At 34.7% G+C, this 72089-nt stretch overlaps 4 protein-coding genes and 2 long non-coding RNA genes across 24 annotated transcripts; 3 read left to right on the top strand and 3 right to left on the bottom strand.

Annotated features, from left to right (window-relative positions):
* Positions 1–699: 699 nt before the first annotated feature.
* Positions 700–16662, bottom strand: LOC104906396 (phosphoglucomutase, chloroplastic). Of its 4 annotated transcripts, XR_008968698.1 has the most exons (24): positions 16342–16662; positions 15302–15367; positions 15152–15196; positions 14953–15045; positions 14817–14869; positions 13918–13969; positions 13758–13826; positions 13128–13196; positions 11153–11275; positions 10988–11040; positions 10234–10312; positions 10084–10148; positions 9948–10015; positions 7534–7652; positions 7366–7440; positions 7059–7174; positions 6036–6177; positions 5576–5657; positions 5453–5499; positions 5270–5347; positions 4857–4962; positions 4643–4773; positions 4107–4192; positions 700–937 (listed from the first exon to the last, which is right to left on the bottom strand). XR_008968698.1 is itself a non-coding variant. In XM_010695137.4 (22 exons), exons 1-22 carry the CDS (start codon positions 16561–16563, stop codon positions 4706–4708), a joined length of 1890 nt encoding a protein of 629 aa, XP_010693439.2. In that variant the 5' UTR covers positions 16564–16662; the 3' UTR covers positions 4485–4705. The 4 variants fall into 4 exon arrangements, 1 of the variants encoding a protein (XP_010693439.2); XR_008968700.1 differs by lacking the exon at positions 700–937 and having other exon boundaries at positions 3851–4195; XR_008968699.1 differs by lacking the exon at positions 700–937 and having other exon boundaries at positions 3851–4192.
* Positions 2255–3772, top strand: LOC104906397 (vicilin Car i 2.0101). Its single transcript, XM_048640209.1, has one exon. It carries the CDS (start codon positions 2255–2257, stop codon positions 3770–3772), a length of 1518 nt encoding a protein of 505 aa, XP_048496166.1.
* Positions 16663–24368: 7706 nt separating the features above from the next.
* LOC104906398 (uncharacterized) lies at positions 24369–31199 on the bottom strand. Of its 14 annotated transcripts, none has more exons than XR_007272451.2 (5): positions 30916–31198; positions 30478–30615; positions 26696–29389; positions 26234–26310; positions 24369–26065 (listed from the first exon to the last, which is right to left on the bottom strand). It is a non-coding gene; the product is annotated as an uncharacterized LOC104906398 (long non-coding RNA). The 14 variants fall into 14 exon arrangements; XR_008968695.1 differs by having other exon boundaries at positions 24369–26856; positions 27359–27438; positions 29236–29389; positions 30916–31179; XR_008968696.1 differs by having other exon boundaries at positions 24369–26856; positions 27359–27406; positions 29236–29389; positions 30916–31175.
* Positions 31200–37546: 6347 nt separating this feature from the next.
* LOC130590694 (uncharacterized) lies at positions 37547–38584 on the bottom strand. The gene is made up of 2 exons (XR_008968541.1): positions 38466–38584; positions 37547–37759 (listed from the first exon to the last, which is right to left on the bottom strand). It is a non-coding gene; the product is annotated as an uncharacterized LOC130590694 (long non-coding RNA).
* Positions 38585–49413: 10829 nt separating this feature from the next.
* Positions 49414–53237, top strand: LOC104906399 (probable fructokinase-7). Of its 2 annotated transcripts, XR_007272443.2 has the most exons (8): positions 49414–49693; positions 50310–50503; positions 51198–51410; positions 51491–51688; positions 51803–51943; positions 52098–52214; positions 52478–52714; positions 52833–52973. XR_007272443.2 is itself a non-coding variant. In XM_010695140.4 (7 exons), exons 1-7 carry the CDS (start codon positions 49672–49674, stop codon positions 52959–52961), a joined length of 1014 nt encoding a protein of 337 aa, XP_010693442.2. In that variant the 5' UTR covers positions 49421–49671; the 3' UTR covers positions 52962–53237. The 2 variants fall into 2 exon arrangements, 1 of the variants encoding a protein (XP_010693442.2); XM_010695140.4 differs by lacking the exon at positions 52478–52714 and having other exon boundaries at positions 49421–49693; positions 52833–53237.
* A 6950-nt stretch (positions 53238–60187) lies between these two features.
* LOC104906400 (hypothetical protein) lies at positions 60188–71102 on the top strand. 2 transcript variants are annotated; one of them, XR_007272444.2, is made up of 8 exons: positions 60188–60664; positions 60747–60778; positions 62205–62302; positions 62693–62775; positions 67886–67963; positions 68035–68133; positions 68898–69224; positions 69813–71102. XR_007272444.2 is itself a non-coding variant. In XM_010695141.4 (7 exons), the coding sequence occupies exons 1-7, from the start codon at positions 60575–60577 to the stop codon at positions 69162–69164; spliced, it is 747 nt and encodes a 248-aa protein (XP_010693443.1). In that variant the 5' UTR covers positions 60188–60574; the 3' UTR covers positions 69165–69404. The 2 variants fall into 2 exon arrangements, 1 of the variants encoding a protein (XP_010693443.1); XM_010695141.4 differs by lacking the exon at positions 69813–71102 and having other exon boundaries at positions 68898–69404.
* The last annotated feature ends 987 nt before the right edge of the window (positions 71103–72089 follow it).

Here is a 72089-nt window from a genome sequence, read left to right as displayed (position 1 = left end):
ATTTATAATTTATGCATGTTCAGTTCACCTTATTTTTGCTTATTTCAGATCTAATCAGATTAGATCAGATCAGAAAAAATAAGTTTAGATCAGATAAGTTCAGATCAGAAAATTTCAGGTGAACTAAAATAGCCTTACTCAGTTCTTCTCACTCTCACTCTCGCATTTTTCTTTGTTAAAAATCTTCTTATCTTTATTATTTTGTATGTCACCTAGAACAATAGTTTATATTATGACGATTCATATAATTAACACTAAATCATTTTAGAACTAAGGCTTTGTTTCATTAAACTAACTTTCCCTATTTTCCGACTTAGATTGTATAGCTAACTTTGTGAATATATAAATAATAATATGGATTTCTTCTTTCTCACTTATAAATAGTATCAATTTACTCAAAACAACACTGTATACACAAATTTCAAGTCAGAATAAATAAGACAAGAAATAAAGTAGCAAAGAAATTATCATCGTGTTTAATAAAAAAGATTGAATCATGTAAATATTCTAGCTATAACAAATGGTCGTCAAGAGTAGGATGTCCAATCAATATTTGTTGAATAAGTTATTTAGGGTTAATGTATAATGATAATCAGGACAATGCCATATTTATCGAGTGGGTAGTTTTTTTTTTTTAAAGAGAAATTTCATTAATTGAAGGCCAAACGGCATCTACAATAGGTATTAAAGTAAAACAAGATACAATTAAACAAAACTAAATCAAATTCGTCTTCGAAGAAACTACAATGAATCAGATTGAACAATACAGCACAACCTTCTTGTATTTGTTGAATTAAGCAACTATTGATGAGGAAGTCTATCATTCTGATAACGTTTGGGAAGAACATTCTTGATCGAGTCAGGTTGACCGCATCCGAGATTCCAATACCTTCATGTTGAGTCTCGAACTTCAATCAATGAGAATAATTTCTCATACCTAAAAACAAAAGAACCATACTCACAACTCCCATAGGGGAGAAGGAGATTTCCAAAACAGAAACTAAAAACTCCATAACAAGATTTGAGAAAATCTCATAAAGAGAGACTAATTTATTGAACAAAACAAGAAAATGAATTAAAACTGGAAATAAAAGGGGGAAAGGGGCTTACCATGGATGAAAACATCCATGGCAACCCCTAATTGATGAAGAAGGGGTAGGAGATGCTAGGGTTTGAGAGAGAGAAAAAGAGAGGGTAGTTAACTATTAAAAATAGAAAATTAAAAAACGAAAATTGATAAATTAAATTTTAGTATTTATTTATTTTTATTTATAATAAATTGTTAATTTATTCAATCTGACTTGTGTGGACCCGGTTCACGTTAACATTAGTGTGCACCAGGCAAAACAATATATCATTACTGAACAATCCACTATATTATGCGAAAACCCACTATATTATGCAGAAATCGACTATATCATTCAGACTCACACTATATTATTCAGACACATTCATTATATCATTCAAACACACACACTATGTCATGCAGAAACTCACTATATCATTCAGACACACACACTATATCATACAGAAACTCACTATATCATTCAGACACACACACTATATCATACAGAAACTCACTATATCATTCAAACACACACTATATCAAGCAGAAACTCACTATATCATTCAGACGCTCATTATATCATGAAGAAACTAAACCATTCCATATGTTAAAACACGTGTCATATATACTACGCAACTTAGATCTTATGGTATGTTAAAATATTTTAATTAATTACTCTATTATATTGCGGATAATTTCACATTATGTTTTCGATTAATGAAATATACTAAATTGTATATAAATTCACTATATCTCTGTAGAATTCACTATCTGAAGTTAATATTTTACTAACCCGATGCACACTAAGTTAGTGTGCACCGGGTCCATTTGAGTTTTTTTATAATCTATTAGGTAGATAAAAATTCCCCTAATCAATATGTGAAGTGTCTCTGTAACCTAAGTCAATGTGTCAAAAATAATTACCAAGTTGCCTCAGCATTGACGTGTCAAGTGAGTGAAGTAGCAGCAAGTTAGTGAAGCAGAAGTAGCAGCTTGTATTCGCCGCGTGAAGCAGCGATGTAGACACGTGATGTATAACCCAGAAACACTCGTCACACTGCATGGCAACTCTTGCACCAAATGGTAACATCGTCCTACAATCATCCATTCATCCCCTCTATAAATTCATCCCTCACAATCTCCATCATTCATTCAGTATCTCAATAACCAAAAAAAATAAAAGAAACCATGAATTTCAAATCTAAGCTTCCTTTGTTTTTGGTGTTCTTTTCAATTTTCGTAGCTTCCACTTTAGCCATTCGCTTTCCCAACCAGCATGACCCACAGCGTGAGCTGAGGCAATGCATGCAACGTTGCCAACAGCGACCAGGTGGTCAGTACGAACAGAAGGAGTGTGTCCAAGAGTGTCGAGAGGAATACGGTGGGAGAGGAAGATGGGTCGACGAAGGTAATTATGATGAGTTGATCGATGTAATGATCAACCCATACCATGACCCTGAACGCCAGTACGAGGAGTGCAGACGCCGCTGCCAAAGGCAAGGCAGTCGTGGTCAAGGCCGAGAGTACCAGTGCCAGAAAGAGTGCCAGGAGGAGTACCAGGAGGAGAGACAGAGGGGTAGAGGTGGCCGCTACCGAGAGTGGGATGATGAAGTTGAAGAGGACAACCAGCGTCGTTATGACCCATACAGTCAGTGCCAACAGCGCTGCCAAAGGAGAGGAAGTGGTCAACGTTATGAGTGCCAGAGGAGGTGCCAAGAGGAGATAGAAGGAGGTGGTCGCTATGTCGAGGAGGAATCCGACAACCCCGACCGTCGCGACCCACAAGATAGGTACCGTCAATGCCAGCAGAGGTGCCAAAGGCAAGGAGAAGGGTATGAATGCCAGCAAAGGTGCCAGCAAGAGTACCAAAGGCAGAGAGGAAGAGGTGGGCGCTTCGATGATGAAGTAGAGGAATCTGAGAACCCCCAGCGTGACCCACAAGATAGGTACCGTCAATGCCAGCAAAGGTGTCAAAGGCAAGGAGAAGGGTATGAATGCCAGCAGAGATGCCAGCAAGAGTACCAAAGACAGAGGGGACGAGGTGGCCACTTTGATGATGAAGTGGAGGAATCTGAGAACCCTCAGCGTGACCCACAAGATAGGTACCGTCAATGCCAGCAGAGGTGTCAAAGGCAAGGAGAAGGGTATGAATGCCAGCAGAGGTGCCAACGAGAGTACCAAAGGCAGAGGGGACGAGGTGGCCGTTTTGATGATGAAGTAGAGGAATCTGAGAACCCCCAGCGTGACCCACAAGATAGGTATCGTCAATGCCAGCAGAGGTGTCAAAGGCAAGGAGAAGGGTATGAATGCCAGCAGAGGTGTCAGCGAGAGTACCAAAGGCAGAGGGGACGAGGTGGGCGCTTCGATGATGAAGTAGAGGAATCTAAGAACCCCCAGCGTGACCCACAACGCCGCTACCAGGAGTGCCAGCAGAGGTGCCAAAGCCAAGGAAAAGGATATGAATGCCTGCAGAGGTGCCAGCAAGAGTACCAAAGGCAGAGAGGACGAGGTGGGCGCTACGATGACGAAGTGAACCAGCGTCGTGGCCCACAACAACGCTTAAGGGAATGTCAGCAGAGGTGCCAGAGGCAAGGACAAAGAATGGAATGCCAGCGGAGATGCCAGGATCAATACCAAAGAGAGAGAGGAATGTCTGAACGCCCCACTCTACTGGAGTCCTTCTTAGAGCTCACCAAATTGTTCTAAGTTCCAAGTGATACTGACTAGAGTATGGAGTAGCTTGACGGCTTTATGTTCATGAATAAATTGTAGCTACCTGTAAAAGAAGTGATGTTGCCTTTCACTTTTCTCCTATGCTGGTTTAATCAGCTTCTTTGTTTTCTGGTTTTTTTTTGTTCTTTCCCTTTTGTAATAGTAGGGGAGTGTGGTTAACACTCTTTATCTGTATCTTTCTATGTTTTGAGATATAAATAAAGTAGTTTTTACTAATAATTACCGAAAGTGCTTATAACATGCTTCTAAAAAATTCGATTGCAGTGAACATATTAACAACTAATAATCCAAAATAGTCCACTTTTACCTTTTCGAAGTCCTCATCGTATATACCTTCAGCATTTGAAGTTTTTGGCGTCTGGGTTGAAGAATGTCGTCTTTGTGCTTCTAAATCTACTATTATAAAATACACCTCATCAAGTTACAGTATCAAGGCATGGTACTATAGAAGAGATGCATTACTTTTGGGTAAAAGAAAGGGAAAAAGATACAGATAGTACTACACCTGAAGACTAAATGTATTGAAATGTTTTGTGCTTATGTGCATGATGATAGGGGGAAAAAAGAAACTTTTCAATTGTATGTAAGAGTTTAACGAAACTCAACATCTTCTCAATTATGCGTCAGTGATGTTATCATCATCATGCAACAAAACTAAACTTCAAAAATGAGACACATGTTAACGTGATTAAGAAAGTCGTGAAAAATATATCCATTTATTCTAATCGTGCATTTTTTACAAGGGCAACCCTACATGATTATACATGGAATAGCTTATTATCAAGATACATTCAGCCACCAACTTCTATTACAATTGTCATTATAGAAAACGAGAAGCCTAACCTAGCTAGGGCAAGAAGATGAAGTCTATATTTGCCAAAACTGTTGTCTTTATCACTTTTTTACTTATGTGATGACAGTAGGCTTCTCCCTTCCAGTGAAGTCCTTTAGCTTCGATACAGATAATGCAAGATCTGAACATTTAGACATAACAAATAAGAGAATAACAAAAACCAAGTCCATCAAACACACAGCATAAAAGGAGAAATAGACCAACCTATCAATGGTTTTAATGCTATTTGGGCATCCAAATCGTGTTTTGAGACATCAAGCTCAAATTGCTCAATGTATATCCTAATTGTTGCACCTGCAGAACCAGTACCCTGCAAAACAAGAGACAGTATTTATTCCACCCTGCGAAACGGACTAAGGTTCTCGTATCGAAGATGGGTATGTGTACTCGGACTCAGGTTCTCGTATCAAAGATGCCTATGTGAAAGTTTCACTCGGCTATTTGATGAATAAATTTCCATGTTTTTGATTAAAACAGAAAGGGTCAAGCGTCTATACTCTACAATCATATCGAGTTGTCAAAGATTTGACTCGGATACTTGGAATGAAATCAAGAGTCTGGGTAACATAGTTAAACTAGAAAAGATAGCAAGTTTTAGTCTACAGTTATGCACATACCGATAATCGATATATTATTCTTGACCCATCAGCAAACACGAATCGAACACCTTGCTTTGATGCCACACTTCCATCAACCTGAGAACATCAACCAAATAAAGGCAAATATGATAGTTGGCACTTGGCAGTCTTTTCTCATTCAGAAATCAGAAATAGCAGTTAAAGCATAGAACTAGAACTTACAGGATCTTCGTAACTGAAGTCATCTGCAAATTGGAGGACATATTCCCCTATTCCAAGAGAGAGTTTAGTACCTGTATTTTCACAGGAGCTAATCTAATTTTCATGAACCAAAGCAGAACTTACCATATTTATCCCCTTGCTTGCTCTTCGATACCAAATCTCTGAGATAATCAACCATCTTATTGGCACCTTCAGATTCACATTCCTGTCAGCAAAAGAACTAATGTCAAAGTTCCATAACAACTGTCAACTGCTACCAGTGTGTTTATCACCTCAGGAGAGGTTAAGATGTTAAGTCATCAAGACATATGAAGTCTTGCATCTAATTGACTCACTACTACGATGGTTGGCTTCTAAGTACCAATTTAGCGTTCCAATTAACTGCTTTGAAGCTTTAGCTATCGACATAATATACTTATTAACTACGCGTAATGGTGGATATTTTACAGACCTTAGGGTACAATTCTTTAAAAGACAGAAATTCCTTATATGACAGGATGCAATACAGCCATACAGGTAATCTATTCAAGCTTTAGATACAAACAGGCTAGAAAATATAAACAGCAATAGTTTAGATGCTCACTTCATAATCATATCTAGAGAAGAAATTCCTTCCATAAGTTGCCCAATATTCTTTTACTACATCTGAGACAGAAACTAGTTTTTCTGCTGGTTTCTTCTCCTTATTTCTGTAAGCAATGATTGACATCCAAGCTAAAACAGCCCTGCGATAACGAATATTCCAAGTCATAATAGGAAGATTACCCAAATATGTTGAAGCAACGTGAAATTTCAGGACCACATGTTCTCTGGTATTGGATATACATGAAAACATGGAAAAATCAATCACACTTCCATTCTCATGTTCACATACATCAGTCTCATAGATCTTAGCAAATGCCTCTGTCAAGTATTGGTCAAAGAGCCAGATCATGATCCCCTTTTTAGCTACTTTATCCCACACGAAACTCATATATGACAGAGGGCCTGCAAAACCTTTTCAGTTCTATTTGAAAAAGAAGAGAATGCAATGCTATTACCCAATTTGCTACACCCCTCCTTTTCCAATTAAATTCTTGAATGTGCAAAATGGAACATGATAATCTGATGCTCTCTGCACTGATTTAACAGACACGAGTAGCAGACTATGCTCCCATACCCGATCCATGTACCAGAAAATATGTAGGCTCCCTAAATAGAATGAAGCATCAACAACTCCTATAGAGGACTCATCCTATTATACAATTTGTAGACTTCCGGGATAATTAAAAAAGTGAAACTGAATGAGCAATTCACCTCTACTCATCAACAAAGTAGCAACTGCAGCATGTTTCTAAAAAGGATTCAGGAGCCTTCTGCTCAAAGCAACTAGAACAAGATGGGACAAACCAAAATGAGCTAAAATTCTTAAAAGGATTGATACTGGTGCATTAATCAAGGTGGGAAAACCAGATCCAGCAACTCATCCTAGAATGATAGATGGCTTCAGATGTACTACAGAGTACAGACAATCACTGTACTTGGATAAGAGACACTGCAGTGACCAACTCAGGCAGCTCATGTTTACGGGATTTAACCAACAAACTCTAGTAGACATTAAGTTTACCATATGCCATCCTTTTCACGGATGTGATCAGAACCAGTACCAAAGCTCTCTTCGCCACAAATTGACAATTTGCCAGAATCCATGAGATTACCAAAGAATTTCCAACCAGTGGGAACCTTGAAATAAGAAAACCACGCAATGTCAGAAAATTATGTTATCAAACCAAATTTTGACCAAGTATAACTGAAGTTCTATAAATGATTCAGTATATTGCCTTTTTGGTGATCCATATCTGTGCAACCACCATTATTGCAATCTGAAGTGCAACCACAATCTAAGATCCTGATCACAAGAGAAGTATGCTAACCTCAAAAAAGGGAAGATTCAATTTTTCAGCAACACGATCAAGTGCACCACTTGTAGGCATGGATCGAGCCAAACCCTGCAAATCAGACAGACAGCGATAACTGAATGAGCTTACCAGAAACAAGTGAAGGAGATTTAAATTTCAGATAAAGCAGTGCAAAAGTTTTACCTTAATTCCATCACGGAAGTATGGTATTGCTTCTTGAGCATTTGCTGCAATTATAGCTACTGAATCTGAAGGCGTAACAAAGAATTTTCTACCCAGAATCATATTTCTATCGCCATCACCTGGACGATGAAGAAAAATCCTCCATTAGCATTCAGGCATGAGGAAATATGCTATAAATTCAATATTCTGATAACAAAATTAATTTAACAGTCGAATCTGCATAGCAAATTAGCAATTTGACAAACAAGTAGCGCAAACCTATAGAATGATGACTCGAGTAATCAAAAAAGTTGGAAGAGTAAACTAATTCTTTTTTCTTTCCCGGTGGAGGGCTTTCTGGCTTCAATTTTGTTCTTTTTGGAGCAAATGGCAGCATAATGGCCAATAGAAACACAAAGTTCCAAACCCTTGGTCGGGACAGCACACTAGATACTTTACATTTTATACTACCAGCCAACCTAAACGGTGTCCTCTTTGATAGAGTTTATGAGAAAGCTTGATTATATTTCATTCTATCAATTACATTATATAGCTATAATAAGGCTGGCCATGCCATGGTAACCTCAGAAGGAACTTCTTCACTCTTACGCTCGACACATGAACGTTTACTGGCTTCTGGTACCGGAAACTCCTTTCCTTGTCTTTCGCGGATTCACCAGACTGCTGCGACAGTGGTGCTACGAGTCGGCCTCAGGAGACAAACCTCTCTTAGAATTGTGCTCGCTAGCCTACTCGCGCTCCTTGGTCGGGTGAGAAGCGAAAGTTGGGTTCATCAAAAAGAGAGATTCTCTAAATATATACTTTATATACCCCTCCTTTCTTCCTTCGTGCCCGACTGGTAGGCATCAGTGTCTAATCCTTTCGCCTTGTTTCGCCAGAAATAGAGTCGTCCCCTATCTTTTAAGTTCTATCTTGCTTATCGACATCTCTCCTTTGACCTTCTACAACTACACTCTTTCCTTCGTGCCTGACCGGTAGGCATTGGTGTCTAATCCTTTCGCCTTGTTTCGTAGGAATAGAGTCGTTCCCTATCTCAAACCCATAACTTTTAAGCTCTATCTTACTTATCGGCATCTCTCCTTTGACCTTCCACGACTAGGCTCTTTCGTTTTGTAAACTTAAGCTAGCTTGCTTACCCACTCCCTCGAACAAAAACTCCAACTTGGCCCTAGCTCGAAAGAGCCAACTCACTTCGCCGTAACAACCTAAAACTAAGGAGTAATATAAGGGATTATTATTGCTTTGTTGATAACAATCTTGACTTGAATATATCTTCTACACTCTTCATCAAAGATCTCTTAAGGCTCAAAGGGCTTGGCTAATTACGCAGTTTTCATTTGCGAACCACAAAAATGATATATAGGAGGACATGTAATTTTCTTTCATATAGAAGATAAAGGAAGGATTTCCCAAAAGAAGATTTTTCCTAATCCCATAACCCTTTAGGGGTAGATTACTGCCCTTCTCCAATTGAACTGTACGAAAACATGCTAGTTATCCTTTAAAGAAGTCCTCTTTATTCACCCGAGATATCATTCACAAAAGACAATTATCAAAAAAAATATGAAATGGATCTTCAAGATAGAATTTTAGAGCAGTTTCAGCCCCGTTCGTCGTATATATGGTAGTCGGTAGATGTTTGGCGAAAATGGTAATGAGTTGCGTGTAATTTTGCATGGGAAGTTCCATGTCAATGTCCCTAGTAAAGCAACCCTACTTCCAAGTATATGTTTTTTTAATGAATTTTCATTCCACCAAATACCAACGCAATGGTGGTATAAAAATAAACGAAGAGAACGCATATTTGGAGATAAAGTTCTTGTACCATGTACATTGCATGGGTCTTACCTCACAAAATTATATGAGCCTAATAGGAACTGACTTAAATGAAAGTTTTAGAAGCAGAGAAGAAGAGACTAAGATCAGAAGGAAGTGATGTGAGATACGATTATATTAGTCTATTAGATGCATGATCAAGGAAATCAATACAATCAAAAAATTAATAGGAACTGACTTAAATTAAAGTATTAGGACCAGAGAAGACGAGACTAAGAACAGAAGAAAGCGGGGTAAGAGACAATTGTGTTAGATGCATGATCAAGAAACTCAATACAATCAGCCACATTCGACAGGTGGGTTCTCTCCCACTATTACTCGGATGCTTTATCTTCTATCCACTAACTAACTATTTGTTGTTTTCTCCTTCTAGCCTGCTCTCACTTTCTGTAACTAACTCGAGGATACTCCCCCATGTCACCCTTGCCTACTATGTTTACTCGTTTAGCATATGTGATCAATGTTGGTTACTTTAATATGATTCTTATCAAAGACGCATAAGTATGCTTGCGCCATTCAGAGAAACTATGACTGAGCTTAAATGATAACTGGAAGAACAGAAGAGAAAGAAGTCATACCATCACTAGCAGCCCCAAAGTCAGGTCCATTCTCACCGTACAGTATGTCAACTAAATCCTTAGCATAACTATGTCAATCAACAGTTAGAACAGACCATGCACAAAAGCTCTCCAGAATGAGCAAATAAATTCTTACGTGAGATTAGGGTCTGGATGACCGTGACCGAAGTCTTCCAAAGGAACCCCATTGGTTATTGATTCCTAATGACAGTGTTAAAAATGTAAGCAAGAGCAGCACAAGAGCTATGATCTTATCATTATTCTGATCACTAGAACAACAACATACCGGACTGGCTCCTAACTTGTCCACAAAGATTGGTTTTGCATAGGCACCAGTAACTGCATGCATGGCGTCAAATGTGAACCTGAGAAATTAATTTACAGATATTACAATGACAGACTATTGCTTTAAAATAATAATAATAACTAAATACAAAGTAATAGGCGCTATCACTGGGATGCAAAAGCATAGTGAACGGATGAGCAAGATCCAACTTCACAGAATTCATGAGAAAAGGATGTAAAGACACTGTAAACAAATTATTTCAAGATCTAATGTCCAATCTGCAACAACTTAGTAAGCTGTTAATTTATTCCCCTATCCACGAACAATAATGAAGGCAAATTCCCTGACACATCAAGATCTGATGAGATGTAATCATGCATTAGGTACTATTTTACACAAAACTCTTCAGAAGTCTTCACTCGTTAACAATCTCTACGACAGATACATAAAGTTTTTCCTATCTTTCCTATGCTATTTCAAGGCTCATACTTCAGCAAACTTATTAGATTAAGGTGTCAGAAGAGTGTCAGACACGGCTACAGCAATATAATTCGAAAAGAGTATAGGAGCACAGGCCTAAGTTGGATAGTAGATGAATGCTAAATTGCTAAAGACCCACCGACCTACTCCTGCCAAAAGGGTCACAGAACAAAGAACTGAGGCATTATAAAGCACATATACTCAGTACTACCAGAAATTGAAGAAATTTTTTAATCATAATCATGAGAATTTATAGAAGGTCATGAATTCCCACCTGAAATCTGCTCGTGATAGAAGACTTCTGATAAGCTGAAAATCAAAAACACTCTGCATAGCAGAACATGTTAGAAACTAAAATAGGGAGTAGAATATGTTGTTTTTCTTTTTCAAAATGACATGAAAGAATCAAAGTACATAGATTTTCATATAGTGCATCTACCTCCATCAGCTCCACATAGTCAGCAACTGGGTCAACTACTTCAACAACGAAGTTGCCAAATTTTGTAACTCCGACACGAGAAAGATCTACATCAGGAATGGTTGCCATCTTAATTTCAGATATCTGCAAACGACTAGCAAATTAACGGAGCGGAAAAGAAAAACATGTAGTAATCATTCAAGTCTAGTAGAGACAAGCAGTGTCCCTACTAATTCTAGTAGAAAGCAGGTAGAGAGACATATATACGACTTAGGAGTGAAGAATAAGCAATTCATAAGCAGGAAGAATCTGTTTAAATAATAATAGATCTTAATAGCTGCACGAACAGCTGTAAGTTCTATGAGATAAAATGACCCAAGCTGTTCGGGTGTCACGTGATCTACGAGCAAAAACAATGGGCCACATATACATTTCAAGATAGAATGAATGAAGCACATTCAAAGATTATGAAATTGAAGGACACATAAAAGAAGGTTGAATGTTATTAAAATTACAAAGAAGACAGCTTAAGGAAAGCAAAATGCAAGAAAACGATATTTAAGACGTTGAAGTTGATCCTTTGGGTAGTGAAGGGTAATATCGTGGGAAATGAATGTGTGGATTCTTAAGAGAAGCTTTATCAATCATGTCTTGACTTAAAGATCTCTCACTCACTTGGCATCCTTCAATATAACCAAAGCAGCAAGAGAAGATAGAGAATACTTCCTCTTTTAAAAGTTGCAGCACTTCCCTTTTAAGTTTGAAATTAGTTGCAACATTACTTTATTTGGTAACACTCTTCTCATCACATGGATCCCTCTTTTTGTTTCTTTCCATCTCTCTCCTCATCACATGTACTCCTTAAAACTTGTGCTCACCTCCATGTTACAACTAATTTGAAACGACGGAAGTAAAATGCAAGCTACAAAAGATAGTTTTTTCTTTCTGTTCTTTTTATGATACAAATTTCCGTCTTTCTGTGCAAGAGGGTGTATATGAAGCAAAACAAGAACAATTTCCTGCAGACAAATGGCTAAGTAAACTCAAAATAGTGAAGCCCATGCACTCTGCATCCTTATAGTCATCAGTGAACAAGGGTTTTAACAGTGGCTGCAATCCACACTCCCTCCTCTCCAAATATGTCGGCGGGTTATGGACTATTACAGTCTATCAACAAACTAAACATTTTCTTTTTAGTATAGAAAATAATTAAAAATAATGATGTACTTGAATAAGATTTTTTTTCCCAAAGATGAAGCAAGTGATATTATTTTCACAAGCCAAATCCATGTACTTTTAGTAGAATATACTTCCTCTGCTTCTTAATAGATGTATCAAATTGACTTTATCAACTTTGACCATCTTTAATTACTAGTTTATAAAGATAAATGTCAAATTTTTAATTGTTGATGGATTAATCTCAATGTATATTTTCAAAGTACTATTTTTTCTAATTTTTAATAATAAATAATTGAACATGTTGATGGTCAAAGATGTGGATCAGCATGCCTAGCCAATATGATGCATCTATTAAGAAACAAAGGAAGTAGTTAAAACTAGTTGATCTTGAACCTCACAAGTTCCAAATATGCCAACACTTTGGAACGAGAAGATTCAATTCCCGTACAAGGTTCTCAGCTAAATAAAATGTTGAGATATTAATCTTTCCTTCAAGCAAAGAGCAAAGGATTTATGAAGGGTAAACAGAACTGTTTCATAAGGCAAAGAGGCTTCAATAAAGAGTATTTTCCGGCACAAGCTACATCTGTGACACTAACCTCCTTACACGCTTCAACAACATAGATTTCCACTCAGGCAAAACCTGCGATTGGCCTCACTTCGTGGGAGGAATGCTGTGAACTAAATGGCCAATAATACAAGGAAAGAGGTTCTTCTAAGCTCTAACACAGAATTATCATACATTTCAAGCACAGGCATAGTGTTACAACAAAATGCACACAGGAAAACTAGCTTCTACGAAAGATCAGGAACATACAGAAAGCGTGTTGCCGTATATCTTGTCCGTGATGGATTCAGGTGCAGGCTGCCCGCTGCTGTAGTTGAACTGAAACATTAACAGATGAAAACTGTTACAATTGAGTCAGAAAATTAAAGAGCATGACAGCAACAAAAAGACTACCACGTTGTAACTTGTAACTTAAGTGCATAAAATTCTTGGGACTTGGGAATGTCCTGTTTAATAGCACAAACCTCACATCAGATGGCAAGCTTGATGGGAGTAAACAAAGTGTCCCAAATCAACATCACAATAAGAAGCAGAACTGAACTTGAAAAAACTTGGTGGGATTGGAGATTAAGGTACTTCAAAGTTCATTCAAACTTTCACACATCTCCACCCAAATAAAATTCAAAAATATTTAGCTACTCCATGGCTGCAGTAAGTACAACTGTACAAGGAGGGTATACTGCAACATTCTATAGGTTTGTTCTCATATGAGAAAGCATGCTAACAATCAGTAGATAATTCATGACAAAACATATATTAAAAAGAACATGTTACTAGTAGTATAAGCTGTCACAAGCACAAAATGGTTGTAAGTCCAACATACGGTATCATCAACTATAAGAAGGCATACTTTGTAAAAAGACTGAACTCTTAGATTACCTTAATTCCCCAATCATATTCAGGCCCACCAGGATTATGGCTCGCACTCATTATAAAACCACCATTGGCCTGCAGAAGTGTAAAACCATCATTTGAAACAATAAGTATGACTGTGACTGTGTGACATAAATACGTATGCAAATCAGGAAAAGAAAATTGCCTTCCTCTTTCGAATCACCGCAGAAACTGCTGGTGTTGACAAAATACCATCCCTGCAATCATAATTCTTTATCAAATTCTCTAAACATAAAGAACATCTGGTTATTCTAAGATAGTAATCTACCTCAACAAGCACCCTACACTACTGCCTACCAGAAGGAATGGAGTTGCTAAGACTGAAGTTCGGAGCTATACCACACAAAAAGAAGCATGTTCTGGGTCCCGATGTCTAGTAGAGTAGAACCGAAGTGTGAGCACTAGATCAAAGGCAGCTGCAGAGAGAGAATTTCTCAACTTAGCCATATTTGGAAAAGTCGGCCTAACAGAATACCCATTCTCTAGTTCAGGAAGCTCTGCCAGAAGCAAGCAAGTTGAGGCGGCGCTGCTTACTAGACAAGGCCCATTTCATACTTGATTTACAAGCTCGTAGACCGTGGTATTCGCATCTATCGCTATGTGGAAATATGATATTTTGACTTGGACAAATAGCACAGTAAGAGTATCATACGACAAAGATGTGAAAGCCTGATTCTTGGAAGATAAGGCCGGTTGAATGAACCAAGAAATTATTTTCTAGATCGTCCAAATATCCTCTTCCTCCATTTCATCATTTCACTGTTTATTTGTATGCAAAGCAACAATTTTGCTAGAACCAACACTCTAGAACAGAAATAGTTCACATCCAATATAGATATTCAGATCCACATCCACGATATATTTGATAGAGCCAAAAGAAATGACCAGCAGCAGACCTCAGCACAAGCTTTAAAGAGGCAGCATATGCACATATGTTATAATGGTGAGAAAGTTCCCATTCTTTTCAGAAAAGATTCTCATTTATGGCATTGGCATCTCACTCGAAAAAGAACATAAAGAAGAAAAAGGTTTTTGTATACTCACTTCCCAACTAAAATTTGTGCAACACCATTGGCTGCCGCGATTTTGATTATTATCTGAATATCAAACCAAACAATAAAGCAACACATATTAATGTCCATACCTAGGTTATGCTGATCTCAAATTGAAGATGATATACCTGTGCAGCCTCTTTGTTAAAGTAACGACCGTCACCACCTAGAACCAACACCCCATTCACATAGTCCTCCGAAGGCAGTGAATTAAACAAGGCCTGCTCATTCATGAAACCAAACTCAATTCAATTTTTTAATCACATTGCCACCGACTATTAAGGATAACAATGAACAAACTACAGTTGTGAACAATGTGTTCCAAACCTGTATCCAATTGGCAAGGTAGTTTTCTTGCATAAACACTTTAACCTTTAAAACAGAGGGAGATTAAAACAAACAAAAGGAGTCAGGAATGCAGTTCAAACAGGCAATACTACAACTCCTGCTGAAAAAACACACATAATGAACTAGAACCTTCTTCCGGAGACCACTTGTACCAGTTTTCTGGCCATCATAAGGTTTCGTAGGCACCAATTTAATCTGCGTAACTCAAAATAATGCAAATTACACAAACTTGGGTCAATAATTCAGGAAAAATGCTACAGCAATTAAACTAGAAAAACAATTTCCACAAAATCAAAAAAATTAAACATGTGATCAAATACATTATGATCACTCAGCCAAAACAAAGTTTTTGAACTTCGTAATGTCACTACAATCCGATTCTTATAACAGTTGGTCTTGTAAGAGACCGTCTACTTTTAATTTAAAAGTAGGCGCGGCCCAAGCCCAATATTAAGAAGAGAATAGATCATATTTCTTAATATAGTGACTACTTTAATCTATTTAGTGACCATTTTAATCTCTTTAGTGACCAGTTTAATCTATTCATTAATAACATTCTTTAATTCATTTAGTGACTGATTTAATCCATTTAGTGACTAGCTTAATCCATTTTGTAAGACTGACGGACTATTTTTAAAAATTGTTTGTTCTAATTCAAAATTTAGAAGGGAAATAAAAGAAGGAGAAGAGAATGGACGACTAGGATGGTGCAAGATACCTAAAAATAGTGTTAGGTTAGAGAGAAATTGAATGGGCTTCTTAGGAGAACTTAGGTTTGTATTGTTTAATTTTATATTAAAATTAGACCGTCTATTATAATAATTTGTGTTCTTATAAATGCATATCGAAAATATTACTGAATTCCGTATTCAATAAAAAGAAAAAGAAGACAAAACACAATTAGATAAATATGCAATTTACATCAAATCAAAGATTTTGTATATTTATCACGGCAGCGTTGATGACACGATGAATTACTTGGCCAAAACAGGAAAATTCAGTGAACTTCCTAAATAAAACATATCAAATTGAAGAGAGATTGTAAACGCAACACATTAAATTTCTCAGGCAAAAGTAAAAAAATACAACGGATTAAATGTAATGAATCGAAATTAGTTCCAGTACAATACTAAAACAATTGATTACAAAACGAAAAACAAAATTCATACCGTTACATTACGAGATTCGAGGACAGTAGAGGTGGAAGGAGAAGAAGAAGGAGATTGCGAAGAAGAAGAAGCTTTAATGGCGAAAAGAGAATGTGAAGAATTTCTAGTAGAAGAATTGAGGTTGAGGAAAGAGAGAGAGCGAGAAGGATGAGAGAGAATGTTCGTGGTGGTTCTTCGAGAGGAGAGAGAGAGTGGAGGTTGTAGTTTCACAGAGAACGCCATTGTTAAGAGCTTAGAGGAGAGAGAGAGAGAGTGGAAGTTTGAGAAATTTGGAGGTTGTGTATAGACGTTGTAGTATGGGGGGGTGGGCGGGAGGAGAGAGAAAAGATCTTGGGTGAAGATCCAAGGACCATTTGCTTGACGGGAATTTAACGGAATGTGTAAGCGCCACGTGTTATAAGATAGGTCCTTGGCTTATCACGTGAATGGTTCCCAGCTAATCACCGCCTCCATTTTTTATTTTTTGGATATTCCATTTGGTACCATTGAATTTTTGGCATTTCCATTGGGGGTTGCTAAATGCAACTTTCATTTATCATGTACAACCCATCTAAATTCCAAAATTACCCTTATTCACTCACAACTCATTTCTCCCTCTTCCTCTCCTCTCTCATCACCCTCTTCCTCTTCGAAGATTTCTGGTTCACGAAATTTCACAAATTCGTCCACCATTATATCCCAAATTCGTTTCCAAGCTCTTCAATCTTTTCGAAAATGTTGGAAAATTGATAAATGACTAGATCTTATACACATTTCGGGTTCAATATCAAGCGAATAAGTTTTTTGAATTTCGTCCAACTTTCTTTCAGAATTTCGAAGGGAATACTGGTATTTCGTGCAAGGTGCACGAAACGGATCCAATTGTTTCGTGCAGATTGCACGAAACAGAATCATCTGTTTCGTGTAGTCCACACGAAACAGAATCAATTGTTTCGTGTAATCTACACGAAACGGAATCATCTGTTTCGTGTAGTCTACACGAAACAGACATTACGAAAAAAAAATTACAACTTGAATCTGCGAAAAAAAATTCACAACCGGCATCATAATTACGAAAAAAAATTCACAACTTACATCAGATTGAAATTCGATTGGGTCAAAATTATAGTCCATTGAATATCAAATTAAAATTTGTAGATCTTCGATGAAGTTTTTTATATCTAACAGTTAGAGAGCAGGAGAGAATATTTTTAGAGAGAAAAAGGATTTTTTTAGAAAGAATATGATAATAAGGGTTTTTTGGGGTTTTTTTAAGGCTGCATTAGTAAAGTGAGGCTGCGTTTAGCAACTGGTACCACGGTTATTTTAAAATTCCACACGATACCACTCTAATTTAATATTAATCTTTATCATACCATTTTTTAAGTAAAATGTTAGTTAATGGTTGAACAAGAATACCATTTTGTTTGGGTTTGCATGTTTCTATTTGCAGTTGAAAAAATTTAATAAATTAAGATTTTAGGATGTCGTTTTAACCCTTAAAGCTCTATTTTTTCAGTCAAAATTTTCATAAAAATGATCATAATATTCTGTCTTTTTATTGTCAAATATGACCTCAACTTTGACCTTAACGACTAAAACGATTACTAAAACCTTATGCAAATTAAAACATATAAATCGAAATAAAACTCTAGCATATTCTAACTTAAATTAACACTTTACTTAGTTGAATGCTACAATAGAGAATAAAATCAAATTATAGTGGTGCCATGTAGAATATCTGAAAAATAGTGGTACCAAATGAAAAAGCCAAAAGTACAATGGTACCAAGTGGAATATCCCTTTATTTTTTTTCATGGCATCAGTTTTTTAGGCCATGCTACCTCTACCCAGTGGATAGTTAACTCATTAAAAACTAGAATGGTACAATAGTAAATTCTAAACACTATAAAAAAGTAAATAATTTTTTTCCTTGACTAACTTCTAAATTCTAATTTCACTACAAATACACCTCTATTTTTATCATGACCCACCATTAATTGTGAATGGTTCTTGAGAATAGTGATTTGTAAGTAAATTTTTGTAAATGTTTTTGTATGTATTGACGTTCTAGGTTATTAGTTTTAGTTTGTATGTTAATTTTAAGTTTTAATAAAGTTTTCCGATTATTTGAGCGATTTGCGTGATTTTTATAACGTGATTTTCTCAATTGTATGAGTGATTTGTACTGTTTCTTCTTTTAAGTGATTTGTGAGTGAGTGTTGTAAATTAATTTTCGATAGTTTTCTTTGAGTGTCGATTTTGATTTTGACATTCCTTTTGTAATTTAGAAAGGGAAGGGGGCAAAGTAGGCATTTCAAAAGAGGACACCATTGCTTCCCCCTTTCCTTATATAATAGAGATAAAGCATTAAAAAACTATTAAAATTGATAGGTTGGATCCTACTACTTCCTCCGTGTTTTTATTCTTGCTACATAGAGAAAGTGGGGGGTTTTTAAGAAAGGTAGAGAGAGAAAGTAGGGGACCACCACTTTTTGCATAAAAAACCATTTGTTAAGGAAAAAGTATGAGTATTTTAAAAGAGAAGGTGGGGGACCACCAACTTTTTAATAGTATTTTAAGATTTTTATGGTGAAAAGGAATCCATTTATGGTATGTAGCATCTATTATGACATTTCCATTTAAGGGAAATGTAGCATCTATAAAAAAAACGGAGGAAGTATTTATTTATTTCTATTAATAGTGAGTTGTTGACCAATGGATTGATAAAGTTTTTTTCCCAGTTTTTGCGGTGTGGGATGTGACTGTGAGAGAAGTGCTTGCTTACTTGAAGGTTTACACGCCAGAAATTGGGAATTTTACTGCACCCATGGGCCATGACCCACCCCTCATTCTCTCAACTCTCAAGTACATTAATCCAAGTACCCAACTCATGTTAGAAATAGGGGCTACTGGGTTAGGAACTTTGGGAGAAGAGAGTGGGATCATAGAATATGGACTCCTTTTTCTTAAGGGTTTTTAGTGGGAATTAAAATCTCAATTTTGAGGTAAGAAAGTTTTATCTTTTTCACTAGAATAAATTTAGTTTTTTATACGGAAAATAGGTTAATTGTCCAAATTCGTAGAAAAAATTGAATGTTGACTACAACTTGATAAATCGAAGAGCTCAGACGATAAATCTATACTATTATCTAAAGCAGAAGACAAAAGCTGACGTGTCAAGCTCACATTAACCGAGCAATTCTAGAGCTCCTCACAATTAAACGCTCAATGAGAGTGTCCACGTGGCAATGCATGTTTTTTTGGCCGAAAAATTAATGAAAAATGCAAATGATTTCGGAAATTAAATGATTCATTTTTTAATTTAGGCAATTAATATCATGATCTCATAAGAGATTTCCGGAAATCAAGGATATTCCATTCATATAGTATTGTGATTGAGAGTTATATATGGGTACAATTTCGTAATTCAAAATTCAAATTACTATTACTGTTGGCCGATTTAATGAAAAATGCAAAAAAATTTTGATTTGTGTTTGATTGATTTTTTAAATTAGGCAATTAATATCATAATATCATATGAGATTTCCGGAAATCAAGCACATTCCATTTATAAATTAATGTGATTGATGTTAATTATGGGTACAATTACGTAATTCCAAATTCAAATTAATATTGGTGTTGTTCGAAAATTCTAATTGTCATATTGCGTAATTACGAAAATTTTACTAACCAACTAAATACGGGAAGTAATTTAAATTATCAATCAATCTTAATTATTGCCTCCCTTAATGGTAATTGTCAATCAATCAGATAATTTAAATTGATACTATCCGAAATTATGTTACCAATCAATCAATCAATAATTATTCCGATTGTCAATCAACCATAATTTTGGATACTAATTACCTAAATAACGTAAATTTTCGAAATAAACATAACATTTTTAGTATAAATAGTTTAAATTTGCCCGAAATTTTTTTGGAAATTCACTCCACATGGAAAAAAACAATTACAATCTTCAATCATGTGCAAGTTGATCACCCAAATCAAAATAATTCCTAATTTGAATGACGTGATTTTAGGGATTGATTCAATCAAGCTTTAATATGGCAATTCGTGATTTAATGATATTTTATTAATTTTTAAAAAAAAAATTGAGCAAAAAAATAACCTTTATTTTGCACTATAAATACCCTAATCATATTTGCATTGCACTACAACATCAAAACTCATAAACCCTAAACACGTTTTCATACATCATTTGAGAAAAAAAAAATTATGTCAAGCATCATTCACGGTTTGCAACAACATCCAATTTTCTGTAGAAGGTGAATTTGTCGCAACATCAAATGGGAATATCGCTAAAACAAGATCCACATTTTATTAGCAATTCAGTGACTCATTTGTATGGTGGACCAGTATAGGCTTTAAACAAGTTTCCTTTGGCGACTATATCAAAATCTTACTAGCTACTTGCTTGCAAACTGACAACCAATACAAATGTATGAGCGAGAGAATAATTAATCATCAAATACTAATCGCACCATTCTTTCTTCTTTCTTCCCAACTAAAGTATATAAAACTGCCTTTGCAAGCATATATAGTATTCCTTTCCAACTACCTATTGAAAAAGTGGGGAGAAGAGAAAGAAATTCAATTCGTTATTCATGGCTTGCGTAAATAAAATAGTGTATCATATCTCACGTGGTTGCTTGATATTTTTGTATGGGATTGCATTAGGGTTTTTGTAACAATGTTTAACATTATTTGTTATCTTATTTTTGTTATCTTATTTTTGTCGTGATTGTAACACAATTTGTCATTAGTTTCATTAGTTTTCTCTATGTCATTATATATATATATAATATTATGGCCATAGTTTTATTTTCTTGGAAAGATATTACGGTCATAGTTAATTTGTATGAAATAGTGTAAATGGCATACTATAAAGCTAAGGAATCTACAGTTTTTTATTATTATTACATGCCCATAATTATTATAAAAAAAAGAGGTGATTCGAATTTTGATTGATTTCTTTCCCAATCTTATTCCAATAGTTAACTAATTACGAAATTTGTGCTAATTTATTTCTTTCCAACTACCTTTTTCTAAATAATCTCAGACTTTAATTATTTTGAAATGAGATCAAAATTTGTTGGCATCTCCAAAATAATTGAAACGATCGATTTCCATGTAAATCATAAATACAATGAACCAACAAAGGCAAGAAAGCCAAGAAGAACTACAATTTATATTATATACTAGTAGTTTGGCCCGCGCGCTACGCGCGCGCATGGCTAGGAGTAGCTAGATTGGCATCAATGTCAGTTAACTGACTTACTATAATTTCTTGTTAGTATAAAAATTGTCAAATATGTCACGAGAAGAATTTTTTTTTTCTTCAAATAACTTCCTTTTCTTTATCTAGTAATATATACTGCTACTTTTCGTTTTATCCAAGAAAATTTCTTATCCCACTCACATATTTCACCCCATATAGCCATATCTCCCATGTTATTCCTCTATTTTGCTAGCAAATCTTCTTTAGACTATCCAGGTGAAAAAATATTATATTTAGAATCCCTTTATATATAATACCAAACTTTAACAAATTTGCTTTTTTTAAATGGGTCATGCCAAACAACCCTCACATAAGTACACATATCATTACATATGGTTTCAAAATCCAGAGTTCCCTGCAATGTAATTATATACCTTTATGAGATTCATAGACAACAATCTTGTTCACATAACCTTCCAAAATTTCTAAACCTCAAGAGTTTAAAATATTCAAATCCCAAAATAGAGGAAATTAGAAATTCCAAAATCCCACTTAATATAAAATATCTTGGAGAAACTTAATTCTCTTAAATCTCTATTATATAAGGGAAGGGGGGAGCAATGATGTCCTCTCTTGAAATGCCAATTTTGCCCCCCTTATCTTTCTAAATTACAAAATAGTGTTTGTATTTTTGACTTTGCTAAATTTAAGAGCTGTCTATATTTGGCAAAATGTATTCCTCCTATTTTTTTCCCTCAAAAAGATGTTACCATATCCAGTTCCCACGGCCACAGTCAAGGAAAAAAAATATTTTGTGCCATATATCATACAGGTTGCGCGAATTCGATTATGGGCTTATAACTACACAATACTACGATCTAATAAATTTTTTATAACTCAGAAGAGAAGCTCCAAACAAAAGAGGGAAAAAACTAAAATAAATTTAAAGCGCTAATAACTTAATAGGTCATGATTAGATTAACAATATTCGCGTATTTTCAGAATAATATTATGTTCGCAGTGACATTTTCAATGATATATAATTTTTTTTTTCTAAAATGTTCAAATTTTGACTCTCATGCCAAAAAAAATCGAGTTTCTGTTTTGAAAAAATATTCAAGCACGCATCGCGTGCAAAAAATTCTAGTTAAAAACTAAGCTAGCGGGTTAACTATAATGCAAGTTCAATAGCCATATTTTGAGATCAACAACTTTGACCCCACATCATATCAAAGCTACAATTGAACTCCAGTCTTTCATGATACATTAAAAATTCTAAACTTTCTGATCATTTTATAGACATGATACTCCAGTTCTTTGTCAAATTCTTGGACAATAACAATGGCAAACTATTTGTGCATTCTTAAAGTTATGTTCTTATCTAATTGCCAGTGAGACCTCATAATTTATATTTCTTCATATCATGCTACATGATTGACCTCAAATTACGAAGGTCCTTACATGATTGGATAAGATCGATTGAATACCTATTTGTACTGATTGAGTCGTACTAATAGAGTCGAGAAAAAGTAGATTCGAAGTGGATACTCAAGCCAGACATAAATTGCAGTTAGCTCTCTTTATATTAATAATGCTAGATCTAAGTCACTGATGTCATGGTCTCATTGACATGAACAAATCTATCCCAATTGCTCTTTAATTTTAGCATTTAAAAGTTAGCTTCCTTTTAACATATATGACAATAAGAAAATAGTATATTTAATGAATTATACAATTATTAAGGATAGGAGTTAGCTTAAGTGGGTAGAGCACTCCCCCTTGGCCCCTGAGGTCAGGAGTTCGATCCTTACCCCCAGCATTATGTTGGGGTATTTCCTTAGCATGTTATGCATGCCTTACCAGCCAATGTGTCGGTGTTTCCTACAAGCTAGTAGCCTTGTAGGGGTTAGCCCTTAGGCTGAATTAATTTCCCAATAAAAAAAACAAAAGAATTATACAATTACTCATATTATACAAAAGGTGTAAAACTTAGCATTGCTAGTATAATGCTTCACCCACTTAGTAAGAGAGATAGAAGTAGGTATAGTGAGCGCACTCATTAATTGTTTTTTGTTTTTGTTCTTGGTCACAAGAGGCATTTTCCTTGTTTTCTTAACTTAAGTTGTAAATTATTCATGGTTTGCAATACATATCTTACACTTGCATACCAAAAAAAGTAAACTAGGAGATTGATGTAAAGGATACCTCATCCCTAAAATAAACCAGACACATTAATTTCTTCTTATCTCTTTGATGTGGAACTTGTAATGTATATCTAACAATTACAATGTACATAATCCATTCTAAAATAAGTGAAATTCTTATATCAAAAAACTCTCATATAAAATAGAGAATAGATCGATAATTGGAAGATGGGTCGGATTCACCTCCACCGATTTTTGGACCGATCCATCCAACATCCGCTTATAATCCATGTTTCTTCGGGTTTTCATCCATTAGTTCAAATTGGGTGGTTAGGTGATCCACGGTTTCGAGTGAACTTTCTAGCTCTTCACCATTTAGTTATGGTCCTTTTAATTAAAATTTGCTTTCATAGTTAAAAATAAATAAAATTACAAAGTTTTGATGTAACGGTTAATGTCGAACAAATTGCTAAACAGAAAGAAGCACCAAAAGCTGCTATTCGTTTGTAAAATTAAATTTGTGTGAAGCAAAACTTGTATTAGTACACAAAAAAGAAAGAACGCATTCTTTTTCCCTTATTAAAATACATTGAACCCTAGAGTAATAAGGACCTCTAGATCCAAATGCATAAAGGCACTATCTAATTTTAAGAACTGAATGAGACAAACTCAAATCGTTTGCTTTTATACAAAATTCATCATATCACACAAAATTCAGAAATTACATCCAATGTACATGTTTGTTGATCACAGTTCTAAGACTTGGCTAAAGAGTGCCGAAGTAGTACACAATAAACTTAAGAAGCCCTTTTTATCACAAGATACAACACACATTATTTCAACTGTTGTTCATGGATGCCCATTTCCTGGAAGTGCAATTTTTGTCTCGTGGTACATACGAAATTGAGATAAGTTCTGACCTAAGCTTGTCAATTTTTCAGCACTGGTAACTGAAGCACTGTGATGATCATTTGTATGTTCCTTGGCTCCTTGCCAGTTTCAGAACTAATAATATTTCCCGGTAGAAATTCGAAAATAGCAATGAGCAATTACCTAGCCAGATCCAAAGAAAGTTTCTTGCCAAGTGATGAGTTTTCAGCCATACACTGTTATTCTTCCTGAATATAACAGGCAAGGTGTGATTTGATAGGTATAACTCAGATTTCATAGAGATTGGAGATGTTCTTTAGATTAACATAGATCAAGCACAAAAAATTCCAGGAAACAATAAAAACTATAGTGACAACCAAGTATTGGTCACATGGGGGTCAAGAAACAATAGTAGTAAAGGGGATAACGCAAATCATACGGAAACAATCTATAATATAATTGTATACTCGGCTCTGAAAAAAATAACATAACACATAACTTCTTGAACACTTCATTTAGACACTAAGTCAACACTAAAAGACTTAAACAACTCAATTGAGATCATCAACACCCCCAGATGAAAAAAGTAAAAATTCAATCAATACCTCAACAATCCAGATGTAGAAGAGAAGAAGCAGCCTAATACATAAATACCAAAAAAAAAAATATCAGAAACTGAAATTTATCAAAACCGTGGTCCATTCTTTCAATTCGAATTACAACAAAGTCTTTGAAAAGGTAAAAGAACAAAAATTTGAACGAAAGAATCAAGAACTCATATGATATCAGGGTTTCATACGGGAAACAAGCAACAAAAAATGCAAAACAACAAACGTCAAAAACAGCAGGTTCATCCGCAGGGAAAAAAGAAGCAAGATCCGGTTCTAAACTCGCCAATTTCACTGGAAAAAAAAACTCAACAGTCAATGGATGCGCATATACAACTCATCTTCTTCTTCTTTAATATTTATTTCATCGGACAAATAAATTACTTCATTATGTGGGAGAGACTTATGAGAAACTGATTTAATAAAGGTTCTTTAAAAATGCATTGTTTTAGTACAACAGTGACTTACCCAATCCCTTGGGCAACTCCTCTTTTCTTTCAATATTTGTATGTGTTCAAAAGAGCCTCTATGTAGGACTTTACTGCCCTTTTCTCTAATTAGTTTTTCTAGTTCTTAGAAACTATGGTTCTGGGTCCATGGCTTGGCAGATGCACATGTAAATAATATAAACACTAATGCACATAACTCCCAGTATACCAACAAAATGTCTTAAGCGAATGTAAAGTACCAACATCAGAGTGCTTAATGACGATTAAATAGCCAAGCACTTTGATTAGTTGATACCTTCAAATTTTTTGTTTTTGCTTCTATAATTTAGTCACAAAGAAAGAGTACTAAGTAGGAGTACGAGAAAAAAAAACCTATAATACGAGCGAAGGTTGAAAGTAGTGATTTTCTTTCCATATAATAAACAATCCCTGAAACACAGAAGAACTAAAGGTTATACAAGCAAACAAATTTCCCTAGTATAATAAGGATAAGCAAAAAAGCACATCTTCTAAGTCGACACACGTGAAAGTCCAACTAACTACAATCAAACGGATGAATAACTTAACTTTTTTTAAAAATGAGATACAAAACCGTACCCAAAAGTCCAAGTCGACACACAGAAGGCCCTCAAATCCAACATACCATCATAGAACGCATTTCAGCGCCGCGATATCTAAACAAATAGAATATGAGCATGTCATACATACACATGTTGGTAGTTGTATAGAAAAGGAGGAATGAGACATGCAAGAGGTGAAATGAAAAACAGGGGTGTTTGTCTGTGTGGAGTAGAACCAATGTTGTTATTGAGGATGGGAGCACAATATCTTGCCAGGGCAGCACCAACATATATGTAATTGCAGTAAGACTATGTACATTAATGTAATTGCAACACATTTTCAGCAACAACATGAGGATACTAATAGGCAATCGCTACACCCATCATAGAGGAACAGAACAATCCAAAATATTAGAAAATAAATATAGCAATGAGGGCATTACACATAAATGGTTGAAAAACACAGATAATGAGGGAATTGAGAAATTTCGAGGCAAACCTATACATTAGTGGACTGAAAGAAGGTGAAGTAGCACGCAAAGACAAGCCCACGAGAAGGATCTACATCCATATCCAAAAATACTCATAATAAAACCCATTATTGAATCTTCTTCCGAATATAGCTCACGGAGAAAAACTTCATTTCTCCCTATTTTTTCCCTGAATTTAGTAAACCCAAATATTTCAGAGAATAAGAAGAAAATGATTAGGATTTCTGACATAATATCTCATCAAAATTAAATAAATACACTTCTATATTTTAAAGAAAAGAAACACATATATTATATATGTTCACTAAGCAAGGCAATCAAACTGATATAATTGGCAAAAATCAAAAAGAGAATTACAATGAAAAAAATTAAACATTGAAAACTCCAACAACTTATAAGATTATATTGCTCAGCAACTTTTACCAAGAACAATGGGTCGCCGACAACCATCGTCTCTGTCCCGAAACCCTAAATGCTTATTTTGCCTTAGGTTAATTATCATGAAAATAGGAAAAAAAAATTGAGATACATAAATCAGAAAATCGACCCAAAAAAAGAAGACCATATATTAGTGAGAAATTTGAGCTTTACCCAATTCACTCTACTAACAAATGAATATCAACAAGCAAGGATATAGTCTAAAATAAGGGAAAACGCAGGAACAAACATACCCAAAATTGGGAATTGAAACACCATTGCATCCTTCACCTTTGCGTGCTCTGCCATAGATAAACCCTAACTTGTTCAGGAACTGAAAATCAATGAAATGGAGAAAGATTTGGAAAAGGTGACTTTTGACAAAAGAGGAGAGAGAGAGTCAGACATTGAGGAGAGAGAAGAGGAGAGATAACGAAAGACAGGGAAATAAGGCGGAAAGAAAACATTGTGCGGCTGAGATGAAGGCTCAGATGAAGGGCTCAAATTTGCCTAATCTTATGAACAGTGAATTTCAAGGATTGCTCACCCATTTCACTATTGATTGCTACAGTAGCAATAATTGCCACTTTTAAAAGGTTATAGAAACGTATAAACATATTTGAATTTAGAGTTTTAAGGCCAGGAATGATATCTAACACTAAAGTTCACAACCCAAATATCTCAACAGGGGATTCTAAGACAGGAAATGTGTTTCTCCACTCCCAGTATGTTACATATTAGAAATTTACACAGTAATAAAAGAGCGACATTGAAGGGACAACACCTACTTTATTACCGCAAGTGATGACCATACTCGAACCAAAATGAAAGGGTCCAATAAACAAGCAAAAATCTAAAATATAATCAATGGTACTCCTACCAGTCAACGTTGTCTACACTCTACAAAAGTAGTCCTGTACCTGGAGCAAGCATTAAGTGCAAGTAAATTCATGCAAATTTGGTAAGCTTGCTTAACAAACCTAAACCTGGAGCAAGCATTAAGTGCAAGTAAATTCATTAGGCCTCATAGCTTCAATAAGTATATAGGGAAAGTGTCAAATACTTAGCTTAGCAAAACAATGACGCACAAGAGAGTTCAAGATATAATTTTTCCTTGAAGCATTTCGTCGAACACGTTGAGGGCATTACTAAGATCACCAAATTAACGGGCATATCAAAGAGAAAATTGTTATTGAAGAAATGCAAGAGTGTTTTTTACGTGCACAAGAAGTGGTTTTCCATTGCGACAATCTGAAAGTCAATGGGCACATTTAGGAGACCAATGAACCCTCTTCCTTTATCTGTTTATATATTACCCCAAATAATTGAAGTTTTCGAAGCTAAGATTGTCAATAACTTATGAAGAAAACACAAAAACAAATAATGGACTCTCCTCTCCTCACTTGAGCATAGAAGCTAGGAAGAACATAAACAAACAAAAAAATAATAAACTGGCAAACTTAACCTTACAACACAGTCGTGCATAATAGTAGCTCTTACATATTTAACTTAAACTTCATAAATTAAACTTAAAATAGGTGAATTTAGGGAAAACTGAAGGGAACACTCACCTCTTCAAGCAATTCAACCAAAATCACCACATCTAGCTAGAACTTGATCTTGCGAGTTTCTTATTTTTCTAGCTTAAGCAAATGTTATGTACAAAAGAAACCAGAATACAACAAAAAAGATCCATAGTCCAAAAAAAAAAGGATATGAAAACTAACTTAGAATCAAAGGAAAAACTCCTAATATAAGTGATTGCTCCATAAAATTTAGACCCACAAATAAGGGGAACAAAAGTATGAGTATTTAGTCCCATTTAGTAGTGAAAGGTTGACACTAAGCAATACTACAATACGGAAAAGTAATACCAAGATTATCCATTTACATGAGAAAAATAAAGTTTGAATAAGATCGCAAAATAAAGCTGTTAGAAGCCTAGCTTGATATTTAACTTTTATACAGAATTGAATTTGCAAAATATAGCAGTTAGAAGCTTGATACCAAAGTTTGTAATCTAGAAATTCCTACATAAATATTCAAGTATTCAACTATACATTAATAATTCAAATGACTACACAAATTAGCCTTATTATGAAAACAACTCAATCATAAGATTAGCAATAACCTCGATCTTTTTCCTTTTTCATGCAGATGCTACACCACAGCAGCAAGTTTATTTTGTGGTCTCGTTGATGTCACCATTTTGAGTAGTACTCCCTTCCAAGGATGCCTCATTTGCTTCTATTTTTTCAATCTCATGTAACGAATAACATCCAGTTCTGCAAAGAGAAGTAAAATCATTATGATTTAAGCACTTTCTCCCCCAAAAAATCTAAAAGGTAGTTTGATTTCGCTTCGATTAAAAAATGACAGTAACATTGAAAAGGGCATATGGTGCCAAATGGTAGTTAATTGCAAGCTCTTAATTGAGTACAAGAAAATTATTGGCCAACTCAATATAGTTTTCCTATGAGACGTGTAACCTACAATCAAAGGATAAACTTCCTTGTAACTGATCAATCAAGAAGGATTAATAGCATGTTTAAATCATGAAAAATATATTACATTAGAAGTAAAATAACTTACAAGTTGTCAGTGCATTTTTTGATTTCAAGTAGTTCAATTTTCTGGGAAAAAAACCAAGTACTATAACTGTAGATCTCATATTTGAACTACCATATTCATCTCAATTACATATCGAACACCTTAAACAAACATGATCACTGTATTGAATATCATCATAAGAAAATCCAACAATTTTGACAAGTCAACACTTCTATACCTTCGTAGAAACAATCCAACTCAGAACTCGGATATGATAACAGAAGAAAAATATATCAACTTCATGAAATTGGAATAGTATAATTATTATAAACATATGAATCATATAGAAAGGAAAAAGGAAATGGAGAAGAAAAGGCAACATTGATATTGATTCAATTTGGTGCCTCGAGTGTGCTTGCTTATTACTGGCTTCATGAGAAATTTGTTAGCATCAATCATTTCCTTTATTATCTAATTGTACCAGCAACCCATAATCAATGAAAAGAGAGCAATGTATATCAATTTCCTTTTTACACTAACCCATATAAATTAATCTCCATATATATCACAAAATAACTACTACTCACCTTATGTAAATTAAGTTCGCCAAACACAAACAAAGAAAAGTAAACCCATATCCAAAGCTTAAATCGAACCTAGAAAAGCCTTATTAGATAACTAACACAAACTTATTAGATAAAATACAATGAAGTAAAAGCCTCTGGAAGGTGCAATTCATAGCCATCCAAAACAAAATCATCTACTTTGGAAAAAAAAACTGGAAAGTGTAAATAAATGATTGAAGAAAAGGAAAGAAAATTACCAAGAATAAGCTAATTTGACCCAGATCTGTCATATCCATAAGAATGAATGTGGAGCCAATGACGCATTTCTCGAATTCGAATCCCATAAATGACGTAAAGTTCCTTTCTCGGCTTTCTAGGGCTCCAATAAGGTTTTGCTGGAACAAATACCCAAGAAACAACATTGAAAGCAAAGATTAGGGTGATTCAAAGGAGAGGAACTCATATAATTCTTGAATATTTGCTTTTCACCAGTAACATAAATTTCAAGAGTCCCTCCATATTCTATTTTCATTCTCCAAAAAATTTAACCTTTAAACAAACAAAGTTCACGAACTGGAAAAATACAAAGCGAAATAAATGAAACAAACAAAAAATCACAAACTGGAAAAATACAAAGCGAAATAAATAAAATCAAATCTTGAAAAATCGATAAAATAGAAAGAAAGGAAATTTACCAACAGGATCAGATGATTGTTGATTTCTCAAGGTTCCTTTACTTCCTATGTTGCGTGTGTTGATGCTTTGAAAGAGAGAGAGATGAAAGAGAAAGGGAGACAGAGAAAGACGGAAAAAGAGGAGAGAAGAAAGAAAATTCAGCGGCTGAGATCAGTTTGCAAATCAAGGGTTGAAATTAACCCCTTCCTTATCTACAGTGATTTTCATCCTTTTATCATCCATATCACTGTTGATTTGAACAGTGTTGCATCTTGCAACTTTTAAAAGGTCTAAGATTTTGGAAAGATGCACCAAAAAATATGGAGTACTCAATACTTCAATATTGAAATCTTTTACAATCATATAGTCGAAATTTTTAGACCATTTTTCTAAATTAACAATTGTAATAAAATATAGAAGACATTTTTCGTTGCAGAATATTAAGATCTAATGGTTATGAAATACTATGTCAACTCAAGTGTTCTCTCATGTATTTCGTCCAACTAAATCTTTTTTCTCCATACCGGCCGCGATATAATAGTATAATAGTATTATTATAGTAAAATATAGGCTTGCAAGTTGTAATTAAATTAGATAAGATAGAGATTTTATCTGGCATACGTCGAAGTATACTTACGTTTATGGGAGGCACGTGTAATTATTAGCTTTGGACATGTTCCTTTCATTGTATTGCATGGTACTTCATGCAATAATTAATTGAAATTTTTGGATGATTACAGCTATGAAGTCATACCTACAATGTTTGCACCCTCCTAAGCAGCAATAAGGAATAATGTTGCGATCATAGGTTCATAGGTGTTATAAAGAATTGTGTTTATACTCCTCTCCTTACTAACAAAAAACCAAAAGTTGATCAATTAACTCCATCCGATCGTTGGAAATAAAGGTTAAAAAAAACTTAAATGCACCTATTAGTGCACACCGAATTGGTAATTGATATTAATTTCATATACTGAGTTTTATAGAGATATAGTAAATTAAACTTATATATAGTATAGTAGATTTTATTAACGAAAAATATGTAATGAAATTATATGTAATATAGTTTACAATTTAATTTTAATTTTTTAACATGGTGGAAGAGGTAGATTGTATAGTATTATATCTTGACACATGCTTTAATTTAACATATAGATTTATGTAGTTTCTGCATGATATAGTTAGTGCTTAGATTGAATGATATAGTGAGTTTATGCATGATATAGTGAGTGTCTGAATGATCTATTGGATTGTTAAAAATAATGTAGTTTTCGCGTGATACACTATGTTTCTAAATGATATAGTTGGTTTCCAAATGATATGGTGGGTTTCTCAATGATATAGTGGTTGTTTAGAAATGTTATAGTTTCTGTGTGATATAATATGATTCTGAATGATATTGTAAAATTCTCTATGATATAATGGGTTTTTGCTTGATATAATGGTTTTTGAATGATATAGCGGATTGTTAATAAATAATACGTACGTGCTCTTGGCGTGGTGCACACTAATGTTTACGTGAACAAGTATATTAGGTGAATATGACAATTTAAATTTATTAAGGGTATATTAGATATTTTGTAGGGGGACACCATCTTCCTCCCCCTTCACTTATATAATAGAGATGATAGCTTCAAGTGCACTTATAAATCTTAGCTAATCAAATAGCTTCATTAGATAGGTTGAACTATACTGTTAGAGAATCTAATATATGATTCTACAAATTTAAATAAAAGAACAACTAACCAAAGTGATATACTATACGATATAGTACCATTCTGTTTACTATTATGTTCCTTATTAAAAACAAAAAAGTTCAATAAATTCAGTCAAATTCATATAATTAAGCTCACATAAAATCTAATAAAAATTAATAAGCTCGGGTACGTTTAGAAAAAGTCAGTTCAACAAAAATAAGAAGAAAAAAAGTTCAACATACTCATAAAATTAAATAAGGTATAATGAATTCGGATAATTTTGTTCACATAAATTCGGTTAAGATCTAATAATGATCAATAAGTTCAAAAGGGTAGGATTATTTCCAAATATAGAAAATTGTTAGATTATATTATTGAGACATTTTAGCAATCCTATTAATCATATTATATAAGTTAAAATATTCATAAATTCAAACTTGACGTGTTGAATTTCCTTAGATATAATATTTAGATTTACAAAATTATAATACAAAAAGGATTTCAAAAATTATAAGTGTTAACAACAGTTAATTGTCAAAAATATCTTTTATTTTAGATAACACGTGTAGTGTTCAGTCAATGAAGTGTACACCAATATCAAATGGATTAATTGATAGTATATCACAAAATAAAGGAATTGAGCGAGACTACGGAATTCGAAAGTGGTTATAGTTGCATGAAGGAGTGCCCGTAATAGTACAAATTGTCATTTTATCTGAATCTTTGAATGAAGAAATTGGCTAAGTGAATACTTTTTCATCAGATAGGTTGAACTATAGTGTTAGAGAATCTATTAAAAGGTTCTACAAACTTAAATAAAAGAAAAATCAAAGTTGTATACTATACGATCTACACGGTACCATTCCGTTTATTTTTTATTCTTTATTGGAAACAAAAAACAAGTTCAAAAAATTCAGTAAAATTCATATAAGTTCACATCAAATCTAATAAAATTAATAAGCCCGGGTAAGTCTAGACAAAGTCAGTTTAGCAAAGAAAAGAAGAAAATGAAGTTCGATGTACTAATAAAATAAGGTATAATAAATTCAGATTTGTTCAAATAAATTCGATTAAGGTCTAATAATAACTAATAAATTAAAAAAGCTATGTTTATTTCCAAATTTAAGAAAATCGATTGATTATGTTATTGAGACATTTATGTAATATTATTAATCATATTATATAAGTTTAAACAGTCATAAATCCAAACTAGATGCGTTGAATTTCCTTAAATATAATATTTAGATTTACAAAGTTATAATACAACAAGGATTGCAAAAAGTAAAAGGGTTAGTTCAACAACAATTAATTGTCACGCATATCTTTTACTTTAGATAACGCGTGTGATGTTCAGTCAATGAAGTGTACACCAACATCAGATAGGTTAATTAATACTGTATCACAAAAGAGAAGGGTTGAGCGAGCCTATGGAATTCGGGAGCGGAAATGCTTACATGAAGGAGTGCCAGTATTAGTATAAATTGTCATCTTATCTGAACCTTTGAATGAAGCAATGTGCTAAGTGAATACGTTTTGATTAGATGTATAGGTTGAACTATAGTGTTAGAGAATCTAATAAATGTTTCTACAAACTTAAATAAAATAACAACCAAAGCGATACACTATATGATACAATACTAATTTGTTTATTTTTTTAGTCCTTATTAAAAACAAAAAAAGTTCAATAAATTCAGTCAAATTCATATAAGTTCACATAAAATTTAATAAAAATTAATTTGCTCGGGTAAGTACAGATATAGTTAGTTCAACAAAAATAAGAAGAAAATAAAGTTTGATTTACTCATAAAATAAGGTCTAACAACTTTAGATTTATTCAAGTACATTAGGTTAAGTCAAAAAGGTAGGGTTATTTCCAAATGTAAAAAAAACGATTGATTATATTATTTAGACATTCAAGCAATCCTATTAATCATATTATATAAATTTAAACAATCATAAATCCAAACTTGATATGTTGAATTTCCTTGAATGTAATGTTTAGATTATAATACCAATAGTTCTAATACTCCCTTACTTTCTTTTTATTCTACACACTTTACTTTTTGATATCTTTCTTTTTAATATAACATTTTTGCATTTTTAATTCTTTATAACATGTTGCATCAACTTTCTCCTCTTTTGGGAGTTATAGGTAAGAAGATATATAAAAAACATAATAGGTAGTATTGGTAATTTTTGGTGGGTCATGATTACTTAATAAAATAAATGTATCAAGTAAAAAGAGACTAACATTATTGAAATTTGTAACAAATAAATGTCTCAAGGAATCCAAAAGCTATAAGTGTTAGTTCAACAACAATTAATTGTCACAAATATCTTTTATTTTGGATAACATGCGCGATGTTCAGTCAATGATGTGTACACCAACATCAAATGGATTAATTAATTGATACTATATCGCAAAAGAGAGGGGTTAAGCACGACTAGGCGTGAAAAAACGGGAGCGGTAATGGTTGCATTAACGAGTGCCAGTAATAGTGCAAATTGTCATGTTATCTGAACCTCTTAATGAAGTAATGGGTTAAGCGAATATTTTTTCATTAGATAGGTTGAACTAGAATGTTAGAGAATCTAATAAATGGTTCGACAAACTTAAATAAAAGAACAACCAAAGTGGTACACAGTACGATATACTATTAAAAACAAAAAAATTTGATAAATTCAGTCAAATTCGTATAAGTTCACATAAAATCCAATAAAAATTAATAAGTGTGGGTAAGTTCAGAAAAAGTCAGTTCAGCAAAAATAAGTAAAATACAGTTCGACGTACTCATAAAATAAGGTTTTATCAATTCGGATAATTTTGTTCAAATAAATTCGATTAAGGTTTAATAATGATTAATAAGTTAAAAAGGTAGGTTTATTTCAAATGTAATAAAATCATGATTTATTATTGAGACATTTAAGTAATCCTATTAATCATACTATATAAGTTAAAACATTCATAAATCCAAACTTGATTTGTAGAATTTTCTTAGATATAATATTTAGATTTACAAAGTTATAATACAACAAGGATTGCAAAAGCTATAAGTGTTAGTTCAACAACAATTAATTATCACGAATATTTTTTATTTTAGATAACATCGCGATGTTCAGTAATGAAGTGTACATGGCATCATATGGGTTGATTGATACTATATCACAAAGGAAATGATTGAGAAAGACTATGAAATTCGGGAACGGTAATGGTTGCATTAACGAGTACAAGTAATAGTGCAAGTTGTCATTTTATCTGAACCTCAGCTCTTAATGAAGCAATGAGTTAAGCCAATATTTTTTCATTAGATAGGTTGAACTATAGTATTAGATAATTTAATAACTGGTTCGACATATTAACCATAAACTTTTCTCTTCTTGCAGCATTATGTGGAATACTAAATGAGCTACTATTATCAAAATAAATATCTTGACGCCATACTAGGAAAAAAGGAAGCTTATATTGACAAAATAACGTGAAATGTTTTCAAATTCCTTTGATAGCTAGCTATCAAGAAAGGAACAATTTACCACATATATGTCAGTTTTCCTACATATATTCTATATGTTTCGTATAATTATAGAGATTGGCAAAACTGTAGAAAAGTAGGAGAGACATAAGGAGATCATTTGGGTAAATTATTTGTATTACATATGAACTCAAAATAATTATTTTGAAGTCATGGTAGAATAATGTCAAAACAATCGAGTATAATTTAATCGGTACATTCTATACGATATTCTATGATATTTATCATTTTTTCATAAATAAAATATAATAATATTTTAAATTAGGAGCAAAATTGATAATAAATTGGTCTTTATCCATATGAGGCATTAGGAAAGCATATAGCTTCCTACTTATGTGATATTAAACTAAATCGAACAAATAATAATTTTAATTATATTATTATACACGCGATCTTGCCTTTTTAGTACCAAGGATTTTATATTATCCAAAATTATGTTATAGTTTATATGATGATTGGGACGTAGCATATTAGTTAATAATAAATTATACTATAATGTTCGAAAATCAAAATTTACTACTTAATGGGAGAATTCAACTCTACAAGGATGTGTATACGAAGTTCAATCTATAAGATATAATGAGCAAAGCCAGGGAAGGATGTATCATCATGTAGATTGAACTTTGTTTATTGAGCAAAGCCAAGTTCCAAATTATGCAAAAAAAAAAATCACAACTTGCTTATGTAGCTTCCGTCAATCAAGGAAATAATTTGCATATATGATATAATTGACGTATTGCTTATTTACTAAAAAGGAAACAATCACTAAGATAATTAATTTATGTATGTGTTTTAGGGAGTTGGGGTTAACATATCAACATTTATTTTTGAAAATATAACTTTTTTTTTCTAAATAATTCATTTACTGAAATTTAAAAAATTATAAGGATCTATCATATGTTAATGCGTGATCACGGGCCATTTTGAAAAAAGAAAAAAACATAAGACATTTTTCATGCAGCTTGATTTCTTTGCCACATATATGCCATGTCAGTTAAATAATATTACTAGGGAACTCTTTGAGTCTCAACAAGAGAAAAAATAGGCAACTATTAAGTTAAATAAAGTTAGGAGTTAATTAGGTGATCAGTCAAATAATTAAGTATATATTAAGAAAATAATATGAGAGAGTATTATACTTATTTAGGCCTGTCAATCAGGTCGGGTTGGGTCGGGTTCGTGTTCGGGTCAAGTTAAATCGGGTTGAAAACCCCCAACCTGAACCTGATCTGTTTATATTTTCGGGTCAATATCACTAACCCTAACCTGATCTGAAAGTTATCGGGTCAACCTGACCTGATCTGTTTGACCTGATTTTTTTAAAACGGGTTGTAAATGGGTCAACCTGAACCTGTTTGACCTGATTTTTTCAGGTTGACCCAACCCATATAACCTGATTTTTTTTTACAGTCAAAACAATTGCATAATTCAATGAAATTTCAATAAACTTAGCCAACCAAGTTCATACTTGGCAATAACATATATAATACTAACTACTAAGTACCAAGTTCATACTTAAAAATATTACAAACCAAATATTACAAACCAAATCCTTAATGTTTTAGAGTTAAACAACCACAAGTTCACAAGTTCACAAGCTCAATCTGCTCCTTGAAGTCTTCATCAGCCATATTAAGCTGGAAACCAAAGTAAACAAATAAATAAAGAGTAGAAAAACAGAAAATAGAACATTTAACATAGCAGAAGAATAGGAAAACAGAACAATAAAAAAACAGAACATTTAACAAATAAATAGGAAAACAGAATGATAAAAAAACAGAACATTTAACAAATAAAAAAACAGAAGAATAAAAGAAACAGAACATTTAACATATCACAAAAAACGAAATAGAATGGCAGAAAAAATGAAATAAAATAGCATAAAAAAACGAAATGAAATAGCAGGAAAAAATAAGAAAAAATAGCATAAAAAACGAAATGAAAAAGCAGAAAGAAAAATGAAATAAAATAGCATTAAAAAAATGAAATAAAATAGCATAAAAACGAAATGAAATAGAAGAAAAAAAAAAGGAAAAAAAAGCATAAAAAACGAAATGAAATAACAGAACAAAAATGAAATAAAAATAGCATACAAAAAAACGAAATGAAGCAGAAAAAACGAAATGAAATAGAAGAAATAAAAACGAAATAAAATAGCATAAAATCGAAATGAAATAGCAGAAAAAACAAAACGTAATAAAATAAAATGACAGAAAAAAATGAAATAAAAATAACATAAAAAAATGAAAGGAAATAGCAGAAAAAAATAGCAGAAAAGAAAAGAAAGAAAAAAAGAAGACGAAGATAGCAGAAAAAATGAAATAGCAGAAAAGAAAAAAATACCTGAATGTTGAAGAAGACGAAGAAGAGTAGAAGACCAACGAAGACGAAGACGAAATTTCTCGATTGAATTTCTGTGATTTGTTCGGCTTCCACCAGTTGAAGAAATTCGGACTGTTGTTGCTAATAGTACTCGTGGCGAGTTGTTGCGGCAGAACTCAGAAGACCGGCGAGTTGTAGCGACGAAGAAAGAGAGTGAGAGAGTGAGAGACAGAGAGAGTGAGAGAGAAATTAGGGTTAGAAATTTAGTGAGTGATGTCGGCTGAGGAGTGAGGACAGGAGGTAGATTTTTAGGGTTACACTTTAGAGACTTAACGTTCCTTTTTTTTTTTGGCTGATATTAATTTATGGGCCCAACATCTTTGGGCTGGAAAATGTCTTTTTAATTAAATTATTCGGGTTAAGTTATACGGGTTGACCCGACCTGATTTTGACCCATTTACAAATCAGGTCAAGCGGGTCAATTTCAGGTCAGAAAATTCGACCTGAACCTGACCCATTTAACTTTCAGGTCGGGTTCAAGTCGACCCATTTAACTAATCGGGTTGAAAATCTCAACCCAAACCCGCTAATTTCGGGTCGGATTCGGGTCAGGTTGTCGGGTTGGGTCGACTTTTGCCAGGCCTATACTTATTATTCGAAATAAGTCATAAGACAAAATCGTATAATACATTTAGTGGCGGATCTAGGATTTACAGCTGATAAGTCACCATCGTCTACAACAAAATGTCAATCAATAATCAATGCATGAATTTAAAACTTCATAAAAAGTTTAATTTCACTCTAGAAGTAATACTCTGATCCAATTTCCCGAGATTTAAACTATATTCATAAAAAAATATATTTTCATTAAAAAAAAAATAATAAAATTAAAGACGAACTAATACAAGATACTCAAAACACGAGTTTTCAAATATAAAACTAAAGATTAGCTAATTTCAAGCCAATGGGTACATTAGTACCACAACTTGAAGTTATTCACCACACCCATCTAAATTTCTAAGTTTATCAATTAAAACTCATTAGGATACATTATCTCCTTGCAAATTAACAAAAACCATCAACAAATTACAAAATCAACAGAAAAAATTTATGCAAAATGAGTGGCAAAAAAAAGTACATGTAGATTATCGCAAACAATGGTGTTCACTGGGTGGCCTAATGCAATGGTAGTGCAAGGCAACAAGATAGGGAGGTGAGAGGGATTATAGTTAGTGGGAACAAGAGTGGCTCAATGACTGAGTACGAGATGTGGTCAAAATGTATGATCTAATCTAATCCTTTAAATTAAATGAAGTAGTAGGCAAAGCGGAAAAAATCAATCAATTTTTTTAAAAAAGATTAATAATGGGTCATGTGATCCACAATGATATATATTAACTACATCAACTGCTAAACACACGGGTCATAAGCAATTCTCAAAGTAAATAAATACATGATTATAAAACTTTTAATCACAAGATACTACTTATACAATAGTTTAGGAAAAACAACATAAAATCTTAAATTTATGGAACAAAATTTCGCGTGCAATTTGCACAGATCTAATAGCAAGTTAAAATTTATATTTATGTATATACTTATTTTTTATTCATAACTTTTATATCATCTATTTGATAGATGAATGGGTTAAATATTTTTACCCTGATTTTAGGAGAAATAACATAAAATCTTAAATTTATAAAATAAAAAACTCCCCATGTAGTTGTACCGGTGTAAAATTAAAATCATGACTAAGTGGACAGCTACCACTGGATGGCCAAATATGATGCATCAGTGGTGCAAGAAGGTAGAATAAGACTTCCGTAAGTGGTTGTTGAAACCGCCGTATGGCTGAGTGTTATTGGTGGTGCGAATTATGATTTTATCTGAGACTCTATGGGAAGCAATAGACAGAGCAAATACTATTTCTATCAACTTTTTAAAAAAATATAGGTGGCCAAGGTGGGTCATGTGAACCACCATGACATTAACTACATCATCTACTGAACACACGGGTTATAAGTCAGTTTCTAAAATAATCTCAATACATGATTATGAAATCTTAAATCACAAGTTAATATTCACCACCATGATTTTTAGCACAAACTTCTTAAAATCTTCAATTTATAAGACAAAACATTTCCCGTGCAATATGCACGATGCACGAGAAGTGTTATTTTCGAAAGCAAAGTTTTAGAAAAAAAAAATTACTCCAAGAATGACACTAATCCCGTTTGACTTCACTAAATTTCCTATCAGATTTCATAGACGACAATTTACTTTAATTAATGATTTGTTTTGATGTGATTATAAATAAAGTCAAGGACGAACTGTCTCATGTAGGTATGTACATTCCAATACATGTTTTGAGCCATGGACAATTTTATGTTGTTGTTTTCAGAGTTGGGAGCAAAAAAGGTCTCAAGATCTTTTTGTTGGATGAAGAACATTGTTTGCGTGCAAATACGACAAATGTAGTTTACAAGGAAGTGTTCGCAAATATATACATTGATTTGGAAATTTCATTTGTAATTTTTGTTCATCATCACTCATACTTTATGTTTTATGATTTTGTGTAATATGGAAAATTAAGTCAATGTTATTATGTGACTTCCTTCAAATATGTAATAAAACAATAAATACTCCCGTGCAGTATGCACGGGTCTTAATACTAGTTGGTAAATTAAACGACATCTGGCGACAATTGAATCATGAATTAGGTCTTCAGTTGGAAAAAACACACGTGTGTATCTGATTTGCATTGTTCCACTTTTGCGTTTAACAAGAGATTAGCTAGTGGGTCTAACAAGGCTAGTAAAAATGAATCTGCAAGAGACTTCACAAAGATGGCTGCAAGCAAAAGAAACCAGAGGAAATGGAAAAAACAAAGGGATAGGAAGTAAGAAAGAACATGTGGGGATTTGTATATTTTACGGAGGAGAAGGTCAAGTGCTCTTCAATTCTTCAATGTCAACTCCAGCAATAGTGATTACTGATTAATGACACTCAATTCCCTACCTCTCAACCTTTGTCACAAGCTCTGTATTCACAACCAACATAGCCACATAGGTGTTTTTTGGTGATAAGTGATATGGTACAATAATTCCTTTTGACTTTGGGTCAAGATTTGAAGCTCCATTTTTCCATTTTTGGTTTCTTTTAGGCATCATTACTATATGTAGCAATTAAAGACAAGTGTTTACTTATGGACTATGGCTACATGGGGCTTCTTTTGTTGATACTTAGGGTGCATTTTCTTCACCTTAATAAATTAAGTTTTAGGTCCAATAAGCTTAGATAAGTTCAGACAAGTTCGAAATAAGTTTCAATCAGGTCCAATCAGGGCAACAAGTTCCAATCTGGTTTAATAAGGCCCAATAAGTTTCAATCAGGTGCAACAAGTTTCAATCAGGTGTAATAAGTTCCAATTAGGTCTAATAAGGTCCAATAAGTTCCAATTACGTCTAATAAGGTTCAGTAAGTTTCAATAAGGTCCAAATAGTCAATGATCAATAAATATTTGTATTATTGTCCATTATTTTTTATTCATATCACTATTAGTTGATTTTGTTATTATTAGAATTTTAATTAAAGTACAACAATGATTATATCATATTATACTTGTATTATTGTCTATTATTTTATAAAATATTTGTATTTTTCTCTATTATTTTATTATTCATATTAGTATTAGCTGATTATGTTATTATTAAAAAAATTTAATTAAAGTAACACAATGTATGATATTATACTTGTATTATTGTATTATTCATATTACTATTAACAAGACTATTAGATATATTAGTGGTGAAAGTTTAGATAGGCAAGTATATAAATAGTATTTTTTTTTTTTGTTAAATTATTTATCGTAAGAGATAATTAATAATAAATATTTTTTTAAAGGGCAAATTTTAATAATTATTATTTCATAATAAATTTTAAGGGGTAGTACGTTAGGGGTAATATTTATGTTATAACTCATCAATAATTTTGTCTAATAAGGTTAAATAAGTTCCAATTAGGTCCAACAAAGTCTAATAAGTTTCAATTAGGTCCAATAAGGTGTAATAAGTTCCAATCAGGTCCAATAAGGTCTAATAAGTTCCAATCAGGTCAATAAGTTTTAATCAGGTCCAATAAGTTGAATCAGGTCCAATCAGGTCTAATAAGTTAAGTTCAGGTCCAATAAGTTTAGTTCATATAAGTTCAAGTCCAATAAGGTGAAAAGAACGCACCCTTAAATGTAACTACTTTTGTTTATTGGCACTGTCACTTGGAAACTTTATTTATTTTTTTACATTATGCTACATATGTTGTGTTCCTAGTTAGCATTAAAAATAGGTTATCGAATATACTTTTAGAAATAGATATCATTCAATATAATTCATAACATTTCAAAAAAAATCATAATATAAATAACCTAGATGATTTATCATCCTTTGGTAATTCTACATCTAGCCTTTCAATACTCATCAATGATAGGCCAATCCATGAAGCCACCACATGCCATCTTCTCTCAATTCTTTGTCTTATGTAACCGTAGTCGAAATTTAGATTTCGAGGGTTGAATTCGACTTCAAAACTTTTGAGCTGAAATATTTAGGGTTTATGAGTGAGTGGTGGTCTTGGTGGGTGGTGAATTTGTGGGTGAGATTCGTATTTTTGTGGTGGTTGGCAGTTTTAGGGTGGGTCATTGATGGTGATTCGTATTTGAGGTGATGGATGTTGGGTTTCTTTGGTGAATTTTCAATTTAAATTCCGTTTGTTGTAAAATGCTGCATCCAAAAAATAGACTAAAACCTATTAATGCGACCGCAATAATATCAAGAAAAGGCCATTGGGAAAACAAAAGGCATTATGAGTTTGTGACTTGTGAGACAATCTTGTACCATACTTTGCTACTAATCAAGTAATCGAAAAAAACTTTATCTACTCAGTGGGTCAACACAACCCACTATAAATAGAACTAAATAAATAGTGAAATCCAACTCATAAGTTGTAATAGTTTTTCAATTCTCTATTTTTAATTGGTTAGCTATCCATCGAGTAGATGTAGTATTGTCCGAAGTAATCAAACGTCAATTGTATTATATTCCCTCCTATCTTTATTAGTTTACCCCTTTCTTTTGCACAGAATTTTAGGTGAAATATTGTGGATCATAGAAAGAATGAGAAACTATTACTTCCTCCGGTTCTTTTTACTTGCAACGGTTTGACTTTTACACTATTCACCAACTCTACTTAGTTTATGTTTGGTGATTTATAGTTAAGGAAAAACATATTTATGTGGGATCTTATTAGATTCGTCTGAATGTATATTTTTCGAATATATACTTTTTATAATTTTATTTATCGATAATTAAACTTATTGATGGTTGAAATTATGCATTGACAAGCGTGAAAGTCAAACTGTTGCAAGTAAAAAGAAACAGAGAAAGTATCATATATAATATTAAAGCAAGAAAACTTCATCCTATGTGGCAGCCCCATATTGTTTATCCCCTCTCATTGCTTCTCAGTTTTTTCAAGCCTCTCATTCACTTGCCACGTATCACTATATTTGATTTAAAAAGATTACAAATCGTGTAGATTTAGGCTGTGTAAGGTAAACTCAAATCTAGCAATTTATATTTAAGGAAACAAATTAATTCCAAAAAATAATCCCTAATTAAATCAACTTGAATATTATCATGAAAGGAAACAGCTCACACATCTTTAAATCTCAATATTTGTTTTACTGCATCTCCCTCATCTCAAACCCTCAATACCAAATTCTTTCAATTTCATGATCGAATTTTAGCTCATTTTTTCTGTAATTCATCCAAATGAACAACAATTCGATTAATTGGAGTGAGAAATAGAGAGGAGAGAGAAAACCTCTTGCATATAAATACTTCGAACAGATAAACCCAGTTGAAAAAACACGGGTACATCAACATGGCAGCATCAGCAATTGGGGAACCAATCAATAGAGAGGAAGATAGCAGCGATGAATTCGAAGTCAAAAAAATTGAGATTGACTTTTTTGCGGAATTATCTGTTAAGGATATTAAGCTTTTTGTTTATTGTTTTCTTTAACCTTTCCTTTTTCATTTTTTTGTGATGTGAAGTTGTAATTTATGAACGAGTTTAGTTTTGAATTGAAGGAGTGAAAACATACATGTAACTCTGTTTTCTAATTGTTGCATGTAAATCAGATCAAGCAAAATTTGTGAATTATGTTATGTTACCTTTGTTCACCAAAAAGAAAAGCAAAATTTGTGTACTATCTTGCTCAACATCTTTAGCAGGATATAGAACACAAATATTTGTGGATCTGATAAAAGTTAGTTGCTATTTTCACAAAATACATATAAAATTTTCCATTTCAGATGAAAGAGAAGGAAGTAGAGGAGAGTTAGATCAAATGATGAAGGAAGATAACTATGAAATGGTAGAGAGGTGAGAAAAAGAAAGGAAGAATGAAAGACATTAGAATATCCTAGAAGTGAGCTGCAACTAATTGTTGTTTCTTTTTCTTTTTAGGAATGTTTCTCATGTTATTTACTTCTATTTAATTATAATACTAACCTTTCAAAAAAAAAATTACAATACTAGGTTAAAGTAACTTAAAAAGTGTCTTAAATTCCGATTGTTTAACAACAACGAAAAATAAACAATGTTAACAAAAAATTACAGCTTTTCATATAAGCTAATAAGGAAGGCAAAGTCAACAACTTTTTATAAAAGCCTTTTCTTCAAAATGTAGCTCTATTTTGAACTTGAATTTGGATGGGTGATAAAGAAAATTATGAAATCCCAAAGATCAATCAGATGATACAAGCTACGAAGGATAGGCCACCATCTGTGCATGTATGTCTATCGATCATTACCTCTGAAAATCTTGAATCAATAATTCATAAACCAATTACAATTGAAGTAATAAAAAAATACCCGAACTTATAATAGTCATAATGTATTGCCTTCAAATTAACAATTGGAGATGCAAATAAGACTTGATCGCGTTGGAAGAAGCACGAGAAAGATCAAAGTATGGCCATAGTTTTCTACATGTGGATTGCTGCTTCATATTCACCGAAAAGTTGGGTTGGCAATTTGATAAGAACAACAAATCTAGAGAGAAAATGATTTTGTCAGTGCAAATTTTTAGTGAAAGTCAAGAAAACTCAAGATAAAATACAGGATATGATGAAAAAACTATGAATTTGATGGTGTTGGATAGTTTTTTTCATGGTTCAAATGTTTTTGTTCTTAATTATCTTTTTATGAGGCAATATTCGAGTGACTAAAAAATATGTAATAGTGCAGTAGTCACTGCAACAACTACAATTTACCATGCTAATAAGTGTGACGTTATTATTTTCTTCATTTGTGGTTCATTTCATTTTTTGTTCTTTTTTTTCATAGAGTTCCAAGTATATTAGTTAGTATTCTAAAATTTACAAATTTAATTTTGACCATAGTGATTTGACCATAGTGATTTGGCCACTGTTAAATAATCAAATTATTATTTATTTCCATCGAGATGAAGAGAATACATATGCAGTGGTAAAAAAAGAAGTATGTTTTAAATTTTGATTTGCTTCTTCATTGTAGTTAAGTTACTAATCAGTTTAGAAGGATTCTTAATGGGAGAAGAGTCACAGTTTTGGAATAGATTAAAGGCTATTTTGGTTAGTGGTCATCAATGATGGTAATGGTAATGCATTATATTACCATTTGTGAAGGTAGTATTGGATGCTAATGAATTATTTATAAAGAAAAACTCATGTTTTGAAATGAAGTTTCAATACCATGGGTATTGATATTATAATTAAATTTACATTAAACTCTGAAATTGCTAAACCAAAGGAAATGACATGACATAGTTGATGAGGAAAGGGTATGCATCGTAAAAATGAAAAAGACTTCCTTTGTATTCATCCCATCTAAAATAGAATGAGGGTAATTTGCGTATTTATCGTTTTTAAGAGAGAAAAGGTTAGATTAGGAGCATTATCATAAATAATATGTAGTCGATATTAAGTCGTACGTAGGGGATAAATATGATGTAATGATGAATTTGATGTTGAAAGGAATAACTATTTATATTATAATTTTCTGCAAAGAAATAAAACTATTTGTAACCATACATTGCATGGGTATTAGACTAGAAAGCAAGAGGGATACTATTCGACATAGTTTTATCAACAAAATCAGTATCTAGCATTATAAGTCAAAAGAGGGATTGTAAGTATTCAAAATTAGTCGGTTTTACTCCCAATAAATAAACACTAAGTTTGGTTGTTTTTTCACTAATTGGTTTTCTAGAGAGAAAGATGAATTGAGAGAACGAATATATTTTCGGGGATGTTCACAGAGAAAGAGAGTGAAACTGTTTTGAAAGGATTGGATAAAGTTATTAAATTGTTAAAGTTGTTATTTTGTCTATTTACTTTTGTTTTCACTTTTTCTTATATAAAAGGATAACCAGAAAATGTAAATCATATGGAGAACCTACAAAACACACATATATAATACGGTATTACATATTTATATGTTCTAAATTAATTTAATTAATATCAAAACTGGTGTTGGCTTGATATATTTTAAAATTATACTTTTATATTTTTCTGTTCTTTCGAATTGCTTATGATAAGAAATAAAGGAGTAAGGGTTAACTGTGGGCCACTGGTTTCATTTAGTGTAACTTTTGGGAGGCGAAAAGTATAGTGGGAAGTACGAAAATGTCACCCTAAAAGAAATTACGAGGAACAAAAACCAACAAGGGAAAAATTATATTTATCAATTTTTGAATCACTCTGATCCATTATGCAGTTCTAAAGTATAAATATATCAAATTTTTAAAATTTATAAAGATACAAATGGGAGCATAACACTAAATACTAAAGAAAGATTGAAATTCATCCACAACAATAACCTTTTGAAGGTTTACAATATAACATGAAAATCAAAACGGTGTACTGATTAATTTTATAGTGTAAATAGTAATGTAAAATAAGGATTTGAAATTTTGTATTGCAACGAAATGATCAATATTCAGTTTGAAATTTTGTTCATCATCCTTATCATAATTGAACTTGGGATGATTTATAAATTATTTATCTGTAATAAGAGAGCAAATATCATCGCACGAATACTATATATATACTCATTGTCAATTTTATAGATGGTGGAAATAATCTTATATCAGCTAGAGTGGAAAAAATATATTCGGCCACATAGAGGATCGTTTAGAGGAAACTAAGTATTTTCAATGATAGATATTTTTGCTTCAACTCATAAGATACTGGAGATGTGAATGATCATGTGTTGTCTGAATTACCCGGGGTATTAATAGAGTATATTTAAGTTTAAAAATGCAATTTTTAAGGAAAAATGCAACTTAGAAGTGCATGATAATCTACTCCATTGAATTCCTAAATACCATTAGATGTTCCGGTCTATTGAATCACAATATAAGACTAAAGGTTGGTACACCAGTGATGATACTGAGGAATATTGACCCGGCCAACATCTGGTTTATGTAATAATACTAGGTTGGTAATCAAGCATGTAAAAAACTGAATCATCCAAGTTGTGGTCATTTTAGGTAGCAACATGGAATAAGGTATTTATACCCCGTATTTCCGTCAAATGAAACAAAATTTCCTATGATGTTCCAAAAAAAAGGCAGTTTCTTTTGGCAATATTAAAAATCAAGGACAATCTCTATCGCATAGTGGGTTTCCCGCCGAGACCAGTTAGCAGGCATGACCAATTCTACGTAACCATTTCTAGAATCACGAGTAAAAGATGCATAATTGTAATACCCCTCATGATTGCTTTAAAAAGGATTTAGCAGGCTACTCATTCTAACAAGATGCGTCTTTCTATTAGGGAGCTTATTTCCTTAGTTACTCCACAGTTAAGCGTGCTTGGCTGGGAGTAGTCCAGGGATGGGTGACCTCCTGGGAAGTTTCTCAGGGTGCGCATGAGTGAGGACAAAATGCGCCGGAAGAACTTGTGTTGGTTATTGAGGACAATTGTTGGCCCTGGATGCGCATTGGTGTTCTCAAGTGGGGGTGTATGTAATACCCCTCATGATTGCTTTAAAAAGGTTTTAGCAGGCTACTCATTCCATCAAGATGCATCAGGCTACTCATTCCAACAAGATGCATCAGGCTACTCATTCCAACAAGATGCATCTTTCTTTTAGGGAGCTTATTTCCTTAGTTACTCCACAGTTAAGCGTGCTTGGCTGGGAGTAGTCCAGGGATGGGTGACCTCCTGGGAAGTTTCTCAGGGTGCGCATGAGTGAGAACAAAATGCGCCGGAAGAACTGTTGTTGGATTGGACAGTTATTGGCCCTGGATGCGCATTGGTGACAATATACTCGACTCCGTATGGGTCGGGGTGTTACAATAATAGTACTAATTTATGAGGAAGAACATGAGATGTCTAATACTACGATTAATGTAGCATATAAAGAAAACATATGAGTTATGTATCTGCTAAACAACTTTATAATTAATATAAAGACGCCTTTTTTTACAAAAAAAAGAATTTGATCGAATAGACGTAAAGAATAGTTTATATGTTTTCAATGTAGCTAATATATAAACATTCTTATTAAACTTAATAGTTCTCGTGCATTATGCACGGGTCCAAAACCTAATTTTATATTAAAGTTGAATTTATGCGTGAGTTAATTTGCTGACCAAGAAATTAGTAGTCTTATTCTAAAAATAGAAACAAAAGAAAAAGATAAACTAATAAGAAACCTGCTAAAAAAAACGAATAAACTAATAAAGACCCGATGGAGTACGTGTTACAATTGGACACGTACGAAAGCAAGAGGAGAATAATAAACTAAAGAAGTGCAATGCGCAAAGGCACACATGACACACCGCACTGTATTCGCTTCTCACTAGCACGCAGCTGCTTTCTTGGTCAGCAAATTAACTCCCCCTGAAAAGTGAACTAAACATGACAATTGACAAATCACATTTAAAATAAAGGGAGTTGGTCAATTAATACAAGCAACATATTCGGGGTCTTACATTTACATGATCCATCATAATTTCATACAACCTCAGATTTCTTGCGACTCTCCAAAGATCCAACAACCTTCCCCTTTCCCCCTCTCTTCTGTCTGTACCAACAGCGTACCTTCTTCTTCTCCTTCTTCCTCTTCTCAACAAATTCTTTTTCTTTTTAGTTTCTTCTGGGTTTTTAACCATCTTCCATGGCTCACAATCACTCTTCAGGTTAGTGTTCTTTAATTTTCCTCTTTTTCGGTTTTTTCTTGCTGTTTTTATGTTTATTTGTAATTCATATTTTCGTCGTAAAATGATATTTATTGTGGGTTTCAAGAGATGTTAGTTTAGTAATATTAGTGGGTATCCTCGTTAATCCTGTGTTAATCATCTTTGCATGTTGAATAATTTCGTCATTTAGATTGTTATTGATGAAAAACCATCCACTTTGGTGTTATTAGTTATGGGTTCTTTTTCAAAAGTTTTGATTTACTTGAAATATGATCTTTGGTTGCAGATTAGATCATTGATTATTTTTTTTAATCTGGGTTGATTAGAAATTTAGAGTCCGTGCATTTTGATCTGAAAGTAGGTTATACTAGTTGATTCTGAGTTCAATTTTTTCAGTAAATCTCTGTTTTTACAACTTCTATGCTGTTAGCAAGTGTTAATTCCTCCAAGTTCTGGAATTTTAGTTAGATATCGAAGAGGCCAAATGATTATGTCTTGTTTTAATCAAGATCGTTAAAATGTGAGTCAAAATTATGTTTGTGTAGAAAGATTTAAAGTCAAAGATGAGTGTTTATTATGATAGTTTATGATAGGGAGTATGTTGGTTCTTTTGTAGATACAAATGGGAAAATGAAGCATGGTGAATCACTGGTTGTTTGTTTTGGGGAAATGTTGATTGATTTTGTGCCCACCGTTGCCGGGGTCTCGCTGGCTGAAGCACCTGCATTCGCTAAAGCTGCCGGTGGTGCTCCTGCTAATGTTGCTGTGGGAATCTCACGGTTAGGAGGTTCCTCCGCTTTCGTTGGAAAGGTAAAATTACTTCAACTTGGTTATTTGTTCTCTTGATGCTGATTGATTTCGTCTCCCAAGTCCCAACCCTGGTTAGCTAATTGGTTACAGCATGTGTGAAGAGGCCCTTGCCAGGTTGCGATGGTTGAACGAATGATACATTGCTGCCTAGTGAATCCAAGGCTTTAATTTGACAAATGTACTTGGGAGTATTAATAACCTGGACTCCTTGGGCTCAGCGATTAATCTGAAAATGTGTTTATTCGGATAAAATGAGATAGACACTAAAGCTAATGTTGCCGGTGGGCTCAGCGATTACCTTAGCGATCCTGCTAAAGATTAATAATGCTGCCGGATAACTTTATTTGTTTTTGCCTTCCTTGACATATTAGCATATACTTTTTTCTCCCACTAATTTATTTCCATTGAAGGAGCCTTAGATTTAATCTTAATATTTATAGCTCTATGAGTTCTTTACATGGAAAAATGGTCATAGAAGTAATTTAGGCTAATATATCATACCATGCAGATGTTGGTGGGATCTTTTGTTGGTTCCATAGTTGGTATGGGCTGTTTTAAAATATTTGTGCTGCTGTTGCCAAATGTTTTCTATGTTTTCTGAGTTTTGGATTTTTGCTACTGTGTACATGCCTAATTGACCAGAATCAATGCCCATGAAGCAATTGTGCTCTTTGAAATATGTTCTTTTAATCAGGTAGGGAAGGATGAGTTTGGCTTCATGCTAGCTGACATTTTGAAGCAAAATAAAGTAGATAATTCAGGTATGAGATTTGACCCCGGGGCAAGGACAGCACTAGCATTCGTTACTTTGAGAGCCGATGGAGAGCGTGAATTTCTCTTTTTCCGCAATCCAAGTGCTGATATGCTCCTTCATGAATCCGAGCTTGATAAAGACCTACTTGAAAAGGTTTGTGTTATTGATGTTTTGATTCATCTACCGTTGCTCCAGAGATTTAAATTCTTACTGTGACTATAATCTTAATGTAGGCGCGGGTCTTTCACTATGGTTCAATTAGTTTGATAGAGGAACCTTGCAGATCAGCTCATCTTGCTGCACTGACAATTGTGAAGAAGGCAGGTGGTTTCCTTTCGTATGATCCCAATTTGCGTAAACAATTGTGGCCATCAGAGGAAGCTGCTCGGGATGGCATAATGAGCATATGGGACCAAGCAGATATGATTAAGGTATAATTGTTGGAGGTCTCTGTGCTATCTGCTTAAGAGTGGCTTGTAAATTATGGTTACAAAGTATGATCCGTTATGCAAAACATCATTTTACTACTGTTATTGATGAGGCAGGTAAGTGAAGACGAAATAACATTCTTGACTGGAGGTGATGACCCATACGACGATAATGTTGTTATGAAGAAACTCTTTCATCCCAATCTTAAGCTCTTGATAGTGACTGAAGGGTCAGAAGGTTGCAGATACTACACTAAGGTAAGCATGTCTATCTAGAATCTATGGACTGTGATCCATCTTCAAGCTAATGAGATGCCTATCGTAGAAATTACACGTGTTATAATGGCTCGAGAACCAATACTTTCATCTATAATATGTCAAGCTGATGCGATACTTCTCCGACATTTTGCAGACGTTTAAGGGCAGGGTTTCAGGCGTGAAAGTTAAACCTGTGGACACAACTGGTGCAGGTGATGCATTTGTGGGAGGCATTCTAAGCAATTTAGCTTCTGACTTGAATATATTGAAGGTAAACTTCAGCAGACATGAGAAGATGCTCTTATTATGCTTCATTTGCCCAAAAACAGAGCTTTCATGTATTGTTCGTTTGACTTTAATGCATTCTGTGCAACTTTGTATTATCATGTGTTGGAAATCTCTAATATCCATAATAGTTAATGATGATGCAAGTCATGCAACTATGCAAGTGCTCATATTGGAGATATGCATGGAGCATGCTGCTGAATGGGATTACTGAATTGATTTTCCTAAATAACTCTTACACAAACGTAGACTTCCTTTTGCAATAAAGAAATCAACTGAAAGATGGCATGCGCCTGGGGGCTGGTTCAGGCCCAGTTCAACCGGCTTCTGCTTCGCTGGATGCTTATTTGGCTGGTGACCCTGCATCCCTGCTCAGCCCGCCTGAACCAGCCCGACGGCTACTACTTTCCAACTCCTAAAGAGACTCTCTTCATATTAGTTTGAGTCAGAATATCTGGACAATGGTCCTTACTCGATCCCTTCGAGGTGCTGCTGCCTTCTTGGTTTCCTTGGGGGAAACTACATGAATTGAACATATATATGCACACTTTGTGCAATTATTCTAGCATTTGGTATTGAGATTTCATACTTCGTTATCTTGCAGGATGAGAAGAGGTTGAGAGAAGCTTTGCATTTTGCAAATGCTTGTGGCGCTGTTACAGTTACGAAGAGAGGGGCCATTCCTGGTTTACCAACAAGAGATGAAGTCCTTGAAATCTTGCAACAAGCCTGATGCAGTAGAATTTAGGCAAATTCTTTTTTCGTAATTTTGTGTATTTGATGTAATTCTAGGCTCTGATGGTAGCTTCTAGTTTGAGGCGCCAAATATAGTTCTTTTTGTTTGAATAGCTTTTATGGTTTTTATTGTTAGGTTCCTCTTATTTCATACTATTACTGGCCAGAACTTGACATCCGCAAGCTAATTCTTTTAGCTTGTTTGACTGTTGATGTATTGATCATTTGATTGTATCCCGTCCTTTTCCCAATATAAGGAATCATTATTGTAAAAGGTTATTTTACAACAAAATAAGAATAGAATAGAGTACTAATGTTTTGGGAAAAGTAGCACCATGAGGTTTATTTGAGTTTCTCTTGCAAAGTAACAACCCTGGATTTGGGGATAAAGTTATATTACATCATCCGTCTTACAATACATGTACCATTTTTTATTTGGGCACTGTTCATCATTTTTCGTAAAATAAACGCCTAATTTAAAATCCTACAATAATGACCCTGTAAATTGGTATTTGAAAATGATTTTTGATCAGATTTATTGTCCAAAGTTCTTATTTTTGCACCCTCTGTAAAGCCATGCATTCAGAAAATTGAAATATAGTAATAATGACCCAATAACTTTGGTCCTGAAAATGATTTTTGACCCATTTTTTTCTGAAGTAAAATATATTTTTCACCCTATTTAAGTTTGTGCTTCAAAAAAATCAAAATATAGTATTACATTTTTTCGTAAAATGAATGCTGTAAATCAAAATCTCGTAATAATGACCCTATTGTTGGTGCTTGGAAATGATTTATTACTTAATAATTTTTCCAAAGTGTTTATTATTTCACCCTCTGTAAGGTCGTAGATTCATAAAATCGAAATAGAGAGTTTCATTTTTCCTTGAAATGAGTGCCCAAGATCAAAATATTTTTATAATGACCCATAACTTGATTCTCGGAAATGATCATATACCAAATATTTTTTTCCAAAATTCTTACTTTGTCACCCTCTATAAGACCGTACATTTAGAAATCGAAATATATAATTTTATTTTTCATAAAATGAGTGCCCTAAACCGAAATCTGTAATAATGAATCGATAACTTATTCCTTGGAAATGATATTTGACCATTTTTTTATTCCAAAGTACTTACTTTTCACCCTTTATAAGTTTTTGCATTCAGAAAATCCAGATATAGAGTTTTATTTTTCCGTAAGAGAATCACCTTAAATCAAAATCCGATAATAATGGCTCCAGTGTCTTTGTGCTCAGAAATGATTTTTGACCATATTGTTTTCTAAAGTAATGATCTTTTCACCCTTTATAAGGTCGTGCTTTCAGAAATTCCAAAAAATATTGTTTCATTTCCCCCCTAAAACGAGCGCCCTAAATCGAAATCCGTAATAATGAGCACGTAAAGTGGTGCTCGGAAATGATTTTTGACAAAAAAAATTCAAAATTGCTTTTTTTTCACCCTCCATAAGGTCATTCCTTAAGAAAATCAAAGTATAATGTTTCATTTTTTTTTTCTAAATTAAGTGCTTTAAATTGGAATTCAGTAATAATGACAACATAACTTGTTTTTCAGAAATGATTTTTGACCCAATTTTTTTTTCAAAGTTATGATATTTATACCTTCTATAAGGTTGTGCTTTTAGAAAATTGAAATATGAAGTTTCATTCCCTAAAATGAATGCATTAAATGGAAATCCCTTATTAATGACCTCATAAATTGGTGTTTGAAATTGAACCAATTTTTTTTTATAGTGTTCATTTTTTTAACCCTCTATAAGGCCATGCGTTCATAAAATTTTACCGTAAAATGAGGGCTCTAAATCGAAGTCTCACAATAATGACCCCGCAAAATGGTGCTCGAAAATTGTTGACCAAAATTTTCCCCAAAGTTCTTATTTTTTACCCTCTATAAGGTTTTGATTTCTAAAAACCGAAATATAGTGTTTTATCTTCCCTAAAATGAGTGCTCTAAATCGGAGTCTCGTAATATTGACCCCATAACTTGGTGCTCGGAAATGATTTGTCCAAGTTTCTTGTCCAATGTGCTTATTTTTTCACCCTCTATAAGGCTATGCATTTAGGAAATTGAAATAGAGAGTTTTATTTTTCCTTAAAATGAGCGTCCTAAATCGAAATCCCGTAATAATTACCCCATAACTTAGGGATTAGAAATGATTTTGACCATCTTTTTTTTCAAAGTGCTTATTTTTTCACCCTCTATAAGGTGTTGCGGTCAAAAATTCGAAACAAAGACTTTTATTTTTCTTTAAAATGAGCACCCGAAATTAAATCGCGTAATAATGACCCCATCACTCAGTGCTCAAAAATGATTACTGACCAAATTATGTTTCCAAAGTGATTATTCTTTTACCCTCTATAAAACCATGCATTCTCATATTACAAAAAAATGATGCGTGCTTTTGGTGGCCAAGTACTCCTAATTAGAGAATTTTAAAATATAGCAATAAAAAAGAAAAAATTATTTAAGCAAAATGTATAAATTTAAAAATATAGAGAAAGTAACATAGAGATTTCATCATTTTTAAAGGGGAACTAAATGTAGGGCAAAATTGCCTGAACGAAGGACAATTCAATAAAAGATCATTTTTAGTTTTCCATCATTATCCTTATTTTTACTTTAATCATATCCCCTCTAATGCGTGCTAAACAATAATTTGCTTATGAAGTACTAAAAAAAATTGCTTATGAGTAAAGTAGGTCAATACAACACGACCCTTTAAAAAGAAAGTCAATTGGACATAAGACTATAAGACGAGTAAGGTTCAAATTAAATACTCGTAATGGATACTTCTAAATTATTAATATCTATACTTGATCATCATCCACTAAAACCACGCTCTATTACTAGAACGGACAAAAGTTAACACGACATGTGGATACGAAAAAATGTGTTAGTATTGAGAACTTATGACCCATTTAATTAAAATCTACCCAATACATCTTATCAAATGGGTCATATTACTATTGAGGACTTCATAACCAACTGTATTAATTACCCATGCCCTGAAATCACATCCACCTCCCTCTCATCCGGCCCATCCTCCAGCTTCAGCTTCACCACTACTCTACCAATAATATAAAGATCTTCTACAACTTTTCTTTTTCCAAAATTAAGACCGTTAGAAACCCCTCTAACCAAAACACTTGAAGAGAGAGAAGGAAGAGAGAGAGGGGGCGAGAGGGGGGAGGGAGGCGGCACGGGGCAGGGGAGAGGAGAGCGAGGGGTGAGGGATAGAAGGGAGGGGGGAGCAGAGGGAGAGGAGCAGGAGAGGGTCGGGGGAGAGCAAGGGGAAGGGGAGTGTGGGGGTGGGGCGGGGAGAGGGGAGCGGGAGGGACCTGTGAGGGAGCGGGGAAGGAGAGGAGCGAGGGGAGGGTAGATGAGGGAGAGAGGAGCGGTGAGAGGGGGGAGAGGAACAGTGAAGGGGGAGCGGGAAGCGGGGGAGTGGAGAGGGAAGGGGGGAGCGGGGGAGGGAAGGAGGGGAAGGGGAGAGGGAGCGGGGGAGGGGCACGGGAAGGGAAGGGGAGAGGGGTGTGGGGGGAGGGGAGGAGAGGAGGGGAGGAGTTAAGGGGGGGAGCGGTGAGGGAGGAGTGGGAGGGGGCCGAGGGGAGGGAGAGGCGAGAGAGGGAGGGAGCGTGGAGGGGGGAGCAGAGGGAGTGGTGTGGGGGGAGCGGGGAAGGGGGAAGAGGGAGCGTGGAGGGGGGAGCAGAGGGAGTGGTGTGGGGGAGCGGGGAAGGGGGAAGAGGTAGCGGGGGTGAGGAGGGGGAGGGGGAGAGTGGGGGAGGCAGGGAGGGAGCGTGGAGGGGGGGGAGGGAGCAGAGGGAGTGGGTGGGGGGGGGCGGGGGAGGGAAGAGGGGGTGGAGGGAGGAGAGAGACGAGGAGGTAGTGGTGAGGAGGGGGGAAGGAGAGAGCGGGGGAGGGTTAGAGCAGGAGAGGAGGGAGGGAACAGAGGGAGCGGTGAAGGGGGAGGGGAGCGAGGGGAGGGAGGGGGGAGTGGAGGGGGCAGGGGATGGTAGGAGAGAGGGAGCGGGGGAGAGGAGGGGAGCTGGGAGCAGGGGAGTAAGAGGGGGGAAGGGGAGAGGGAAGGGGAAGGGGAGAGGGAGGGGAGGGAAGGGGAGGATAGGAGAGAGGGAGCGGGGAAAGGGGGGGGGAGAGGGGAGATGAGGGAGTGCTAGAGGAGGGCGGTGGGGGAGGGGTAGAGAGAGGGAGGGGCGGGGAGGGGAGGGGGGAGAGGGGAGAGGGGAGAGGGAGTTGTTAATTTTTCCTATTATATTCAGATGATTTAATAATTGTGATGTAATTTGCCAATTGTGGAATTATGAATATACTAGTTTTTCTCAATTTGCTTGCCTTAAATTAATTTACAGATTAACTTCTCTTTTTTCGAAGATTATTTCTGTGTTTATAATCCTGAATTCTTAGATTTTTTTTAATCAAATAATATGAAAACATTTTTGTCATAAATAACCAACTTTATACTAGTTTAGGAAAGGTATTAAATGCTTATATGCAGCCCTAAGGGCTGCATTTAGCATTACCCATATTTTTTTTATCGTCGCTATTTTGTTGTGATGAAGATTTTATGAAAATCATTTTCACGAGTTTTCGAAACGTCGTCATGTTCGATCATTTCTGGTTTAATATAGTCCTAAACCTTCACATCTACTGTACAATGGAATAATTCCGTTCAATTCGTAATTACTTTTTCTTTTTCTTTCTTTCTTTTTTTTGGAATAATCTCTATTATATAAGCCACGAGAGGAGGTGTGGTGTCCACATTTGAAATGACTATAATACCCTCTAATAAATTAAAACAATATTTTTTTATAATAAATTAAAAAATGAGAATCAATGCAACTTGCCATATGGAATAAGTCAAAAATGGAATGCAATCACCATTGATAACTTGACTTTATTGACATAATCAATTCACGAAATTCATTAGAATTTGCAATTAAAAAAAAGTTAGTGATATATTTTGAGAACATAATATTTCGTATTTACAAAGTTCAAACCATATGGTTTATTAAAATTTACAATCGTTAAGAAAACTATATCAAAGCTGACTGACAAAGAATTATTAAATCTCGACCAAAATTTTTTAACAGTTAAAAGTCGGTCAGCTTTAGTTCAAAAAGATAATAACATCTACAAAAAAACTCATTGATTTAAATCACTACCAAAATAATTTTAGATTAGAAAAATATATGCCTATTCGTAGATAAGATTGTTAATGCACGCATCGCGTGCATATACGGCTAGTTAGGCCATAAGCAAAAGCCTCTCATCGATTGGTGTTGTCTCTAATAACGGAAGACATCGATGCAGCGATTACCAATGCTATCAGAGCTGGAGCTATGGCCGAAGGCGAAGTGACCGAGGACAAAGTTCTTGGTCGCGTGGCCAAACTCAAGGACTCATATGGCTATATATGGGCAATCTCTACCCAATCATCCTCACCATCACCTGATTCTTTCTTCCACCGTTTCACGTGCTTCCAGTATCGTCATGGACTCCCCAATTGTAAGATTCAACCTCTCTCGGACTCTCCCCCTCCATGCCCCGTTTATGATATTTTAGAGGCCCAAGATCACATGGAAAAAGAGGAGACGCATGGGAAGATCCAGAAATTAAGCAAGCAACCCTCCCGGATGGTTCAAGTGATGTTCTTATCAAGACTCTCAAAAATCACTCGAGAGACTTGATGTATAAAGAAGCTGCGATTGTTAAGGAGATGTTGACATCCCCGTTTCTGATATTTTGAAATTCTCAAATAATTATAATAATTCAATTTGAGTTGAATGTCATTTGCGAAATGTTTTCCGACCTAGAAATTCATTTTTTTTCCCCAAAATTTTTTTTAGGGTTCTTTTGCGATGCTTGTTCATTCGCGAACCTAAATTCACATTGTCTCTCCTATTCTTTCTGATAATTTGTTTTTCTTTCCAATTACTTTCATCATCATCAGCGTCGAGTCTATTTGCTGATTCATCAACTTCATTCTTCTTAATCTATACGCTCAGTTCTTTCAAGATTCTGGATATTTTTTGAAGTAATAAAATTCAGAATTTGCAAAACCTAAAAAAATCGAATAAAGAACAAAAATTGCAATGAAAAGAGATAAATTACCCAAAAATTTTGAGCATTTGACATTGAATTGAAAAACAAGTGTGAAAATTGAATAAGAAACTTAATTCGCAATAAGCTTAATTGTCGACAACATTTGCAGTTTTGCAGTGATCTTTTCTTTTCTATTTTTTTATTTTTCCTTTTATTCTCTTTTACCTTTACTTATTTGGGCCATGTGTTTTTGGGCCTTGGGCACTTGCCCCTATCACCCATGCCCAAATACGGCCATGATGCTGACATGCTGAAGTATGATGTGATTTCTATTACAAATTTCGATGAATATCTGAAACTTGAAGAAGTTCTCAGTTATCGGCATGTTTTTGTGCACTCTTCCTGCCCTGTAGAAGATGTGCCGTGGATTGAGAAAAAAAGTGATGAGTTTGGTTCTCACATGATGCTTTTTGCAAATAAGTTGACTAACAACGAACTAGGTATGGAGAAAGAGGCTTTGTTTGACAAATACTATTCTGAGGGTCGTGAGGATTTCCTGGCTAAGCGGCGTGTTATGGATCGGTATTGCTGGGAGGAGGAGGAAAAAAAGGAGGATGATGATGATGATGGTGATGGTGGTGGTGGGGGTGACGACGACAACGATAACGACGGTGGTGATGACGGTGAGGATGACAATGGTGAGGATGATGACGAGGGTGTTGACGATGATTCTGATGACGATGGTGAGGATGATGACGAGGATGTCCCAAAATATAGTTCCCATCTCTATATTTAGTTCCACATTTTTTCGTAATTTGTCTAGAAAAACCGTGTCCCATCATTTATTTTCTTCTTGAAATTTGTTTTTTCCTTTGTTTATTCAACCAAAATGTTACAATTAATGCTCTTTCACCAATTATTCTCCACTCGCTCTCTTAAAATCATCTTTTTCCATACAACATTTATTTAAATAAACAAAAAATCTTTACTATCCCTCTTATATTCTACTTGCATAAATTACCGTAAAAAAAAGAAATGAGAACTATATTTTGGGACGGAGGGAGTAGTATTTTAATTTGGTGAAATAACGTGAGTGATATAGGCCTTATTTTCAAATGTGAAAATATTTAGAGCACATTTTGTTCAATATTTCTCCCAAACATTAGAAAAACAAATAACCTTTTTCCCAATTTTTTTTTAATTTTTGTTATTTTCAATCTTATTTTTGTGTGTATTAGAGTTTTCATCTATGGAGTCGAGAAAATCAGTGTTCAAGTCTTGAGACTCCGCAATTGATGTTGGCTCCACGTGAAAACTAATTCCACTATTACCAGTTACCAGTGCCAAACTGCCAATACCACATCCCCATGAATCATGATCAAATTGCTGCACCATTAATTTAGCCCACTGCCCACTGAATCTGAAATTTGACGCAGCCATTTCACCTTCGTTATTCCTTCAAATTCAGCACCACTTAGTCCAGATCTACCTCCATTTCTCTTTCTAACAAAGGAAGATCAAAGAATTAACAATGGCTAACAATGTCAATCCATTGCTAATGTCGGAAATTGGCCCCGATGGTCTCGCTCGAGAAGCTCCTGTCATCGCTTACACTGAAAAGGTTTCTCTCTCCTCTCTGTCTCTCTTCATTGTTTCGCGGTTGATTATTAATTTCTAATTTTAGGTTTTGGTGTTGATGATAGATAATTGAGCAGGAAAAACTTCAACTCCAGAAGTAAGTTTCTAATTACGCTGTTCAGTTTTAATGTCGTTAATTACATCGTTAAGCATGAATTAGTTTTGTCAACATTTCACAAATTGAGTGAAATTTGTGTGGAAGTCAATGAAAATCGAAAATCTGAAGTCTATCACTTGTACATACTATGTTATATGTTATACTGTATTCGTATTTATTTGTTGTTCAGTGCACATCTGGACTATTTGATGTTTGGAAAGCATGCATTGGTATGAATCTAAGATGATCCTACTAACGATGTTTTAATTTTCTTCTTATGTATGCTATTTCAAATTCGGTTAAAGTTTTGAATGTTTGACAACAAGATTATAAGCTTGAAGAACGAAATAAGATGGACGGAGTACAAGTGTAGAATTGTAAATGTAACTTTAGATCTGCAAAGATTTATGGTTAAGATTGGCACCGACTTACTCTTTAGTCTAAAGTCTAGACTGTAATCAGTGAGCAACCGTCATGTTTATGTTATCTGATGAGGAATTAAATAGTAAGATAGTGGAACCTTATTGATTATCAATAATTAAACAAGCTGATGTTTTCAATTACGTTACTTTCCGGAGATTGTGGTGGAAGTGGAACTATCCGTGTGAGGAAGTAATAGGCGTTTTTTCCTATTTTGGCATAGGGAATTGCTGTAGTTGAACGATTCTTTGTTAAAGCATTGCCTTTGAAAATTCTTCTTAGGATAATTGTTCACCACTACTTGTCTTTATGCAAAGAAGTATAGCATTGACCAGAAAGAGAAAGTCGCTCCATCTATCTGTACGACACAGGTTACTAGATTAGTACCTAACAGTCTAACACAACTCTATTTGAAACAAACACCCTTCCGATTTGTACCTGACAAACAAGGAAAAAAATAATCATTTGGAAGAGATAAAGGTACCGTTTAAGTACCAACTAGTAGCTTTTACAGTACCAATTGGAAGAGATAAAGGTACCACTCCTTTCCATCTATCAGAGAGAGGCCAATAATGACTCGACCACACATCTATCATGATGATGCTGGTCTTACTTGTACTTCATCGTGAGTGTTCATTGTTGAAGAGAATACAAAGGAGATTCTTGAAGTTCCTTACTGCTGGATTCTTCTCAGTGCTGGAGTCATTGTTATTTCCAATTGTAAGGGTTCGAATAAATGAAAAACTAAAGTAGTTTTCTTACTATTTATACAGTCAAAACAAATTGTAAACAATAAGCTATCTGACACGTTTTATGACAATAATAAACTTTCCCACAATAGACAACTGACTTATATCAGCTGCCGTGTTAAACTAATTTACATACTGCCTTGCTTGAGCGAGCAGCGAGCCATTGACTTACTCGATTGTCTTAACCATTGTTGCTCGATTATCTTGACACTGGTCTTATTGCACTTACTGGATCTGTTTCCTCTACATTTTTTCAGATATATAGAGGAAAATTATTCAAAAATCCGTGATGTTGAGCGCGAATTTGCTAACCTCAATTTCGAGCTGAAACTGACTGCAGGATCAAAGAACGCTGGTTAGTCTTGTTTCATTTATTGTCCACTACAATGTTTAGTTTTCCAGTTCTTTTTGATTAGTGTCCTCCTAATTACTGATTGCCTTTTGTATGTAGCTTTTTTCGAAGATCCCCGTCTACAAAACATAATAAGCATAATAAAGATCATATTTTTTCATTGATTATATTTTCCTGATGAACTTAACAATAAAGTCTGCTTTTTATAATTGTTAAATTATAGTAGGATGCTGGAGTGTAAACAATGCCAAATTTTGCAATAACCAATTACTGATCCCAATCAAGTTGAAACATCTCAAAATGAAAACAAGGACAAGTGTCGTAAGACATAGGGTAGGGTAGTAAACTTTTCCAAAGTCATTATGGTTTTTGACCTGTTCATATTTTTTTCAGCATTTGAACACTTGAGAAAGAAGATTGAACTTCAGAATGAGAAAATTCGAACAGCTAAGTTAAAGGAAGAACAGGCCAAAAAGGTGCGCGTCCTTCTATGCTTGCACTGATGATCTATGTTGGCACTTGTAGTTGCTCACCAATCACCACACCCCTCTGGCCCTCTCTATGCTTTTTTTTTTCATTATCATTTTTATTGAGTCTGAGGGGCCCATTGCTGAAGTACTGAAGCATCATTGCTGTCCACCCGTGAAAGAAGGATGAGGGCATTTAATTGTTATATGTGCACAAATCTGTGTTATTTTTTACTCAAAGTTGCAGTTTGGAGCTTGACTTGGAGAATGATGTTGGAGAAACACCTTTACATCTCTTTGAGATGTTATCTTTGTCATCTCAAAAGTTTGAATCTCAGTGCCTCAACACCTTGCCTATGTTGTATAAATTTAATCTCTGGCATCCAAAAAGAATCAACCTAATTGTTGTCCTTAGTGAACTTTTTAGATGGTTCACGCCCCTTTACTCTAATTTGAGGTCCTCAAGTGTCACACTATATGTTGAAGTATCAAGTATTCAGTATGGGTGCTTTGTTTCTCGCTTCTTTTCATGTTCCTGCAGTTGTTATAGCTTCCATATTTTATGCTATTGCTACTTCTGGTGCACACAAAGACAGTAGAAATATTTTGAAGTATAGTTCTGAGTTACATTCATCGTCATTTGTGGTTTTCAAGACGATTATGTCGAATTGATATCTGGAGTAGCTAACTATTCCGAAGATAGTTTCATGATGCAGTGAATGCGCCCTTTGAATTATGCCCCTTATTTGTGACCTATGAATAGGTGCCGTAATTGTCATTATATTTTTTAGAACCTTATGCTGGATGCCTGCATCCTAAAGTTGTCTGGTGAGTATATATTTCATGTCATCAATATATATATCTAAAACCCAAGACAAACAAATGTCATGCTGCCACATGTATTCCTCCTCCCCCACACATAATCAAATGAGACATTAAGCAATAAAAATATGTGTTTCAAGACTCGAACCCATGACCTCTCATTTGATATGCTAATGCACTAACCAATTATGCTACAATAATCATGTTGGTTTTTGTGAGGGAAAAAATCATTTAAAGACATGATACTATTTCTATTTTTGAAGACTTCATATGCACGTTGGTAAATGATCCAGGGCGTATCACCCGGGACAAGAACTAGTTTTAATGCTAAAAAGGTATCAGACTTGAGAGTATGCATGTCATGATATGATGCTTACTTATAATTTTCATTGTTTCCCATTGTTCTTTAAGGATCATACTCGAGGATCCATTTTAATTTGGGCGTCAGATTCGTCTGTGACACGAATGTGGCAATGTAAGTTGGAGAATCGGAATAATAGAGCTAATAGGCACTAGGTTTTCATTCCTTGGAGGCCTGTTGTTTTGGCTGGTTATTGTGGAGGAAAAGTATTTACCAGGAACAACGTTAAGGAGAATGAGGGAATGATGACGGCTGCTGGAAGCAATAAGGAAGGCTTTTGGAGAAGTTGAGAGCCTTTGATGGCTATGCAGCTAATAACACTATGTTATTTGAATTCTTCATCAAAGTACCTTCTAACTCTCTGACACTAAAGATATGATGCGGGACCTGGCGCTTCTAAATATTCCAAAAGCCAAGATTCATTATGATATAGTATAACTTTGCTTAAAAGCTTAATAAGAAATTCATTGGGATAAGAAGTCTAGGGGATGTTTCGAGGGCTAATATTCTTATAGTGAAATCCTAAAGTCTAATCTAGGGATCTTTGGTTAAGGACAAAAGCTGACTTGAATTGAGCTATGACATTGTTATTTGATCTTTTGTGGTTTTCGCCTATCATGAAGTGGATATAGAACAAAAGGAAGACCTCTGATACTGAAATTTAGCCTGCTGTGGATATTAAGGGATTTATTTCCTCTTGCATTCTTGGTATATATATTGATAGATTTATTTGGATGCTTATGGTGAAGGGGGGTCGTATAGAGATTTTAATCTGGATATGCTTACATAGTTAGCAAGTTTACTGTATTCTGCTCAGTTCTTCAGGTTAGACATACTGCCAATCATTGTTCGAAATACGGCAAATACCTCTATCCCGTTGTTTGCTTTCTCAAGTCTCCTTGTCGACAGTGGCGGATCCAGGAATTTTTTAATGGTGGTTCACCATCAATTACCGTTCACTAAATCAAAATAATTTTTTTTTAAAAAAATACTCCAAACTAAATTTCAATCGAAAAGAAAATAAATATATAACCAATAATTATACAAAATACAACCAAATAGTACTAGAAAAACCAAATATCCAAATTATAAAAAAATACAACCAAATACTAGTAAAAATGATTACAATTGCTCGCGACGAGTTTTCATGTTTTGATATCGATGTACAATATCATTCATGCTAACATTCAAAAACAAATCATTCTCTAAATAAGTAATCAAACAATCATTCAACATTTGATCTCCTATACTATTACGCAATTTGTCTTTCACTTGCGTCATTTCAGAAAATACCCTTTCCACACTTGCCGTTGCAACGGGGAGAAGTAACACCAATTTTAAAAGCAAGTAGACCCTATCCGGAGCGCTAGGAGGATTATGAGGGGAATTTGGAGGGGAATTATGAGGGGAATTTTGAGGAGAATTTTGAGGGGAATTTTGAATTGAATTGTGTGATGGAGAGGAATGTTGTTCGCTTGCTAGTTGAGGAGACAAAGTTTGTTCACTTTGTGTTGGATGTGGAGGAGAATTTGGAGTTGGATTTTTCTTAGTGAAGAAACTAGCAATGTTTTGCATTTTGTTTGGCGTACGTTTTCTCTTCATTATCAAATCTGAAAATCAAGTAACACTTGAACTAAATTTGATGTATCTCACCAATGAAACATATGCTAATTTGTGATAGACTCATAGACCATCAATTATCATCAACAAAATCAGCAATAAAGTGTGATAACACCCATTTCAAACATAACGTGGTTTCAATTATCAAACACCAACAAGGCAAATGCAATAACACACAAATCAAAATACAACAACACAATCAACATTTATAACAATTCTACATTACATAATCTGATATATAAACACCCATAACAACTAAAATTGCAATTTATTTTTCAATTCTCATGAAATTGATAAACCCTAATTTCTAAAGTAAAACAAGAAATCAAGCAAATTGAGTAGATTAAGATGTACCTAGAGAAGATTCCGTCCACCGTCGTCCACCAAAGAAGGAATTCCGACCACCTTTGTGGCTGCACGTCGGCGAATCGTCAAGGATGATGGCGAAACCACGAATCGCCCACGAAGGACGAAGCCACCAGCAGTAGTGCAGTACAGCAGTAGTGCAGTACTGACGATTTGACGAAACCACGAGTCGCCCAAGACTGTTAGTCAATGAAAGCGCCGCCGGTGAGGCCGCCGGACGAAGCCAGTCAAGCCACCGGCGTTTATTTTTTTGCGTGAGACTGTGAGGTTTGCGTGAGACTGTGAGAGAGAAAGGTAGAGGTCTGCAGCGTGACCCGTGAGAGAAACGAGCGTTTATTTTTTTTTCCGTGATTTTTTGAATTTTTTTTTTATTTATGCTGGTGCACGTGCACCAGCGTGTTATTACGTACATCCGCCACTGCTTGTCGACTAGCTGTTCTTCTATAAGACACTCAAGACGTTTGAAAAGAGGCTACTTCGCTCTGATTGTTTGTGGTCAGCATTTGTCCTAGTCTTACAGTTGGTAGCTCACTAGCTTTCCTCATTTAAATTGTTTGATTAGAGTGATTTTTGTGGCCAGAGTAGTTTTCCCGTTACTTTATCTTTTATAACTACTCTAAGATATATTGTGGAAAATTGAAAGGAGACGTCTCAACTTGACTCCGGTTGTCTAGGATCAAGTGGTTGATGCAAAGCAAAAGCGACAAAAGTGCGAAAGAAATAAGAAACATGACACGAAGAGGTTTTTGGAGCATCAAAAGGAGGATCTAGAACTAATAAGGAGGCGTGATGGTTGATGAAGAAGTTTTTGTAATGGCAAAGGCAAAGATAAAAAGGCTCATAAGGTGGTGAAGAGGAAAAGTAGGAAACAAGTGCAACATACACATGAAGAAAACTGTTGGAGAAGCCAAGATAGAAATATGAGTATTTATTTCAATGGTCAAAAACATAGAGAAAGATAAAGGTTGGCGAGGGCAACAAAGCAAAGATCGAAATCATTTATCATCAGCAATGCATCAAGTATGAATGGGGAGAGTTTTTGTGGATGAGGCTCATCCCAAAAACTGTTAAGAATGGTAGTGCTGTTATTCTTTAATGAGACTAGTGATAGCACATTTTGACCTATAGCTTTCGGAATCAAAATGTAACCGGAAAGGTTGGCTAGAGATGAGTTGCAGAAAGGCAATGGGTTAATGAGATTCCTATAGAGTATAGAAGTATGGAGTTGTTCAGGCAAAGACAGCATACTCCGGTTAATAAAATAATTCAATTTTAAGATGTTTGATGAATGAGGATAACATTGTCATCTCTTTGTATAAGATCAAGGGGGCATTCAGATTTGTAACAAACAAGAACAGGGTCATTGAATGAGTTATCCACACTACAAAACTAGGGGAGAGGGTGATTGTGAGGAAAAGGAGAAGGAAGGTTGTTGGGGGAGGGGAGGTTGAGGTCAGAAACTGAAAGGGGATGGGAGTAAGGGGACAGAGGTTAGGTGGTTGAGGGGTAGCGGGGGAGGGGAAGAGGGGGGACTGGTTGGATGGGGTTAAATGGCAGAGGGGAAAGGATGGGGATGAAGAGAGAGAGAGAGAAAGAGAGAGAGAGAGAGAGAGAGGGGGGGGGAGAGGGAGAGGGTGAGAGTGAGGAATAACTCGTGAATATTTAGATGTTTTCTTTAGTTGTTTAGAAAAGGCTAATATTGGTATTTTTTCCACATGAAACTTGCCATATTAAGAAATGTTTCAGATATTATGAAAATTTTGAAATTGAAAGTTTTGCAACTAAAAAGAAAAGGAGTAAATATTTTTTTGAATGCACTTACTTATCCGCATCAATGCATTTAATATTGTATTTTTCTTTTACTAATGCACAATGTTTTTGCATGAATGAACTTGATAGTTATATCCTTTTGTATGAATTGCCTAGCTGACAATGTTTCAAATATATTAGGTATGGGAGGATGCTCTAAAAGTTGTACAGGATGAGGAAGCAGTTAAGCAGAAGCTATGTGAGGACTTGAATCAATTGGTATATGTCATTTTTTTTTATGCTTGAATATATGGATATATGTGCTATCTCTGATACAGCTACTTTACTAGGTCCAAGAAAGCGGTAACTCCCAATTCGCAAGGCTCGAGGAACTAAAAAGACGACTAGAAGCTTTAAATCCAGGAAGAGCATCAACCTCTATTTTGCATGTATGTCGTTTCTGTAGTATGTACTTTTTGGAGCTATTATCTTTGTTGGTTTAGTATTGCACATTGGCTCCTCTTCTTGGTCTTGTTTAGCAGTATCCTGTTGATGGACAGAATGAGCATTTAAATAGCCTTTCTTTTTCGTGTCCAGACAAGCAAAATAGGTGAAGTCGAGAGGTTTTCTTTTTTTGTGGGTTAAAATAAGATGTGGAGAAACATGAAGCTGCTTCCAATTCCATTTTTTTTTTCATGGTATTGAAACCTCTTTTTGAATTTTTTTCCCGGTGAAAGGGTGTTGGAGTATGTTAAAGAGATCAATTTGCCTTTAGTGAATATGTTACTCCCATACTTCCATAACACTTTCCCCATTTTCCTTTTTTGGGTCATTGGGTGTCCTGAAATTTTGTTGGAGTCATTAAGCTGCTTCGTCAGAAGATGGTTAAATTGCATGTAATGATACCTACTACTGTCGAACTTATATCACAAGTGAAAATTATGCCTGAACGGGGTCTAGGTAAAGTGAGATGCTTGCAGCATTTTAGCCAGTTGGCTGCTAAGATAGAGGGTATTTTGAAGGAGAGAATGATGTATGAAAAGTAGTACCAGTAACAGTAGAAAAAATGATGACTAGAATAGTGATTGACCAATGGTAAGTGAACCTATATGATTTTTTCCCCCACCTATATTGTTATGAAAGATAGATAATTTATGGATGCTAACTTGCTAAGGCTGAGTTTCCATGTAATATATTAAAAACAATTTTGCAGAATGGCACGCCATCTAGTGCGTCACCTGCTGCTTTGACGCCAGAAGTAAATGGGATAGCTACAAGCAATCCCAGTCAAGAAAATGGTGAAACTGTACCAACTGTTAATGTTCAAAATCAACCACCTAGCACTGATGGAGAAGGAAGAGGAAAGAAGAAAAGCCTCTTACAAGGGAGAGGAAGGGGACTTGGAGTATTGGCAAAAGGGAGAGGGCCTTCTACGCCTGGATGGACTGGTGCTGGATTTGATGTGGACACTGGAAGCTGAGAGGAGCTAGCTGATGTGTCAAATTTTGTGATGAGAAAATACTCCGGGGTTCGGCAAGAGGTATTTAAAAATATTATAGATTCTTTACTTGTGTTATAGGTTGATTATCTCCTTTATGTGAATAGTGATTTGTCTTTTACATAAGATTATTGACATTATTAGATCTGATTCTAGTTCAAACTGTGTCAATACAGTCAGTTGCTCTCCTGCAAGAAATAAAAAATTTATTCTTATGAGTCATGCCTAGTTGCCTACTATTCACTGAATGACATTTGTAAACTGTGCTTTTCTGCTTGCTCACTTATTTTGAGATGAATTACGTTGAACCTCAAAATTAATGAACTTTTTTATGCTCATGAGCTTTGCTAATGCTTCCACCTCATGCTCCCTCCTTCACGTCTACATGAGCTCTTTAATCACAAATTGCTCAAAGGAAGTGGTTCAAGAAAAAAAAATTTAGCCCAACAGATTTGCTTTAATTTAAGGTGTTGTCATCGGTTGGACAAGGTCAAAGTCTTGGTCGTGTTCTTGGCCAAGCCACGAATACAATGTGGCGTGTCTATGAGTATGGTTTTAACCAAGTCTTATATGATGTACCTTTGAGAGACCATATACAGCGAAGGTTATGTTTGAGGGTGTGTCTTTCAGGGGGACAAAGATAAAGGGAAAAGTGCTTCTTGGATGGTTGATATATAGCTGGTTGGGTTTCACAATATGCTTTATTGCTTTAGCACCATGTCGTCCTCTAGCATGATGGGTTATGGTGAGGCAAGGTGATGATCATACATTGAGATACGTAAAAAATTCAAGGACATCCCACCATTGAGCCAGGACCAAGCCATGGGAGTGTCAGCCATTCATCAATGTGCACTCAACCTTGGGCATGACTATAATGAAGGCTCACCTGAGTGGAAGCTGGACCCCTAACTTGAGATATTAACTTTGAAATTGTTATTAGTTTATCAGGTTCATGTCTTCATGAAAGTTGCTCACTTATTAGCCTGGAACCTGAACATGATAGTTCTGCACTGTAAGCGTTTGTTCTTGTCACATGAAAAATTAAATTAGCCTCTTCAAGAATATTATATCTATATTCACTCAAGGCATGAGCATCCCCGTCTATAGATTGAGTGGAGCATAGAGGCAAGTCTTCCAACTTGTGATATAAGGCTGTGAGGACATAAGTGGGGCTTGGGACCAAGTGCATGGAATTACATGGAAGCAGCTCGACATACCCTTTGGTGGCTTGAACAATGCCCACACTCAGAAAGGCTCAAGTAGCCTAAACATTTGGTGCTCGGCAGTGCATCCGCAGTGGTGGTGACTCTGACTAGGCCACCGTTGTAGCAAAACGGTGGAGCTTGATTAAGTGGGCCTACTTTTAGTACCCTTAATGGTTGGACATAATCTCCAACGTAAGTAAATTGTAATCATCTATTGTTTGTCATGAGCCTAATAATTGATACTCTTATATCCTATCCAGCATCAACTTTGCTAAGACCCATCTGTTGCTGGACCACTCGTGATGACCTTGTGTAGAGCCCTGTAAAGGTTGTATGGCCTCGGGTGAACTTAGGCACCTCATTAGGGAAGTGGATGCTGTGAACAATTAAGAAATAATTATGGCCTCCTCTCCTATTATAGGAGATATGAGTCAAGTGTTGCAGTGGGAGGTGGTTGCCTTGATGCCTCTACTATTAAGAATCGTGATCGGTCGCAAATTATGGGCTTGCACACCACAAGTGGGGCAGTAACATCAACTGTTACCACCAATGAAGTGCTCACCTTGACATTCAACACTAATCAGCCGGTTATCTCTTACATGTGTTGTTTTTATTAAAGTTAGTTTCATTATGGGAAAATCCTCTGGCTCTCACGATCATCCTTAAACCTATTTATTCTAGAGAAGACATTTACGTCAGGCTGCACATAGTGACCCGCGAAACACTTCTGTTATCTTTTTGATTGGAGCCTATTGTACTAATAGTAGGCTCTAGGTGTCCTATGTGTTTAGTTCTTCATTCCTACGGTATGAAGATGGTCTTGGGGGTCCTGAATCCTGATTCTTAAACTTTGCTTATTTGTTCTTGTATCGACCTAATTAGAAAAATTAATTGTAATGCCTGATCGCTGTCTTTATGTTTTTGGTCAGATTAGATTGCTTCATGTGTAGACTTCAATGCTGACAGTTCACAATTTTAAGTTTCCATCATTAGTTCTCTTTCTATTGGTATATTTTTTTCTGATACTGAAAAAGCAGTGTCCCATGAATTATGATTGATTGTAATGTTTTAATTTCTACGCACTACATTCACATCCTTAATTGGCAGAAATTTATGATATATGTAAAATTGGGAAGCATGGGACAGTGATTGCTCATGTTGGGAACTAAGGAGTGGAAGGCGGGAGGGATGTTGTGAAGAGGCGAAAGGAAAAGCAGATTTATATCCCCTTGCCAATTTTTGGATGTCCGTAGGGAGGCAAAGGAAAGCAAAATTTCAGTTATTGGCATAGCTATAAATCTGTAATGTTGCAAAAGCATATGCTACGTCCAATCTTGGAGAAATCATGAGAGTTTGAAGATGTGGGTTTTCAGTTGTTGACTATATATTTTTGGGACTCTGATGACCATTAGGAAAGAAGAGGAAATTCCTCATTGCTATCAGAATAGTTTACATTGCATCACAAATTGACAGAGGTGTAGGCAGTAGTTGCTGTGACTAATTACACCAATCTGAAGTTTAAACCCTCTCACTTCTTGAAGACGAGGATTGATCGTAATAGTCTATGAACTAATCGTATGATAAACCAAACAAGGGAATAGTAACCTCAAATTTCCAATCACAGTTACCAAATGCCAAAAGAGAAAGGGGGTGGGGGGAGGGAAGTTGTAGCATCAACTGTTTTAACACATTTTTTAAGAAA

The sequence above is a fragment of the Beta vulgaris genome, chromosome 3, assembly GCF_026745355.1.
Source record: "Beta vulgaris subsp. vulgaris cultivar EL10 chromosome 3, EL10.2, whole genome shotgun sequence".
Lineage (NCBI taxonomy): Eukaryota > Viridiplantae > Streptophyta > Magnoliopsida > Caryophyllales > Amaranthaceae > Beta > Beta vulgaris.
This window is presented reverse-complemented; position numbering and strand designations above follow the sequence as displayed.

Excerpts from the sequence above, each read along its gene's own strand:
- LOC104906397 (XM_048640209.1), top strand. The coding sequence starts at position 2,255 with ATGAATTTCAAATCTAAGCTTCCTTTGTTTTTGGTGTTCTTTTCAATT.
- LOC104906396 (XM_010695137.4), bottom strand. The coding sequence starts at position 16,563 with ATGGCGTTCTCTGTGAAACTACAACCTCCACTCTCTCTCTCCTCTCGA. Across the intron at positions 7,653-9,947 it reads CTTTGGGGCTGCTAGTGATG|GTGATGGCGATAGAAATATG; the intron begins GTATGACTTCTT and ends TTCATCGTCCAG. Across the intron at positions 4,774-4,856 it reads AGCATTAAAACCATTGATAG|ATCTTGCATTATCTGTATCG; the intron begins GTTGGTCTATTT and ends CTAAATGTTCAG.
- LOC104906399 (XM_010695140.4), top strand. The coding sequence starts at position 49,672 with ATGGCTCACAATCACTCTTCAG. Across the intron at positions 49,694-50,309 it reads GGCTCACAATCACTCTTCAG|ATACAAATGGGAAAATGAAG; the intron begins GTTAGTGTTCTT and ends GTTCTTTTGTAG. Across the intron at positions 51,411-51,490 it reads ATAAAGACCTACTTGAAAAG|GCGCGGGTCTTTCACTATGG; the intron begins GTTTGTGTTATT and ends ATCTTAATGTAG.
- LOC104906400 (XM_010695141.4), top strand. The coding sequence starts at position 60,575 with ATGGCTAACAATGTCAATCCATTGCTAATGTCGGAAATTGGCCCCGAT. Across the intron at positions 62,303-62,692 it reads TGCAGGATCAAAGAACGCTG|CATTTGAACACTTGAGAAAG; the intron begins GTTAGTCTTGTT and ends TATTTTTTTCAG. Across the intron at positions 68,134-68,897 it reads CATCAACCTCTATTTTGCAT|AATGGCACGCCATCTAGTGC; the intron begins GTATGTCGTTTC and ends ACAATTTTGCAG.